The sequence below is a fragment of the Crocuta crocuta genome, unplaced genomic scaffold (genome assembly GCF_008692635.1).
Source record: "Crocuta crocuta isolate KB4526 unplaced genomic scaffold, BGI_CrCroc_1.0 scaffold233, whole genome shotgun sequence".
Lineage (NCBI taxonomy): Eukaryota > Metazoa > Chordata > Mammalia > Carnivora > Hyaenidae > Crocuta > Crocuta crocuta.
In genome coordinates, this window is record NW_027529526.1 from 7,583,575 (window position 1) to 7,651,105 (window position 67,531).

General features: G+C 42.6%; 1 protein-coding gene across 1 annotated transcript; it reads right to left on the bottom strand.

Annotated features, from left to right (window-relative positions):
• Positions 1-7,738: 7,738 nt before the first annotated feature.
• LOC144229124 (F-actin-monooxygenase MICAL2-like) lies at positions 7,739-60,675 on the bottom strand. Its single transcript, XM_077761077.1, has 7 exons — positions 59,472-60,675; positions 42,147-42,262; positions 37,224-37,313; positions 34,439-34,532; positions 18,305-18,404; positions 14,944-15,021; positions 7,739-8,201 (listed from the first exon to the last, which is right to left on the bottom strand). Exons 1-7 carry the CDS (start codon positions 60,673-60,675, stop codon positions 8,021-8,023), a joined length of 1,863 nt encoding a protein of 620 aa, XP_077617203.1. The 3' UTR covers positions 7,739-8,020.
• Between the last annotated feature and the right edge of the window lie 6,856 nt (positions 60,676-67,531).

Consider the following 67,531-nt stretch of genomic DNA (forward strand, 5'->3'; position numbering starts at 1 on the left):
TTGATGATGAATGGTATTGAGCATCTTTTCATGTGTCTGTTAGCCACCTGGATGTCTTCTTTGGAAAAATGTCTACTCATGTCTTCTGGCTGGTTTTTTTTTTTTTTTTTTTTAACTGGATTATTTGTCAGGTGTTGAATTTGATAACTTTCTTTACAGATTTTGTATATTAACCCTTTATCAAATGTATCATTTGCAAATATCTTCTCCCATTCCACATGATGACTTTTAGTTTTGTTGATTGTTTCTTTTGCTGTGCAGAAGGTTTTTGGTGTTTTTTTTTTTTTTTATCTCAATGAGGTCCTAATAGTTCATTTTCGCTTTTGTTTCCCTTTCCACCAGAGATGAGTCAAGTAAGAAGTTGCTGTGGCCAAGGTCAAAGAGATTGCTGCCTATATTCACCTCTAGGATTTTGATGGTTTCTTGTTTCACATTTAGGTCTTTTATATTTATTTTTAAATTTATTTTTGTGTATGGGATAAGAATGTGATCCAGTTTCATTCTTCTGCATGTCGCTGTCCAGTTTTCCCAGCACCATTTGCTGAAGAGACTGTCTTTTTCCCATTGGATACTCTTTCCTGCTTCGTTGAAGATTAGCTGGCCATACATTTGTGGGTCCATTTCTGGGTTCTCTATTCTGTTCCACTGATCTATGTGTCTGTTCTTGTGCCAGTACCATTCTGTCTTGATGACCACAGGTTTGTACTATACCTTAAAGTCCAGAATTGTGATGCTTCCAGCCTTGCTTTTCTTTTTCAAGATTGCTTTCTATTTGGGGCTTTTGTGGTTCCATAAAAATTTTAGGATTGTTTGTTTTAGCTCTGTGAAAAATGCTGGTGATTGTTTGGTATTTAGCTCTGTGAAAAATGCTGGTGGTACACATTCAATGCAATAGGGATTGCATTGAATGTGTACATTGCTTTGGGTGGGATAGACATTTAACAATATTTGTTCTTCCAATCCATGAGCATGAAATGTTTTTGCATTTTTTTATGTGTGTCCTCTTCAATTTCTTTCATAAGTGTTCTATAATTTTCAGAGTACAGATCTTTTACCTCTTTGGTTAGTTTTATTCTCAGGTATCTTATGGGTTTTGGTGGAGTTGTAAATGGGGTAGATTCCTCAATTTCTCTTTCTGCTGCTTCATTATTGGGACACAGAAATGTAACAGATTTTTCTGTACATTAATTTTATATCCTGAAACTTTCAGTTAATGTATCAGTCCTGGTAATTTTTTGGTGGAGTCTTTTTGGGTTTCCTACATAGAGTATCATGCCATTTGTGAATAGTGAAAGTTTGACTTCTTTCTTGCTGATTTGGATACTTTTATTTCTTTTTATCTGAGTACTGAATCTAAGACTCCCACTACTAGGTTAAATATCAATGGTTAGAGTAGACATCCTTGTCTTGTTTTTGATCATAGAGGAAAAGCTCTCAGTTTTTCCCCATTGAGAATGATATTGGCTGTGGGTTTTTCATATATGGCCTTCATAATATTGAGGTCTGTTCCATTTATCCTTTCTCAAGGGTTTTTATTAAGAATGGATGCTGTCTTTTGTCAATTGCTTTATCTGCATCTATCAAGGGGATCATATGGTTAGTATCCTTTCTTTTATTAATGTGGTGTATCACATTGATTGATTTGTGAATATCAAATCACCCCTAAAGTCCAAGAATAAATCTCACTTGATGGCAGTGAATAATTCTTTTAATGTACTGTTGGGTTCAACTTGCTAGTATCTTGTTGAGGAGTTTTGCATCCATGTTTTTCAGGGATACTGGACTGTAATTCCCCTTTTTAGTGGAGTCTTTGCTTTTGGAATCAAGGTAATGCAGGCCTCATAGAACAAGTTTGGAAACTTTCCTTGCATTTCTATTTTTTGGAATAGTTTGAGAAGAATGGGTATTAACTGTCCTTTAAATGTCTGGTAGAATTCCCCTGGGAAGCCATGTGGCCCTGGAATTTTCTTTGGTGGGAGATTTTTGATAACTGATTCAACTTCTTTGCTGGTTATGGGCCTGCCCAAATTTTCTATTTCTTGGGGGACCTGGGTGGTTCAGTTAAGCGTCTGACTTCGGCTTAGGTCATGATCTCACAGTTCATGAGTTTGAGCCCTGCATCAGGCTGTTTGCTGTGAGCACAGAGGCTGCTTCGGATCCTCTGTCCCCCTCTGTCTCTGCCCCTCCCCCATTTGTGCTCCTTCTCTCTCTCTCAAAATAAATAAACTTTAAAAAAAAAATCCTTGAGTTAATAAAATTTTTTTTATTTCTTCCTGTTTCCACTTTGGTAATTGTATGTTTCTAGGAATTTGTCCATTTCCTCCAGATTGCCCAGTTTCTTGGCCTACAATTTTTCATAATATTCTCTTATAATTGTATTTCTGCGGTGTTGGTTGTGATCTCTCCTCTTGCCTTTGTGATACTATTTATTTGGGTCCTTTCTCTTTCCTTTTTGATCAGTCTGGCTAGGAGTTTATCAATTTCGTTAATTCTTCCAAAGAACTAGCTCTTAGTTTCATTGATGTGTTCAACTGTTTTGTTTCTATATCATTTATTTCTCCTCTAATCTTTATTACTTCCCTTCTGCTGAATCTAGGCTCTAGTTGCTGTTCCTTTTCTTTCTCTTTTGGGTGCAAGGTGAGGTTGTATATTTGAGACTTTTCTTGCCCCCCTCCACCCCCACATGGTCTAAGGGCTTGCAGAAACCAGCTTACTCCCAGCTTGTCTCCAAGACACTCCCTCCATGGACACATTCTCCCATCCCTTCAGCCTTGTGTTCTTGCTTCCCTACCTTTGGGAGCTGGGATTTGACTATGTAGTGCCACGCTTCTCAATTTTGGAGCACAAAAGTGCCCTGGTGGTCCATGGTAGTGTGTCAGAGGTACTCAATCACCCAATATAACAAAGATGCATCTTCCTAGAGTATCATGTGTATTCCGAGACTTTTGTGAGGGGTGGTGGAGGTTAGGTTACTTAACTGTTCTAGATCACTGTTTTCATGTTAGAGTCTCTATAGAAGCAGTATGGAAGGAAACACAAAGCACTTTAAAGGGACAACTTTGGCTTCTTTCCATTCCCATATTTCCCCTGATCAGGGCTGGGCAGTGAGGTGCTGGGGGGAATGTGACAATGGGAACCGATCTAGAAAAGGAAGGGAAGGAACAGGTCAACAGAAGATACAGGCCTTGGCGGGGATGCAGGGTAAGGGTGTCCAGCCTGGTGGTCGAGGGCCCAGGCTCTGGAGGCTAACACCTGGATCTAGCCCCAGGTCAACTACTTCGTACCTAGAATACAAGATAAGCTGAGCCTCTGTGTCTCAGTCTTAATCTGAAAAGTGGAGTATCTTAAGGATTTTTGCTTTCAGGATTAAATGGCACAACACACTTACAGAGTTTACTACAGCACCTGGCAGGTGAGGCGAGCTGAATTCACAGTATCCAGTACCCTGATCAGAGACTGAGGGGCTCCTCAGGGGATCCCTGACAGCATTGGTTGTGCTTGTCATTTTTCCAGAAACAAGCTGTGAGAGGGAGTGAGCATGGAACTACCACACATGCCCTGAAGGCGGAGTGATGGTGAGCGGCAGCTAATAGGCCAGCACGTGGCTGAGTCTGTGGCTCTGAGAGCCGGAGGAGGCCAGATGAGCCCCGGCAAGGGCACAAGGAAAACTTGCAAAGTGCCATCACTGGCCTTGGTGCTCTCCCTGCTGCCGCAACGTTAGCGCTTGCCAAACAGGGGCTCTTATCTGCAGTTATGTTTACTTTTTGTTGATTTTCGATGGAGAACAAATGGATCATTGCAAATATTCCATCAGCAGACAAGAGCTTTCAAACAAAGGAGGAACTCCACGTGAAATGCTGGGGACTGACCACTTGGTTAACCTGATGTGGCAGTTGTGATGTAGGATGCTCTCACATATCATGAACATTTGCACGCACTGGGATTAAGAACAGAAACAAACAAACTTGGTCCTCAAAGTGTGCATTGAAGAAAGAGGCCAGTTCAGGGCAGATGGGAGCATTTCTGCTGAGCGAATGAAATATAAAACCAAGCCATGCCAGGTAAGAAGGTAAGAGGAATGAGGAGGTAAGCCAGGATCAGCTCCATCTTTCCCCCTCCCCTCCCCAAGGGTAACTTTCTTTGTTGAAAGAATACACCTGAGGCAAAACTTTTTCACTCCTCTTTTCGCTCAAGTCCAACGTGCTGGTCAGGTAAGTCCCTCCAGGTGCCCCAGTGGGATAAAGCATCCAACTGTTAAGTCACAGACTCCCACATGAAATCAAAGCTCTGCCCCGCTCCTTTCACTGGAAAGAAAGAAATGAAATGGACGCTTGCCCCCAGAGGTGCCAGACCAACCCCCCCCCCCCATGAAAATGTTCTGATTCCTTCAACAGAAAACCATTTATTTTTGGTTCATTTCAGTATTTATAGCAGTGCCCACGTAATGCATTTCAGTCCACATGAATAGTTCCCAATTGTCAGAGCAAATTAATCTTTTACAAGCTACTCAGCAGTGAGGTTTGAAGATAAACAGTAGGTGAAATAGTACACGCTCCCCTGTACGTGAACCTTCCTATTACAATAAATTACATTTGAGCTCACCACATCCAATGACTGCCACTCTCTCTGTTCATGTGGCAGCCCCAGCTGCCCCCTGCCACCTCTGCCCTGCTGAGGTGGTTCTCTGATCAGCCACCTGGGTGGGACTTGCTGCCATTTTCAGTTTGGAAGGAAAAGCCTGTAAATCTGCTTCCTGGGAAGACAGACACTGCTGAATTGTCATTTGCCTCCAGAATGCAGAAAACATCAATTTCACTGCGGCTCATCAGAGTTGGAAACACCTGCCACTTCCTTTCTCGGTTGCAATTAACATGCTGCATCTCAGCATTGATTGATTCCAAGCAGCCTAACACTGCCAAAGTCAAGGTCTAAATGAAACAGTACAACCTGATAGTATTTTTCACAGTCTTAGAAGCGAACTTATTTTCATTGCCAAAGAAACACTACAACAGTTGGGGGATAAAAGTCTTTATACTTGAGATAAATGGGAGTAGAAGAGGCTGATGCTTATAATAGAAATAGTTCTTTATCTTTGCGTTTATTTGTGGGTAGAGTGAAGGACTAATAGTCTTCCCTCATGGCAGCACCTACTGGAAGCTGCACAACCTCACAGGCATTCAGAGATTGTTTGTTAAACAAAGAGATCAACAAATGAATGCTTTGGGAGAGCAAGCTTAAGACATGTTCTCTTGATCCGACTTATGTAAAATCCTAAACTGGCAACTATCATGAACCCTCTAGCTTAACTTAGAAGCCGTGTGAGACTGGCCATGAAATATGACTTGGACCTGGGGCTTTCTGTCTCATTCAGAGACCTAAAGTGTCCAGCTTTGATCACAAGTGTACTTTTATGGGACAGAAGAAGCTGTCCGTCTTCACCAGAATCCTACCCATACCGTATAAAGCAGCTGTCTTTAAAACATACAGTATTTCAGACTTTGAGGGTCTTAGGACGTTCTTTATTGTGAATAGGAATGGAATTGTTCAAAATAATTCACCAGCTACAATATTTGTGTCGTTTTGGAAATGTTCATTGAAATGGTTTTAAATGCTGGTAAAACTAAAAGCCGGTGTGAGTCAAAGGCTATTAAGTATGAGTGTTGTGTTTCAACTTGGCCACATAAGACTCAGCCGTCAATGCCAGAACATAGTCTTTGGGAGAGAAAATGAACAAATTGCTTTTCTCATCTATTAACAGGATACTAGGGCCGAGAAATACCTTCTTTCTTGGCCCACCTGAGGAGGATCTTTCTTTTAGATGAAAATTGAACAAATTAAAATAAGTGGCAATACATTCTTTTGTATCATAACAATCCAGACACTACACAGGTGAGCATCATGTTACATACATGCAAGTAGCAAGCAGCATATTTTCCTAGAACTGACAGAGACCACTGGGTTTGAATATTTCTAACTATTCCAGAATAAAAACTGAAGTTCTGTATCTTTTTCTTTAAAGGAATTAAAATTCCTGAGTATCCAGAGTCTTATTTTTAAATGCCTGATGGCTGAAAATATTATTTTAACTATCTCCATAAATCTTTAATACTATACAAGTAACTCACTGCCCCAAACATCTGGGTTATTTGTATGTTAAATAGCTTATATAACAATAGAAAGTGCTAATAGCTTTTCTCCAAGTTATAATACAGGAAAATCAGAATTATGAGGAAATTGTATTAGCAATTTCCACCAAATATATAAATAAGAATAGGTAAATAGCCACCAATGGCATAGTTTAGATAGCTAGATAGATGCCTGCACATATTCCCCAATAGAATTCAGGCACTAGAAGATCTGACTGTCTTTTTTAAAAAGGAAAAAGGAAGAAGAAGGAAGGAAAAAAGAATGACAACCTTCAGAATTTGGTCTCCCACGGGAAGGTTGCCTTTTAACCCCACCCAAAGCGTTGGTGCACTTGGGAAATCCAGTTACAGTTCTGATTTCTGGCTTATCAGCTGGCCAGATGCGTGTGCACAGACGGCATCTCGGACAGCAGTGGTTCATGGTCAACATGTACTGCAGAGCGTCAGGTCTCCAGTCAGAGCCCAGTGTTGCAAAGCAACTTTTGTTCCATGACACATTTACACACTTGCAGAAACGAGAGGCCAAACATATAACAAAGAGTTCCTCAGTCTGTCTCTTGTCAGCAACAGACTGAATCTTCAAAGAATCCCATTGAGTGTAAACAATCAAATACTTTATGACAACAGATCACTATTTAAAATCGTTTCTCTGGTTCCCATATGAACCATCAAGAGGACCCAGGAATCTCCTGTCCGTGCACAAATTCCATCTCCTGGCTTTCTTTTCACATTGAAAACGTCACTTAAAAAGAAAAAAAACCCCATGACCCAGTATGAGATTCGATCGGGGCATTTGGTAAATGGGGTCACTGCACTCAGCTCCAGGGTGAAGTCAGAAGTGGTTCTGTGCTTGTCGCGGGGAGCTCCCGGGGAATCACTAGAGACACTGCTGGAGACCCTTCCCTTTGGACCCGAGAATGTTGCCACCAGCAAGCTTTCTTCGCCTTGGATCCCGAGTAGCAGCACTGGCCTCACTGATACTTTATCAACAAATGAGTGTCCCTTTTGGCTATTGCCAATGGTTATAAAAAAGCACTGGAAAACGATTCGTTTTCTAGCAATACTTTTCACTACGTTCCAGGGACAGTAAGGAGAGGACTCTGAGAACAAAGGCTTTTCTAAGCCGGCAGTATTTGGTGAACGCTAACAGTCTTGCCGGTATGAAGTTAAAAGTTTGATTTCCTTCTTTCTCTATTTTTTTTAAAATAAAATTAAGGCTCAAATGTTGTATTAAACTCTCATTGCTTATGTATATTATATTAAGGCTTATAAATACAATTGGTAAATTAAATTCACCCTGGATTGAATTAACACCTGCTATAAGAGATGTTTGCTTTATGTAATCAGTAATCTCAAGGTTTCTCCTCTTTCTCTGCAAACACAATTTAAATATTAACCTAATCTTTAATCCGCGGCTGCTTCTTTCTGACATTTGGAAACCGGTCATCCATGAAAAAAAAAGGCAAATATGGATATACGAATGAAAAGGCAGCTTTTTAAAAATCTTAAGATGTGTAACTCAATGAACTGGGGAGATACGTGAAAAAAAAAAAAAACAAAAACACAGCAGGCAAGTTGATTCCTGTGTCACTTTCCGGGGAAAACAATGCTGGTCATCTGCCAAGGTCACCTCCAGTGTGAGACCTTACCAAGGTGACTGCCAATTCCCTAACCATCTTTGTATAGTCTTCATTATAATTTCTGAAAGGGTCTCAGGCAGCTGTACTCCATATGGGAGAATTTTTAAGAAGAAATCTCAGTAGGGTGTCACTTAAGTTTCACGTATGGCAGATCCTACGAAAGGAGCCGTGAGTGAGTGAGGTGTGCCTGGCCTGACCCTCAACCAGCATCTGGGGGGGAGCGCCTTGGGCTGCTCACGTCCTGCTCAGCTGACAGCCCCTGGAGAATATGAAGCTTTCAAAGTGCTGGTCTTCCGCCTTTTCTCTGATGCGCTGCTCCTCTAAGGAGTCCACGAGTCTGTCCCTTTGTTCAATTACTTGCATCATCTCGCTGAGTATTTTTTGCTCCTCATTCTGATCATTCTCATCTTTCTGGCTCTTTCTGAAAAAATAAAACAAAACAAAACAAAATGACAAGCATTGGGCCTCAGGTAACATTCAGGCCAAGGGAGAGCTCTTGGCACCGGCGTCCTTGATTGTTTTGGACTTGTTCTGCCTTCTAATTTCCATGGAGAAAACAAGGAAATGAATTTAACACCAGGGAACTCTCTCGAAGCCACAGATTAGCAAGGAGGGTGCTTTGTGCTGCAGTCAGCTCAGTTTTCATCTTGAGAGTATATACAAAGCAAACGGGGAAATCCCTTTGTGAGGAAAAGAATATCAGCCAGGCCCGACAGAGTCCCCAAGCCTCCCCTCCCTTGCAAAAAATAAATTAATTAATTAATAAAAATAAAAATAAACCAACAAAACAACAAAAAGGCTGTTTTCCCTGAACATGTCTCAACCGCAACAAAGGAATCTATGTGAAAAGTTTCTAAGTAAACTGTCTGCATCGGGGGCTATGACTTCAAAGACAAGAATCTTTTTTTTTTTTTTATTTGCAGTTAATGTCACATCACAGCCCTTTGAGTCAAGACCAGGCAGAAGCAAAATAAGGCTCTGGGTGGCCGATGGGATGGTGTCTCCAGACTGCGGAACATGTTTTCCCTTTTGTCTTACGAGTTCAAGAACTTCTTCCTAATTGGCCTGATGCGTCCCATTGCCTGGGGGACATAAGATCGCTATAAGAGGGAGGGAAAGGGTAAGAAACAGGTAGTAATGATTTTCTGACAATCAAACTGGATTTTAAGGCAGATTTAAGTCTTGCCAACCGGATTGTTGCCTTGGGAGATGACTTTAAAAATACCTAAGCCCCTTCTCTTTAACATACCAGGGACTAGGTGGCGAGCCTGATCCTGGCGCAGAGAAGGGCCACTGTTTCTCACATCAGGTTTAGTTCAGAGGACAGGGTCAGGAAGAAGGCATATATGACAAAAGGGAGATCGAGAAGCATCATTTGCTTGGTACTTCGTGTTATATGGGAGAGAGAAGGTTAGAAGCAGAGGGAAGAGCCCTGTGCTCCAGCCTCTCTATTCTGGGCCAGGACATGTCATACCATTTGATGGGAACACTGGGGGCCAAAGGATTCCTACCCTCCCGCTTGTTTGGAATTCTGGGAAGAAGCCAGCTGGAAGGGTGCCTTATCATACACACGGGGCGGTATGTTGTGGTTGGGCAGAGAAAGGTCTGACTGTGGCTCCCCGGATCGCAACCTGCTGTGTGTGGCACGGGTGGGGCCTAAGAGTGGCACCAGCCCTAGAGCTGCCAAAGGTGAGTGGTCAGTGAGCCTCCCAGAGGGCTCCGCCATGATGAGGCGTGACGTGGTCCCATGGTGGAGACTGTCTGGCCAAGGTGAATGGAGGATGTGCTGAGGTGAGCCTGAGGAAGCCAGGGACAGCCACCAGGGTGCAGGCTTGTTGAGGAGTGACCAGACTGTGGACAATGCCAGCCGCACATCTCAGCTGCAAACACCAGCGGAGAGAGTGGCAATTGGATGATGGGACACAGCTGGGTGGGGACTCAGTGAATCAGAGCAACGAACACAGATGCCTAACGCTGGGAAGTCACAAAACCTGCCTCTCCTTATTACCTGTCTCTAGGGAGAAAAGCAGAAGAAAAAGGTGGCCACCTCCAAGGCTGAACTTTTTCATCCCAAAGAGACTAAGCATTTCTACAGGGACTCTTTAAATTATTGCATCAGACCGTGTCTACTAGAGAGGATAAATAAAGTTCCTTTTTTCTCTTTCTTGTTAAGTAGTGGGCTAGGGCTTTTATGGAAGATCAGCTAAGGGGACTGAAGATGTGTGTGATCCTCACTCTTTAGTAAAACTTTTTAAAAAAAGGTTCAAAGATGGCTAATGGGGTCTGTTGGTGGTTTTTATTTTACTATCCAGAAACAGAGCAAACTTAACTTATTTGATGTATAAATCAGATTTCATTCTCAGTTTTTCTTTTGAATTTTTTAATTAACTTATTTAAATTCAGGTTGGTTAGTGAAGTATTGGTTTCAGTAGTAGAATCTAGTGATTCATCACTTACATATAATACCCAGTGCTCATCCCAACAAGTGCCCTCCTTAATGCCCATCACCCATCTAGCCCATCCCCCCACCCACCTCCCCTCCAGCAACCCTCGGTTTGTTCTCTGTATTTAAGAGTCTCTTATGGTTTGCCTCCCCCTCTGTTTTTACCTTACTTTGCCTTNTGAGAGAGAGAGAGAGTGGTAGAAGAGGGGCAGAGACAGACAGAGACAGAGGATCAGAGGATCTGCACTGACAGCAGTGAGCCCGATGTGGGGCTCAGACTCATAAGCTGTGAGATCATGACCTGAGCTAAGTCAGAAGCTTAACCACCTGAGCCACACAGGTGCCCCCTGAATGCTAACCTTTTATCCAATATGTCATTTGCAAATATCTTCTCCCATTCCGTCAGTTGTCTTTTTAGTGTTGCTGATTGTTTGCTTTGCTGTGCAGAAGCTTTTATCTTGATGAAGTTCCAATGGTTCATTTTTGCTTTTTGTCTCCCTTGCCTTTCATAAGCTTTCTATAGTTTTCAGGGTACAGATCTTTCACTACTTTGGTTAGGTTTATCCTGTATCTTATGGGTTTTGGTGCAGTTGTAAATGGGATAAATTCCTCGATTTCTCTTTCTGCTGCTTATTAGTATAAAGAAATGCAACACATTTCTGTATGTTGGTTTTTATATCCTGCAACTTTGGTGAATTCATTTATCAGTTCTAGCAGTTTTTTTGGTGGAGTTTTTTGGGTTTTCCATGTAGAGTATAATATCATCTGTGAAGGGTGAAATTTGATTTCTTCTTTGCCAATTTGGATGCCTTTTTTTTCTTTTTGTTGTCTGATTGCTGAGGAACACAGCAGGGATGTCCATTCTCACCCACCGCTGTTGTTCAACATAGTAATTTAAGTCCTAGATTCAGCAATCAGAGGTAACCAAAGAAGTAAAAGATTTGTATGCTGAAAACTATAGACCACTTATCAAAGAAACTGAAGAGGAACCCAAAAAATGCAAAAACATTTCATGCTCATGGATTGTAAGAACAAATATTGTTAAAATGTCTATATTACCCAAAACAATGTATACATTTAATGCAATCCCTAGCAAAATACTGTCAGCATTTTTCACAGAGCTAGAACAAACAATCTTAAAATTTGTATGGAACCATAAAAGCCTCTAAATAGCCAACACAGTCTTGAAAAAGAATAGCAAAGCTGCAGGAATCACAATTCTCGACTTCAAGGTACAATACAAACCTGTAGTTATCAAGACAGGATGGTAGTGGCGCAAAAACAGACATGTAAGTCCCTGTAACAGAATAGAGAACCCAGAAATGGGCCCACAACTACATGAGCAACTAATCTTCAAAGAAACAGAAAAGAATATCCAATGGAAAAAGGACAGTTTCTTCAGCAAATGGTGTTGGGAAAACTGGACAGCGACAGGCAGAAGAATGAACCTGGACCACTTTCTCACACCATACACAAAAATAAACTCAAAATGGAAGAAGGACTAAATGTAAGACAAGAAACCATCAAAATCCTACAGGAGAAAACAGGCAGTGACCTCTTTGACCTCAGCTGCAACAACTTCTTATGAGACATGTCTCCAGAAGCAAGGGAGACAAAAAGCAAAAATGAACCATTGGGACTTCATCAAGATAAAAAGCTTCTGCACAGCAAAGCAAACAATCAGCAACACTAAAAAGACAACTGACGGAATGGGAGAAGATATTTGCAAATGACATATTGGATAAAAGGTTAGCATTCAGGGGGCACCTGTGTGGCTCAGGTGGTTAAGCTTCTGACTTAGCTCAGGTCATGATCTCACAGCTTGTGAGTCTGAGCCCCACATCGGGCTCACTGCTGTCAGTGCAGATCCTCTGATCCTCTGTCTTTGTCTCTGTCTCTGTCTCTGCCCCTCTTCTACCGCTCTCTCCCTCTCTCTCTCTCTCAAAAATAAACATTAAATAAAAGGTTAGCATCCAAAATCTATAAAGAACTTATCAAACTCAACACCCAAAAACTACATAATCCGGTGAAGAAATAGGCAGATGACATGAACAGACACTTTTCCAAAGAAGACATCCAGATGGCTAAGAGACACATGAAAAGATGCTCAACACTACTCATCATCAAGGACATGCATATCACAACCACAGTGAGATACCACCTCACACCTGTTCAGAATGGCTACAATTAACAACTCAGGAAACGAAAGATGGTGGTGAGGATATGGAGAAAGGGGAGTACTTGTACACTATTGGTGGGAATGTAAACTGGTGCAGCCACTCTGGGAAACAGAATGGAGCTTCCTCAAAAAATTAAAAATAGAACTACTGAGACCCAGCAACTGCACTGCTAGATATTTATCCAAAGGATACAAAAATGCTGATTTGAAGGGGCACACACAGCCCGATGTTTATAGCAGCGTTATCAACAATAGACAAATTATGGAGAGAGCCCAAATGCCCATCGACTGATGAATGGATAAAGAAGATGTGGGGTGTGTACACACACACACACACACACACACACACACACACACACTGGAATATTACTCAGCGCTGAAATAGAACGAACTCTTGCCATTTGCAATAAGCTGGATGGAACTAGAGTGTGTTATTTATGCTACGCAAAATAAGTCAGTCAGAGAAAGACAGAAATCATAAGATTTCACTAATATGTGGAATTTAAGAAACACAACAGATGAACATAGGGAAGGGAAGGCAAAGTAAGGTAAAAACAGAGGGGGAGGCAAACCATAAGAGACTCTTAAATACAGAGAACAAACCGAGGGTTGCTGGAGGGGAGGTGGGTGGGGGGATGGGCTAGATGGGTGATGGGCATTAAGGAGGGCACTTGTTGGGATGAGCACTGGGTATTATATGTAAGTGATGAATCACTAAATTCTACTCCTGAAACTATTTTTAGCTATATGTTAACTAACTTGTATTTATTTATTTTTTTTTAATTTTTTTTTAATGTTTTATTTATTTCTAGGAGAGAGAGAGAGACAGCATGAGCAGGGGAGGGTCAGAGAGAGAGGGAGTCACAGAGTGAATGAAACAAGCTCCAGGCTCTGAGCTGGCAGTCAGCACAAAGCCTGACGCGGGGCTCGAACCCACGAACCACGAGATCATGACCTAAGTGAAAGTCGGATGCTTAACCGACTAAGCCACCCAGGCGCCCCATTAACTAACTTGTATTTAAATTAAGAAAAAAAAAAGCCTGCCACACTTAGTACTTCTTGCTCCCCATTTCATGGTCCAGAGTGATATCTCCTCTTGTGCAAACCTGCTATCATACTCTCTCATTCCCTATCTCTTTCTTTCTCCTTCTCTCTCCATGGAAGGGGTTCCCTCCATTCTGTGGTACTGCTGTTTCTTTCTCCCCTAGTTCATGTACACGCACCTTGTACCTGGCATGCTGTCTCCCTCCAACCGTGGAGATCCTTCTGCCACTCCATCGATTAATTTCCTGATTGTTCAAGTCATCTGACCTCAATACAGCTGTGTTTGAGGGATGAGGAAAACCCAGAGTACCCCTACTTCTCCACCATCTTAACTCCTCCTTCTCCTATGGTTTGATAATCTGGGTATATTCCAGTGTTGATAATCAACACAGAAAAATAAAACATTCCTCTCTCAATGTTGGCCTGTCATCAACGGACTCATCTGAGCCCTTCCGACAAATAAAAATGATGTATAGCCCTTCTATCTGTTCTATACAGTGCAGCGCTATAAAGATTTTGTTACAAATAGAATTTTTGTTGCTATAAAGAAAGTCTACATATCGTTACAATGTGGGAAAGAATAGGAGACTCTCTTTGGTAGTCTGTTGCTGAATCTTAGCCCTCTCACTAGTTATCTTGAGCGTGCTTTTTAAGTTCTGAGACTTGGTTTTGTAAACTGTAAAATGGGGATAAAATGCCTAAGTAAAAACAATCATGAAGATGATGTCTAAAATTTACTAGGGGCTTGCCCTGTACCAGGCAACCCCGTAGGTAGGTATGTTTAGTCCATGAGGTGTAAAGCAATTGTTGTACTTGTCCATTTAGACCTAGACCTAAGTGTAGGAAAGCCATGCATGGATATGGTCCTCTGAACACACGGCCACAAAACAGTATCTTATGGGGCTGCAACCAGTGAATACATAAATCAATAGAGCGTGCCAACTGAATTTATTTCAACTCTCCCACCTTTGTGGTGGAAATTCTTTTCTCATCTGTATTGATCTGGTCTGGCCCATACTGGGAAGGGTGTTTCCTGTACCATCTCTGGTGCCTGGCAGAACTAGGCTCACCTTCCTTGGTGTTCCTAAAGCACCTGTGTCCTGGGCCTTATCTCACTGTACAACAAACACTGGTTTGCACGTGGGCCTCCCCAGTGAGACCATAAGGCAGGGGTGCTCTTCTATGCCAAACCCACACTAGACTCTCAGCAAATCCTTTTTAACTGAATATGTGGGGAAGCGAGTGAACGATTCTGTTCTGTTAGCTCATGGGATGGAGTAAAATGTTGCCCTTATAGCCCACGTGAACAAAGCCAGAAGCAACTTGCTATGCAGGTGGTGAGTTTCTGCCTGTCTAGCCTCCCTCTCTGCCTCCAGGCTGCTTGCACAAGACAGGAAGAGCATCCCACTCTGGGATGTGCAGTGAGCTCTGTGCCAAGTGCATTTCTGGGGAAAAATATCTTTAACAAGGGCCTAAAACATATCATCGTACTCACCCTCCTTGAGCATTTTTTCTCTTAATTTCTGTTCCAGTCTGCTTTGATGATCTTCCAATTCTAATTCTTGGGCCCTGGAGATGAGAAAAATGTTCAAACCTTGTAAATACTGAAGATCTGCCTAGAAACATAAGCTCACTGACTGTAACTACTGCCTTTTTTTTTTCTCATTAAAATTGGGATCTTGAAATATCTCTAAATGGAAAGGTCTGCTACTGCTGGGGTCACTGAAGGATCCCAGAAGGACTGCTGGGATATGCTAAGCCCCAGAGACGATGGAGTAGCTGAGGGTTGTGATGTGATCTCCCTGGGTGTTTGGAAGGCTATTGAGGCCACCCTTTGGGGATGCATCGTTGAGAGGTGACTAGTATAATCCAGGAGAGAAGCAATGACAATCTAAAAATCTTTTCTTTTTGGGGAGCAAAAGGACTTCAAGTATGGCCTCTAACAACTCCCAAATCTCTGATTGTGATAAAGAGCAATACAAGGAGGAGGAGGCAGGATGGAGCCATTTTGTCCCAGTGAAGGCAATAAAACTCAGACAGCTGTCCATCTGGTTGTAGGAGATCTGAGAAGAAGACTCAGTGATGCTTGGGGTCTCTGTGTTTCCACAAGTAGGAGCCACAAAGTCAATAAGTAAAGTTAGTTCTCAGTGCAGGTCAGTTTGGAGTTCTCTCAACTTTTCAATGCCTGGGGATATTCCATGTGTATCCCATGTATGTGCAAGATGCCCAGATGCTAGGCCATGTGTAATGTGGAGGTTCCCCAGAGTTTTGGGAGCCCAACTCTGGAGTTCTTAGGAGAATGAGGACCACAAACAGATGTCACAGGGATCAGAGATGGTAGGTAAGTCATATGATCCCTAAGAGGAAGACTATAGAGAAAGAAAAATGGAAAACAAGAGTTTGGAAATGCCTACATCTAGAAGCCAAGCAAAAGAGATATAACCAGGGAGGAAGCAATCAAAGCTTGGAAAAGCAATCAAAACAAGAAATGCAGCATCACAGAAACCAAGAGGAGAAAGTTTTGAGAGGGAAGAGAGGTTGAGGGTATTCATTGCTACAGAGACATTGAAGAGGGTGAGGGCTGAGAATAGGTCCCTGAGTTTGACATTGTGGCGGCTTCCCTTCCAGCCCTACCCAGTGTGCGTGGGTATCTGCTATACTTTGCTATGCCCTGTTGTTGCTGCCCTCATTTTTACTACTACCTGAGTCAAGGTCTCTGCCATGTTCAATATTCTACCCTTTGTTACTGACCCTGAACTTCTCTTGGCCCACTCTGATAGCCAATGGAAGTGCACCACTCAAGACTTCCATTAAGAGAGAACTTTCTGGGCAGAGTACAGTGAGCTGACTGCTGGGGCAGAATCCAATCAGTGTCATGCTTTGGCCACACTGTCCCCATGCAGCTCCCAGCCAATGTCAGAGCACAGCGGTGGTACTGGAGCTGGACTCCTCTGATGGCATCTCTGCTCTGGTTCTCCCTCTGGCCTGGCTGAGATGTTCTCAGGGCTGCAGGGTCCTCTGAGGCTCCTCTGCCCAATTCTCCTTCCTCCCCCTCTCCTTTCAGGACCACAGAGGGTCGGTAGCCTTGCCTCTTACTCTCCCTCCCATTTCCTTTTATCCCAGTACATTTCTTGGACTTCTAATCTTGTCTTGGCATCTGCTTTCCCAAAGCACCCAAGTCAGTTATCTAAGATGGTTCTCTCTGTTCAACCAAGTCTTTCCTTTAAACAAAAACCTATCCTTTTACAGAGCTTCTACCTACTTTTGTCCAGCTCAGATACCTAAGTTCCTCCCTCTGGCCTCTTTCAGAGCAGAAGATTCCCCCTAGCAGCAGACTACCTAGGGAAGCCAGTCACTGAGCAACAACAGCAGCCACCATTGCCTTCTAGACTCCTACAGGTAGAGCCCATGTGCTGAATGCTCCTTCTACAAACTTCCATGGAACTTTTGCCATGTTTTCTTATTGCTAGCATGCTATGTGTTCGCATGTCTGTCTCCCCTAACACCACGATATCCGAGAAGACAGGGACTGTGGCCTCACTCATTTTATTTCCACAGTTCCAGCAGTTCCTGGCACACAGAATGTGCTGGGTACATTTTTGTCAAATGAACTTTGTAATTCAGATCTGGTCCATGGGCAGATAGTATGGTTGAGGGAAAAAGGCTTTGCAGTCAGGTGGGCATGGATAAGTGTTGCTCTGAGTCTCAGCATGTGTATCAACTTCAGAAATAGTGATAGAAAAAATAATTACTAAGGAGGACACTTTCTTCCCCATTCCTGGACTTTCCTTCCATGTCCATGAAGCTCAATGAGTAGAACTCCCAGCCTCCATCCCCAAGCTCCACTCCTACTCACTCTCACCCTGGGAGAGGTAAATTTGGGAAGAGACTTGGTGAACTTGGCTCACACCCTTTTTCTCCTGGGACTAGCTTGCCTGCTGCAGACCTCTGTTCTTGATGACTCTGAGCCTTGCCATAGGTCTATGGCAAGATTTCTCAATCTTGATACTATTGGCGTTTTACACCACTGGTTGGTGGGGGGAGACAGGGCCTCCTGTGCATTGTGGAATGTTAAGTGCTACTCTTGGCCTCTGTTCGCTACATATAGGTAGCACCTTCTAGGTGTGACAACCAAAAATGCCTCCAGACATTGTTGAATACCCTCTGGGGGGCAAAACTGCCCCCAGTTAAGATCTACTGGTCTAGGGTAAAAGCCTTACCCCTAAGAATCAAGTGGGTCCATTACTTTCTGTAACTACACAGATGAGTATGTTTAATTCTGGGGTCTGGTTAGAATAGTGGGTTGAGCGGTTACCTCCAAAAGATATGTCCACATGCTAGCTGAGTGACCCTCAACTCTTTCAGAGAGTGGTGACATCCACCTCTGCTTTCTGGTCTCCCACCAGGCTGCAACCTCTCATTCAGAGAGGACAGTCAGAGAGGTCTCAGTCTTTGTATGTTAAAGCCACAAGGAAGTGGCCAGGTAGATTCCCCCCAAGCCCTTTCCAGACATAAGCTTCCCTATTGCAGGGGTGTGACTGCAGGTGCCCCCACACACTGGTCTGGGGGACAAGGATGGATTGAAAGTACCTTCTCCAAATGCTCTCTAGCTCCAGACCCATCACCTGAGGTCTGTTTTATCCATAGGACTCCACAGAGGGAACAGACAATCAAAGATTCTCTGCACTAATGCCAGCATGATATGCAAGGCATCAAATATCAATTTGCCTCAATCACAATTCTGTATGCACAAGGAGGAAAATTCCTGGGACTTCAACCTGGGAGGGTGAGCCACCCCACTCCCACCCCCTTTGCTTTTAGGACTCACTGTTATCTCTGTTGCCTTACTTACATGATCAGTAGCTCCGACTCATATCGCATTAATTTATTCTTCTCCAGAACCAGCTTAAACCATTCCTGCAAAAGCTGAGCTTCATCCTGTGTGCCTGAATCTGCTTAAGAAATCAACAGCAAATGGGTTAGATTGGCATTTTTCTCTCCACGATCAACCTGCTTCGGAGCTACTTTAGTGGGCCATGTTTGTAGCAGAAAAGGGCTCAGCAGGCGGCAGCCCCCTGATGGCCTGTTGATGCTTCAGGTTGCAGGCGTGACAAATAAAACCCACCTGTGTGTGCTCTGGGGGAGGTTCTCCTGGGCATTTAGGGCATGAATACTTTACTTCCAAGGGTCACCTAATCTTGATAACGTCCTGTTGTAAATGAAACGTCTCCGATCTACCGGTAAAACTTTTGTATATTTTCAAAACTTTTTAAATGTTTATTTATTTTTGAGAGAGAGACCAGAGCATGAGCAAGGGAGGGCAGAGAGAAGGGGAGACACAGAATCGGAAGCAGGCTCCAGGCTCTGAGCTGTCAGCACAGAGCCCAACGTGGGGCTTAAACCCACGGACCGCAAGATCATGACCTGAAGTGGGTCACTTAACGGACTGAGCCACCCAGGCGCCCCAAACTTCTGTATGTTTATACATCAAAATCCCCATCAAAGAAAACCCTAGTAACTCTGCAGGTTATGATCTCCTCCTTTTCCTTCCCCAAATCCAATGATTATCGGGTGCTCAGGTGGGGCATGCCTCCCTTCATAGGACAGGGTAGCTCACACCACATTTAATTACAGAGGAGTGGTGACCGGCATTTTAAGTTTTTACACAAAGAAAAGCCAAATGATGGGAGGAAAAAGTTACTAGCTTTGAGTCTCACTGGGAGAGTTACATTCGTATCTTCTTATAACTTAGATTATGACCTTTATTAAACATAAGAATAACCATGAGAAAAACTGACGCTGCTTTTGGATGTCCAATGTTAGATGCTAAATGTTTACATAATAAAACGTTAAAATCTAATCATATCTGAGAAGCAGGGACATGGAGATGGCTTTTTAGTATTTCACCCTGAAATGAGAATACAAGGCTGTATTGTGGCTCACGGGTGTTCTAGAAGGATTTATACTGGCGTATCCCATAGGCAGAGGGGAAAACAGTGCATACAACATATGTGTGACATTGAACCTTTGCTTCTTCATTGGTTAAAATTAACAATAAGACACACAAGTAGGAGTGCCTGGGTGGCTCAGTTGGTTGAGCGTCCGACTTTGGCTTAGGTCATGATCTCACGATTTGTGGGTTTGAGCCCTGTGTCGGGCTCTGTGCTGACTGCTCAGAGCCTGGAGCCTACTTCATATTCTGTGTCTCCCTCTCTCTCTGCCCCTCCCCAACTTTCTCTCACTCGCTATCTCTTTCTTGCTTTCAAGAATAAGCATTAAAGATACTATTAAAAAAAAAAAAAGACACACAAGTAATAGAGTAGTAAGAAGCTACTATTTATTATGCTCTGATTACATGCTAGTCACTGGGCTATGTGTATTTTATGGGACATCTCATGTATTTTTTATTTTTTAATGTTTTTAAATTTATTTTTGAGAGAAAGCAAGCAAGCAGAAGGAGAGAGAGAGAAGAGAGAGAGAGAGAGAGAGAGAGAGAGAGAGAGACCTAGAATTTGAAGCAGGCTCCAGGCTCCGAGCTGTCTGCACAGAGCCTGACTCAGGGTTTGAATCCGCAAACTGTGAGATCATGACCTGAGCTCTAGTCAGACACCCAACTGACTAAGCCGCCCAGGCGCCCCAGTATATGGGACATCTCATCTAAACTTCATAACAAACTCACCAGTAGATCCTTTTATTATCACCACTTGATAACTGAAGAAAAACAGAGGTCTAAAAGATCAATTTTCCCAAGCTCACAGTTAGTAAGTGGCAGAACCAGGGCTTGAACTCAAGGGAGCTTTATCCTGAGCCCAGGCTTTTCACTCCTTTATATCACTCCTCACTGCACCTCACTCCTTCCCTCCTTCTCATAGGCTTGTAAGGCCAGTAACACCCTTGGCACATCGCCCTGCACATAGCAAGTTGTCCATAAAAATGAGTTCCCTTTTACTTCAGCCTTTGTGACCACTTTTTACTGATACGGACATTTGGGTCCATAGAGATTTATATGCAATGCCCCAAATTATATAATTTAGGGTAAACTGGTACTACAAGACAGATCTTGACTTCTGACGAATTCATTCATTTGTCCCTCCATCCATAAATTCATTCATTCATCCAATAGCACCTAATTTATGGAAGAGATACTGGATACTTCTTTGGGTAATAGGGATACAATGATAGACAATGCTACATGTCATGAGAAATTTGGAGATAGTAAAGCATAAGGCCTGCCATCTCTATTTTTTTTTAAAGACTGTTTTGGATCAGATGGATTTAAAGACCTAGAATAAAATAGAACATTAGAAAACACTTACCACAACCAAACAGCATAAAAGCACTCTGGGAATATAGAGAAGAGAGGATTTTCCCAGTCGGGATGTGAGGTTGGCTTTCCAAGAAATGTGGCGTTTGAACTGGGGTGTTGAAGAATGGATAACACTTGGAGAGGAAATAATGAGAAGGGGAGAGGACATTTCCAAGAAGAAGGAACAGTGTCAGCAAAGACAAGGGGAGGGGACAGAAAGTGGTAGACACAGAGATCAGACAGGAGCAAGTGGGCATGGAGGGGTGGAGGGGGAGGTCTGGGAGATCTCATCATAGAAGTCCCTGAACGTTATGCTAAGACTCTTGTACTTCATGCTGTAGAACACAAAAAGACACTAAAAGTGGCTGAGTAGAATAATTTAAGTGAAGTTTTATACAGGAGGGATTAAAAGGGAGAGAGGGGGGCAGAGACATTAGCAAGATGTTATTCTTCCTTGGGTTTCTTGGATAAGTCAATGAATGAACTTATAAACATGTTGAGTGCCAACATCTTCTGAGTGTTGTTCATGGTGCTGAGGAACAGGAATGAGTAAGCATTGGTTTCAACTCTTCAGGCAACTGGGAACTTGTAGTTCAGTGGGAAATCCCAACACCACACAGCCAAATATTATATAATGTGCCCCTTGCTATGGCCACACAGCCAGGAACAAAAGAATAAAGTATATAGACCGGAGATCACATATAACATAAAAGTTCCTTTAAACTTGGGATCAGACTTCCACTCTTCCACCTGCTACCACATGGGCTAAGAACACGTAACACAGCTTCCCTGAGTCTAGTCTCCTCATCTGTTATGAAGATGCAGTGGGATTGGCTGTGTACACAAAGACCTTAACCTAGATCTGGTACATGGTTTAAGCTCAATAAATGGTAATGGCCATTATTCAAATCATATAACATAAGTGATGGAAGAACCCTCATGGGTAATCTGTTCCAGGGATTCCCTCTACCTCCTATCCTCTCCAGCCTCTGTGATAACTCTCCATGTGATGATGGAACTCCCTACGGGGCTGTGTACTCCAAATATAGACAACTCCTTGCCACCGGCCTTCGATGGGTTGGCCACCAGCTACCAAGTCCAGTTTTACCTCCACAGGAAAACAGAGAACACTGACCACTTACACAAAAGGCATTTGAAGACAGGTATTTGAAGATAGGTCTCAGGATTCAAAGAGTGTTCTGTCAGAGTCAACACCCCTACATCATTTGTCATTGTGTCACAAGAGCCACTGCCCACCTCTGCTTGCCCTCTAATTCTCCAGAATGCAACTTGAGGAAAGTCCAGAATCAAACAAAATACCAGCAGCTCAGAGTGGAGAGATCCTCTTGCACCTTTGCCCCGAGCCCTGGGCTTCTTGAGGTTTTTGACAGCTGTGTCGTTACCAGGCTCTTACTGCCTTGCAAATGAATATGGTCTTTCTTTTCTTTTCTTTTCTTTTCTTTTTTCTTTTCTTTTCTTTTCTTTTCTTTTCTTTTCTTTTCTTTCTTTCCTTCCTTCCTTTTTCTTCCTTCCTTCCTTCCTTCCTTTTTCTTTCTTTCTTTCTTTTTCTTTCTTTCTTTCTTTCTTTCTTTCTTTCTTTCTTTCTTTCTTTCTTTCCTTCCTTCCTTCCTTTCTTTTTCTTCCTTCCTTCCTTCCTTCCTTTCTTCCTTCCTTTTTCTTTCTTTCTTTCTTTCTTTCTTTCTTTCTTTCTTTCTTTCTTTCTTTTCTCTCTCTCTCTCTCTCTTTCTTTAATGTTTATTTTTGAGAGAGAGAGAGAGAGAGGGAGAGAGAGAGACTGTCTGACCAGGGGGAGGGGCAGAGAGAGAGGGAGACGTGTCAGCACAGAACCTGATGTGGGGCTTGAACCCACAAACAATGAGATCATGACCTGAGCTGAAGTTGGACCCTTAACAGTCTCAGCCACCCAGGTGCCCCACAAGTGTGGTCTTTCCACATGAGTGCTGGTGAAGTCTGATGATTTCATGCTCTATAACTCAGCTTTTCCTTAACCAAATGCAAGACTGTCTATGTAACTTGTTAAATATCATCTTGTTTATTTTGTTCCATCATGGGGAAATCTTCCAAATATTTTATCCACCTGACAGAATTCTAGCTTTGGGGTTTCTGCAGAATTGATAAATGGGCAACCTGGACCTTTATGCAGTATTAAAAAACAAAATGTCAGATGGGACTGGACCAAGAACAGAGCCACGTGGCCCATCATTAGGGACCCTACTCAAGTTTCGGGTGAGGCTGTTCTACAGACTCTAAATGTACTCTATCGTTCAGCAAACATTTCTCTATTTCATCCACGAAGCTGTTACAGGAAGTTTTGGTAAAATAATTTCCTGAAATCAAGCTTCACAACGTCTGCTGTGTCCACTGCCACTACAAACCTCATAGCTCCACCCAGAAAAGGAAATGACATTTGTTTTTCACAGCTTCTCAGTAAACACCAGTGGCTCCTCATAATTGCTAATTTTTTTTCTAAATATTCAGTTTCTTTAATAATCCTTTGTAGAATCTTGACAAGGATCAGAATTCCTGTTTCTTTCCCATGTGAAGGGAAAAACAGAAAACAGATTGGCCTTTGGTCTTTGGTTCTGGAATTCTCCATGAGTTTTCAAAGACTGAGGTTATATCTAGCAGTGTTGAACTAAGTGGTTAATTTTAATCATCCAACAAATTCTGATGAGACTATTTTACATGCCTTCTTTCGCCATGAAATAAACCGACATTCATTGTTCTCTCATTTTTCTCACTGGGATTTCTCCTCCAGAATCATTTCCCTCTTCTAGATATGTTTAACATTTCTAGATCGAAGACTATTTTCCTTGATAAAGAAAACATAAATGCTGAGAGTTGGAAATTGTGCCTTTTTTCATCCGGAAACATTACACCATCTGCCTGGGTCTCTCCTTTCCTTGTTCTCAATCCAAAAGAAACAGCTTTAAAGGCACTATTTTGCTGCCTTTAGAGTACTCTTTTTTTTTTTTTCAGAGTGAGCCTCTTTACTGCATGATACACACTTTAGTACTACATTACATGTCCCCTTTTTAATCTCTCTTATGAATCCTTCTAAAATATGATCCATGGGAGAGTAGCCAGTGGAGCCTCACTGATTTCTATTGACACTATACTCAATAAACACAAGTTGAACGGAATCATTCCATTCAATTTTCTTTTTTTTCTTCAATGAAATAATTTACAATAATTTTTTCAGAGTCTGCCTTTCCTCAAGAGTCAAAATCACTCTGGAGGATCTTTGAATATACCACAAATGATCCATTTTCTTGTTGATGGCTATCTAAGTTGCTTTCCATGTTTTGCTCTGGAATACACACCGACGAATGGAATTCTTTAGTAAGGTATGTAAATGGTCAGTTTCACAGAAATCAGAAAGCCAAAGTGTTTTCCAAAGAGTGACGACTATTTACGTTCCCACTGACATTGAATAAAAAGTGCCCCTTGTTTCTTATCCTTGCTACATACTCAGTATTATCAAATTTTGGTAATTTAACGGTTTAAAAGAGTTTCTCATTGTAGTCTTTAAATTTGCATTTTCCTAATTACTAATGAGCATGAAATATGTTTTTATTATTTGCCTGTTTTTATAAAGGCAAATATTTGCTTGCCTTTTTCTTATTAATTTGTAAGAGTGCTTCACATATTTTGGAACACTGATTGTTTTTTGGTTATATCTGTTGCAAATACATTTTCTGAATTAGTGGCTTGATAGTGTCTATAGACTACCAGCTTGAGGTCAAAAAGATCCTTCTTAACTTTTCAAGTTTCATTTTTCATATTAAAATCTTAAGGGGCTGGGTGACTCAGTCGCCTTAGGTCATGATCTCACAATTTGTGGGTTCGAGCCCTGCATCAGGCTCTGTGCTGACAGCTCATTCTGTGTCTTCCTCTCTCTCTGCCCCTCCCCCACTTGCTCTCTGTCTCTCTCACAAATAAACGTTAAAAAATAAATAAAATTAATTTTAAAAACTTTAATCCTTATGAAATTGATTGGTTTGTATGATGTAAGGCTCAATTTTATTTTTTCCCTCGGTTGAAAATCACTTGTCCCAGAATCACTTATTTCCTATGATCTGCAGTGATACTGTAGGCTCATATCAGGTTTTTGTATAAGTGAAATTATGTTTCAGTCTTTCGGTAGTTTTCAGTGAAGGATTAAAATTGGCTTCATAAAGGTTGTGTACATTTTTTGTTTGATTTACTCCTAGATGCCATATGTTTTTATGCTAATGTAAGAGCATCTTTTTTCTTTCATTTTTTAATTGGTTTATGCTGAGATCTAGGAATGCAATTGCTTTTTCTATTTTGAGTTTATATCCAATCACTGTCATATAGGCTCTTATTTTCAATAATTTATTTGTGCAATTTGAGGTGCTTTTCACATGGATGATTCTATCATCTAGAAACAACAAAAATTTGCTTCTTCTTTCAATCTTATGCAATTTTTTCCTTGTCTTACTGTACTGGCTAGGGTCCCCTGTACAATGTTGAATAGAAGAGGTAATGGTAGGCATTCTTCTGTTATTTCTGATTTTTAAGGAAATGCTACTAACATTTTACCATTCAACAGTGATATTTGCTGCAGCATTTTGGAAGATATTCTTCAAACTAAGAACATTCTATCCTGTTCTAATCCTTTTATGCTGAAAGTTTTTGTCCCGAGTGTTGAATTTTGTCAAATGATATTTTCTTCTTATACTGAAAAGACCATATGGTTTCCCTCTTTCATTTCTTAATATGGTGATTGTTAAATCACCCTTAGGTTGCCAAATTTTAAAATTAATTGCATTAAATATTCATTACATTCTTTTATTTTTTTTGGAATCTGCTATATCTGTGGTTATTTTTGTCCTTTTCATTGCTAATTTATTTATTTCTGTCTTCTGTTTTATTTTATTTTATTTATTTTTTCAAGAACAAGGAAGAGAGAGAGGGGGAAGGGAGAACCCCAAGCAGGCTCTGTGCCGTCAGCACAGAGCCCAATGTGGGGCTTGAGGTCACCACCCTAGGATCATGACCCGAGCCAAAATCAATAGTTGGATGCTCAACCGACTGAGCCTGCCAGGCACCCCTATTTTATTTTTAAAAATCAATTTAATATCATTGCTTCTAGTTTTTCATTAGTCTTTTCAAAGAACCAACATTTGGCTTGCTTGATCCTCTCCACTTTATTATGACTCTCTGTTTCATTTACTTATTAGGCTTATTGTCTTCTTTATTAGGCTTCCTTTTCTTTTTTTAAATTAAGTTAGACACTTAACTCATTAATATTCAGTCTTTCTTCTTTTCTAAAAGGAATATTTAGGGCAATACCTCTCAACACCACTTTCACCGCACCTCTGAGTTTTGATCTACTGTTTTCCTTTTTGTATTTAGTATATTTTAAATTTCCAAGTATATTTAGAAATGCCCATTTGATTTTTTCCTTTGATCCATGAGAAGTTTATCTTTTAACTTCCCAAATGCATGGTTTAAAAAAAATATCTGTTGCCTATTGAGTTCTAAATTAAGTACATTTTACTTTAGAATGTGTTCTGTAGAGGGGCACCTGGGTGGCTCAGTTGGTTGGGCATTCAATTTTGGCTCAGGTCACGATCTCAGAGTTCTTGAGTTTGAGCTCCGCATTGGGCTCTGTACTGACAGCTCAGAGCCTGGAGCCTGCTACAGATTCTGTGTCTCCAGCCTCTCTGCCCCTCCTCCACTCACACTCTGTGTCTCTCTCTCTCTGTCTCTCAAAAATAAACATTAAATTTTTTTTTAAAAAAGAGAGTGTGGTCTGTATAATTTAGCTTCTCTGAGATTTTTTTTATCAACTAATAGAGTCAAGTTTTGTAAATCACCATGTGAACTTGAGAATAAAATATACAGATATATTTTATCTGCTTTTAATATAATTATCTCCATTTTTCTCATTTCTTAAATATTTTTGTTATGGAGGATTTTAAACGCAATGTGTTACCCCCAGCTTCATTCAGTAGTATACATTTTGCCATCCTTTTACTTTAAAACTTTTTTTGTATTAATGTTTTATTAACTTTCACTATAATTACTGAGATATTTGGACTTGTTTCTATGTCTTACTTTGTGGTTTTTATCTTTTAAAAATGCATTCTTATTTTTATTTAGAATTGAGCTGGGATTTTTGTTTGGTTATTATTTTAAAAAATTTTTTCTCCCTTTGTTTCCTCCAACACATTTGGAAATTATACATTTTACTTCTATAGAATGTTTTGGGTGACTACGTTTAAAATATAAATAGGTGTTTCTAATGCCTTCACAGTCTAAACTTAATGTCTTAGGGGTGCCTGGGTGGCTCAGTCGGTTAGGTGTCCGACTTCGGCTCAGGTCATGATCTCACATTTTGTGGGTTCGAGCCCCGTGTTGGGCTCTGTGCTGACAGCTCAGGGCCTGGAGCCTGTTTCGGATTCTGTGTCTCCCTCTCTCTCTGACCCTCCCCTGCTCATGCTGTCTCTCCCTCTCTCTCTCAGAAATGGATAAAACATTAAAAAAAAAAAAATTAAACTTAATATCTTAGCCTTCTTTTAAACAATATAAGGGCCCTGGAACTCTTGACTTCCAATCCTTCAACTCCAAACTTACATCTATTTTAGTCCAGTGATTCAGGTCCATGTTTTAAAAATCCGTATTATTTGGGGTGCTTGCACGGCTCAGTCCAGTCGGTTAAGCATCCCACTCAGTTTCCGCTCAAGTCATGATCTCATGGCTCGTGAATTCAAGCCTTTGCATCAGGCTCTGCACTGACAACACAGAGGCTCTCTCTCCTTTTCTCCCTGCCCCTCCCCTACTTGTGCGCTCTCTCTCTCTCTCTCTCAAAATAAACTATAAAAACAAATACATAAAAATAAAAATCCATATTATTTTATATGGACAATGTTTGATATACTTGCATATTTATTATTTCTTTTATTCACCATTTCTTCTTTCATGTTACAGATCATCCATCTGTGTATCTTTTTCCCCTTATAGGATTTTGTTTATACCATAGTTAACTCTATTTGAGAAAATATGAATACTTCTTTATTGTGCACTTGTTCTTAAGATACATTTTTTTCTGTGTACACTCTTCTAGCTTGAGAGTTATTTTTTTCAGTTGTTTGACATTATTATTACTTCCCTGTTTTGTAACATCCATTACTGTTTTTGAGAAAACGGCTGTTAGTGAAAATTTTGTTCCCTTTTAAGGTGATTTATCTTTACTCTTTGTCCACTTTAAGATCATCTCTGTCCTCAGTGTTCTACATTTTCACTCGTGCCGAGTAAGGGTGAACATATTTCAAATTTATCCTGATTTCGGTATCCTGCAGTACCTGTAGATTCATGTGTTTCACCCATTTGGGGAAAAAGAAAACTAACACTCATAAACTACTCATTGGGTCCCAGATCCTTTCTAAATGCTTTGTTGTCATGTTTCGTCCATTATCTCTTCAAGTAATACACAACCTTAATTTTCTCTGTTTTTCTGGGACTCCTATTGAACATATATCAGATCTTCTCATTTTATTTTCTACGTCTACAAGCTATGCTTTTATATTTTCCACCTCTTTCTCTCTCTGTGCTGTGTTCTGGTTCATTTCCTCAGATATATTGTCCAATTCACTAATTCTCTTTACTGCTGTGTCCAAGCTGCTATTTAGTACATTCACTGAGTTTTTAATTTCAATGGATATATTTTTCATTTCCTGACTCTCCATTTGATTGTCTTAAAAAAAAAAAGTCCCTAGCCATTTTTCCCTCAACTTTTTATTTGACAAAAATTAAACCTAAAGGATTAAGCATTATATTTAGTTGTTATGTTTCTTTAGTCTCCTTTTATCTAGAACAGTTCCTAGAGTCCAACCCTCCCCCCACCTTTTTTTTTTTTATGGCATTCACATTTGCCAGTTATTTTGCAGATTGTCTCTTACTCTGCAATTGTCTGATTATATTCTTATGGTTAAATTCAGGTTAAGCATTTCTGCTACATGAGTGATGATGTGTCTTTCTTGGTATATCACAGCAGGAAGCCCATGATGTTAAGTTTGACTGTGGTTGCAGTTGGTCAAGGTGAAGGTGGTATTGCCTGTTCATTTTTGTAGTGTTTTCTTTCGGCTCACTCATTTTTATGTGTGATCTATTTCTGTAAATATTTGACACATAGACATAGTATACTCTGTATTTAATAATTAATATAGTGGAAGTTGTTAGCCATTGAAACATGTTGTTTTTGCCATTCTTAGTGACTCACTCCCTTGTGTTTTGGATGATTATTTATTATCACTTAATGGTTTATTGGACTTAAATTGTCTGAAGCCTGAGAGCATAAACTGAAGCATGGGCTCTTTCATGGAGCATCTATACTTGTTTTTCAGGGAGTTAAAGGAACTGGCACAATGCGGGACTCTTTGAGGTTAGCTTCCCTACTTTAGTCCCAAGGTTTAGCCTTTAAAACCACTGATATTTATCCTCAAGGCAACCCTAGATTTCTTTTCTATGCTTCCTTCCTTCCTTCTTGGCACACGAAAGTTGCAGCATACTTTTCTTTTACTCATCCTTGCCCTTCTTGGCCCTGAGAGGTTTACCTCACTTACTTGAGAGAGCCTCACAATGTTTTTGAAAGTATACTGGTTGTAGTGAACGAGCTTTTGTAGGATCTAGTCCACAGTTCTGCTGCTCTGTGCTTTTTGGGAACTGTGTTCTGTATTTGACCAAGTCGGCCATTTGGCAATCTAGTTTCAAATGTTCTTCCAGGTAAAATCATTATGACGATGTTTTTTAAATCTGAGGGTTGCAAAATTAACTTTATGGGTCAGCACAAGCACTAAAAATAAGACAGAACGGAAAGTACTAGTCTTTTACATGTAGCAAAATTCCGTATTTTTTCTGGATGAATGTTTTCAGTTATATATTTATATGTACTAATTTGTGATAGAAAATGCATTTCTTGCTGCTGTCATGGTAGTTTTTGTGTAAGGCAATGCTTTAGGGCCTCTGAGACCTCGATGCCCCAGGAACCCATGCAGTGGAGAGGACCCAAGGCCTCTTCAGGAAGAGAATCTCAGTCTCACCCTCAGTGGGCCCATCTTTGTTATAAGGCCACTAGCCTTGTATGGAGGGGCCCCTGAGGCTGGAATGGGAGGTGGACACCTAATAAGCAGATGGAGGTGGACACCTAATAAGCAGACGATCTTTATTTGTTGAGTAAGGCTTGGGTCTGGGGCAACTTGTACCATGCTGCCTTCCTGCTGTTGGCTGGGCAACAGCCAACAAAACTAACACTTGTGGCCAACCCATCCAAATTCCTTGCCTGTTTAGCCATCACCTTTGGAGTCTTGCTCCTCTTGGCCATTTTCTACGAATCGCATCAGGCTTCAAACTCAAAAGTGTCTGATTCCAACGTCTGTGTTCTTTTAAGGACACCTCATTGTTATATTTTCAAGGAAAGTATTATTCCTTCTGTTCCTCAGCACCAAGACAAAAACCACAGAGTGCATGCCAAACTACTTCCCTCTTCCTGGCTAGGTTTCCATTGCAATTTCTTGCCATAACATGTGCTCCTGCTGCCACCTACTGGCAGCCTCACCCATCCTGCTATTTCTTTGTAAACTCCATCTTTGTGAGGGCGAAGCCATCTGGCTCTTAAAAAAAAAAGCAAGACGCTCAATGCAGACAACCAGCTAGTAAGCCTTTCTGAGAAGTCGGTAACACTATAAGGGAAAAGTAATTCCCATATACCTCCCCTAGGGACAAATCTTTTCTCCTTCCAAGCTGCTCTCAAGTTTTCATCAGATTTTACCTGCCTCCAGGTATTAAAGCACAGATTCTGTTACCCACATCACCTAAATCTGGATGGTGGTCTCTCGCAAAACTGGGAAATTCCATAGCCTTAGCACTTAACCTGGACCACCTCACTGACAACAAATCAATAAGTAACAGTGCCTTGACCAAGAAGAAGAGAAGTGGCNTAGGGCCACCAGGGGAATCCATGCCCTTTTTCAAGGACATCCATCCATCCATAACACTTCTCCCCACCTCCCAGCACACACCCTACAGGACATCGTGACTCGCCATCTAGAGCGGATTGTTGGATTTTTGTTCTTCTTTGTTTCCCCTTCCTTGACAAAATGAGGAACAACCCTTGCCGCGGGTGGGGGAGTTTATTTCTGACTGTTGGGGAGAAAGAAAGGAGGAATTGTTGTCACGACAATTAGAAGCTCGTCAAAGCTTCATTTTGCTCATCAGACATCATTGCCCTCCGTCCTGCACCCCCGCATGTTCCTCTAATTCAATGCCCGCCTAATGAATAACTCCTAGGAACAAAAGAGCCTTTCAGGCAGGCGCACGTAATTATTAGAGGAACCTTGCATTACTGTCACAGACTACTCATGTTTTCAGGCCTGTCTCTAAATTTGGTTATTCACAACCTTTATAGCTCAATATTATTGCCTAACTGTGATCATTTTCTAATTATCCTAATAATACCTATTAAATAATTCCCATTAAATCACTTGAACCAGAGCAGCACAGGCCAGCTCAAATACAACTTAACCTAATAAGCATTGGTCATTCATTAAGCACCAGGGCAATCTCTTAAAGGGGCTGAATAGAATATTAAACTGCAAAGGAATATTATTATTGCACAAATGTTATTATAAGTTAGAGTGTATTAATTTTGATGCCTGGTTTGCACATCTTCCATTTGGTTTCCTTCGGGGCCACTCTCCTCGACTGGACTCTTCCAGGCTCCAGCCCCGTGTTGATCTGTATCTGTCACCCACACAAGGACAATCAAGGGGGGAAAGGCCCAATAACTGAACAGGGGAATTCAATTACTAAGGATGTAAAGGGAATGAAGGGAATCTATCTTCTGGCTGGGCTGACACACCTTTGAAAACACCACAAGTTGACTTTCTTCAGCCGATAGTGTAAAATACCCTTTCTTTAAGCTTGGGGGAGAGAGAGATTTTCAGAAGCTTTGAAAATTTGGTTTCTGGAATTTAAATTTCAAGCAGTAAAGATGAGTGAGTCAATTCTTTTTTTGTTGTTTTAATACTTTAAAACAATTTTAATGTTTATTCATTTTTCAGAGACAGAGTATGAGTGGAGGAGGGGCAGAGAGAGAGGGAGACATAGAATCTGAAGCAGGCTTCAGGCTCCGAGCTGTCAGCACAGAGCCTGACATGGGGCTTGAACTCACAGACCACTGTGAGATTACAACCTGAGCTGATGTCAGATGCTTAACCGACTGAGCCACCCAGGTGTCCCAGATGACTCAGTTGGTTAACAGTGTATGTGTGCCGATGGATACTTAAGAATGCTTTGTAAAAACGACATCGGGAGGCATCTGTTGAATGTCTGCAGCATGGTAGATGCTCTCGGAGGCGATTTGCCAACCAATGCCCTGAATTCTCAAAATGACCTGGTAATGTGAGGATTATTAGCTCCATTTTTGGCATAAGGAATCTACACTGTGAAAGGTTAAGTGATTCTTCCAAGGTCACACAGCGTAAGTGCAACAGAGCAGAATCTGAACACAGGCTCGTTGATGCCTACTATCGTACCATGCCAACCTGCCTCACCAGCAAATGGAAATATGCCTAGCTTTGTTGGTTTATCCTTTTCATTTCTAAGGCTTTCGCTGAAATCTGTAGATTCTCAAAAACCAGCACAGAGCCTTCTCGATGGGGAATATGGCCATGTGTCAAACGAAGGCACTTCATTTTACTGAAAGTCCCAATAACAGCTGTAGAGACAGGCAGTGTCTCTTCCTGCAAGCAAGAGACAGTTATTATATTTGTAAAGAAGTCTGTTCCTGATGGGCGGATTAGTGCATTGCAAGGAAATGCACAGTGTATTTTAGAAAGAAAAGGAAAAAATGCTTACCGATCATCTGTCCTGTGCCACGTGCTGTGCTGGGATTTCCCCATAAATTGTTTCAGCCCATCCTAATCATAAATCCAAGAAACGGGTCTGATGATCACTCTCACTTTATAAACTGGGCTCCGAGGCATAAAGTCAGACCCCAACATTTCGCTGTTACTCAGAAACAAGCTAGCCACGCAGTTGCTAAAGCTAACACCGCAGGGCCCCTCACTTGATTGAGCCCTTGCAAAGCTGTGGGAGCCACCCTCATAATTTTGCTTGCGTGACTTTGTACAAACTTCAGGCCTCGCAAAATCTGGGTCTGCCCCTGCTGATATCATCACTCTCAAATAGCTGAGCTTTTAAGAGAATTGAAATCCTAACCTTCCGCCATGTTGTTTAACAAGTAAGATGTTTACACAATCGCATGCAGAGATCTGTTTGCACGCAGTGTCTGGTTGTATCGAAGTGCAGAAGGCTAAAGACATCGCATCCAAAAATGAAAGAGACAATATTATGTCCCACCCACTAACTCTAAGGGCCTCTCCAATTCATTAGCTGTAAAGTGGTGCTGGGGTGGCTTCCAAAAAAATGTAGGTTTCTTTAAGCCATCCCTCACCGTGGAATCCATGGCTGTGTCCTTATTTATTGAGGCACTTCACATCTTCTGGAACAATGTCCCTCTTCTAGAACAATCTCCTCAACTCACTAGTTAACTCCTATCCCTCTTCTGGTTCTCGTCGTAATGGATTGTCCCTTCCAGGTGATTAACCTGAGCGCGCTTCTCCCCAAGATCAGTTAGGAAGTCTGTGATTGTGTTCCCATGCCCCCTCCCTGAACGCTTGTTCCTATCGCAGAACTTGTCTTCCTTTATTGTCGTTTATTTATGTACATGTCTGCGTCCTTCAATGGACCATGAACTTCTCAAAGGCGGAAACTGTGCCATGCTCATCATTATAGACCCACTGTCTTCATGTCTCCCGCAGGGTAGGTCTTCACCAGATGAATTCTGTTTGGATCTAAGATCTGAAGCTATTGGTGGGATAGTTAACCATTTCTTGTACCAGGCAACGTGTTAATTTATTATCTTCATATGAATACATTATTTTATTTTTTATGTTTATTTGTTTTGAGAGAGAGCGAGCATGCAAGCAGGGAAGGGACAGAGAGAGAGGGAGAGACAGAATCCCGAGCAGGGTCTGCACTGTCAGCCTGGAGCCTGATGTGGAGCTCAATCTCACAAACTGTGAGATCATGACCTGAGCCAAAATTAAAGTCTAACACTTAACCAAATGATCCACCCAGGTGCCCCTCTTCATATATATTTTTTATACATAATTTCTTCTTTAATCTTTATATCGGTTCTGAAGGAAACCACAAATATCCCCATTTTAGAAAAGAAAACGAAAGTTCATAAAAGTTTAGAATGAACCAGCCCAAGGTACACAGCTACAAAAGGGAGGAATGAAGACTTGAGTCCAAGTCTGGACTTTGATCACTCCCCACTTTGCTGGAACACCCCCACAACGCCTGGATTGCAAAGAGCACACGCACTTGCATAAGTGAGGCCAGGCAGGCCAGAAACCCAGCGACAAGGCCACAGCTGACCAGTGTCCTGGGAATTTCAAATTGACCACGAGTTTGATCTGGGAAGTGTGCCGCAGTGGTGGCCTTAGCGCTGCAGGCCCACAGTAACCATTCCGCAGGGTGACGAGGTCTCCGTGTCTAGCCCACATGGTTAGACGGGCACTACTGTGGCCCAGGCCCGCCTCTCTGATCTGCGGGGCTGCCTACCTGCTTCCCCTCTCAGCGCCTTCTCCAGTCGCACGCCGCGGATCTCGGAAGCCCTCTGCCGCTCCTCCACCTCCTCCAGCTGCCTCTGGATGGCCTGCAATGTCAGGATTGTTCGTCACATGGGGACTCCTGAGGCACCAAGTTGCAGGAAGGGGTCAACTCTACCACTTACTTTTCAAGTAGAAGAGGCCCTGTCCCCTGTGGTGCCTGTCCTTAGGTCAGGACCTCTGAATTCCCAAATAGCTAGATCCTGATGTCTCCCTTCTTCAGCGCGAACACATAAAGCAAGGAGTCTGTACGAAGGCTCGATCCGCCCCCGAGGAGACATGAGAATAGTCCTCTTGGACCAGGCCAACCACACAGAAGTGCTCTCAGGCAGGGGATGCTGGGCTAGATGGGCGGTTCCCATGCCTCAAGGACTCTTGGCCTCTGAGTACGGACGTGGCAGCTACAGAGTGGCAGCTACTACTCAAAGGAGGATGAGGCTCTGGGAGCAAATGGAGAGCATAGTCACATTCCATTTTCTCAAGAACCAGAAGATACCTCCCAAGAAGTCTGTCTGGAGCAGGAGACCCTGAGCCGACTCCTGGGCCTTGGTGCTCCTTGCTCGGTTTGTCCAGCGCCTGTCCTCATCTATAGATCGTACCCATTCTTTCACCGAACCACAGGGCTGCCACCTGGGGACCTCTTAAGGTGGAAATGTACGGCGGCCATTACCAGCAGATTATTAAATTAAGACAAGACCCACGATGTTTATCCCGTTAGGGGACAACCTCACACCTTCCCTAGTTAACATTTGGAGTCATGGCTGGGTTTGCTTTGACACCTCTATTTTCCCAACTGGCTAGTTCTCTCCTGTCCGTATTAGGAAGGCACGTTAAGGGACAGCCTTTTCCCACATACATTTTGTTCCCCCTCAATTTTCTCTGCCTTCCTGTGGCACGTTGCCAAGAAGGCACAGCCCCGGGCAGGACAGACTTCGCACCTGGCAGAACAGGTAAATGAAAGGAACTGGCAGCTGTCTGGGCAGGCAGAATGTGTGTGTCCCTCTCCCTCCACCCCACTGCGGCTCTGTCTCACCCCCTCTCCTCCTAACCTCCACATTTTCCCAGTCACCCCTGCATTCAGAGTACAATCTCTGAAGGGCCTCCGAGCCTGTGAAGAGGCGCGAGTGGGGATCGGGCCCAAGCACCCACCTGACCCCACTAAGGGTGTTTAAGTGTCTAACCTAAAATCAAAGTAGACAGGAACTCTGTATAACACTCCTGTGATTTTGTGCCCCCTGCCTCTCTTTTAAAGACAATTATATGTTTAAAAATTCATCTCTTGATGGCATGGCATAGAATCGCTAACGGAAGGGAAACATTTAAATGACTTCAGAACTGACTTTAGTGCATCTCTGGCTTTGTGGTTGTTACAGACTCAATTGTGACCTCCACCCCCACCCCCACATTCATATCCTGAAGCCCTAACCCCAATGTGACTGTATTCCTTTAAATAAGTAATTAAGGTCAAATGAGGTCATAAGGCCCCTAATGCAGTTAGCACTGGTGACCTTATGGGAAGAGGCAGTGACTCTGTCTGGGTGCAGAAGGAAAGCAGCTGTCTCCAGGCCAGGAAGAGAGGCTACACAAAAAACCAGTCCTGAAGGTACCTTCATCTTGGGCTTTTGGACTTCAGAATTATGAGAAATACATTCCTGTTTTTTAAGCCACGTATTTTATGTGATGATGTTATGGCCACCTGAGCGGACTACGGCAGTGGTCGTTTTTTGGAAACCAAGGGTGAAAATCTTGAAGACTAACAAGGGCTGCTGTGAGCGCTAACAAATGGGGACTCCAGAGGCGTCATGGTTCTGGAGGGAGAATGTGAGGAGGGGGTTGCTGGGTCTGCCAATCTGCACCATAGAGACCGACCTTGTTCTCCCAAGGGAAAGTTACAGTGTTTCAAGGAAACCTGTTTCAGAAGTTGACAGAGGACAGAGACTGTGGGGATTTTCCCTGTCCGCTAGGTGACAGGGGTGGCTCTCTCATGAGTCGCTATGAAGGGTAAAGGAATTTGACTTCCTTCCTCAACAGGACTACATGGCCAGAGAGAGTAATGGCAGAAAGAGATATAAGGGTACTCTGCATGAACACGATTGGTCATTCTAAGCCCTTCTGTCCTAAAACCCCATTGTTCTTCAAGGCTAAGGTCTGGGGTCCTCGGGGAGATGGAGAATGCTTGACTCTCTGCTTCCCTTGGCTGTCTGTGACAGAAGTGGGCAGACCAACCTGGGCAGGAATGTGTAGAGCTCACAATCAAATGAGGGAATCTATACTGGAATGCTAGATGCTCATGATTTTGATGAACCTTGGAGTAGAGACAGCTTCTAATAGTTGTCAGTTCAGCAGGGACACTGTCAGGAAGTCAGGGGAAGGTTGTATCCTCACAGGAGACAAAACTAAGTCACTGCTATGTGGTATTAGGGCTTGGGATGGGTCCCAAGGCCATGGGTCACCTGTCATTCCAGCCTCACTTTGCAGGACACATGTTTGCAAATAGAAAGGCAGCTTGGGGGGAGGGGGGCAGCTCAACTCCTCGGCTCTCCAGGCCTCAGAGTCCAACCAGGCATTGAGTTAAGACTTTTAGAATGGCCACAAATCTGGTCATTGAAAAGAGAGAGACTGACCTTTTCCCCAGCCCATCTCCCCCAGTAAAATACAGACTTCCAAAGGGCTTTCCAATCCAATTACCAGGTCCCAGGCCCCAGGCTCACTCATTCATGTCAAGTTTGTATTCTGACCTGAGCTTTATGAAGTCTTTTCAATTCTTCTTGCTTAACCAATTGTTTTATTGCGTTCTTCAGCTTCCTTCTTCTAAGTGTCTTCCTCTCCTAAAAAAAAAAAAAAAACACCAATAGAAAAGAAAAAAATATATTTGAGAAAAATGGGGTTGAAATTTTAAAAATAGTGACACAAGCTTCTACTTTTCCCAATAGAGCCACTGCTTAGCTTCTAGAATGATGTTCTGATAGAACTCCCAGCAATGATGGAATATCTATGTCTGTGCTATCTAAAATATGGAAGCCCCTAGCCACATGTGGCTATTGGACATCTGAAATGAGGCTAGCATGAATAAGAAATTGAATTTTAAATTTCATTTCATTTTAATAAATTTAAATAGCCACATATGGCTAGTAGGTGCCAGATTGGGAAGTGTGTGTGTGTGTGTGTGTGTGTGTGTGTGTGTGTGTGTGTGTTGGAGAGTTTGTATACGTAGATATGTAGGGGGCAGTGGCTTTATAGAGAGTTGACTTGGTTCCCCTGAGGAAAAGAATAACATAAAAATTATACTCTACACAGATGTTACCACAGGCCCAAGAGGGATGAGCCTGGGAGGGTAACATACACACACACACACCATGAAAACGATTTAACAATTTTAAAGTCCTTAGGTTGGGTCTACATTGCCTACTTGTACCTGGGAATAGAGGAAGGTATCTAAATAATCCAAATACAAGTATTTCTTGGATTGAGGTAGGCATAAGACCACTTCCCTTTCCTACTTCACTTTGCTTGTACAAATATGTCGTCAATATCACTGGGTTTTGTGTGTGCCTACGCTTGTAAAATCAAGAACCCTCAAAATCAATGGATGAAATAGATGTCTGGATCTTGACAATGTCACTTCCAGCTTTTAAACACCAGGTAAGGAGAAAGTAACGGTGCGGCCAGCTCCACATACTGGAAAGCGGAGAAGACACTTCTGGTTAGAGAAACATCAGAGTACTGGCTGAATGCTGGGCCCAGGCACCATGCAAAGCTGGCATCAAATCCCAGCTGAGCTGTGAGAGTTTCAGCATGTCACACAACTTTCTGAACTTCAGTGCCCTCTTCAGAGTAAAGGAAATGATTTAGAGCCCACCTGGTAGGGATGTTATAAGAATTGATTGAGACAGGTGCCTGGGCGGCTCAGTCAGTTGAGTGTCTGACTCTTGACTTCTGCTCAGGTCATGATCTCACAGTTCATGGGATAGAGCCCCACTATAGGTTCTGGGCTGATACCACAGAGCCTGCTCAGGATTCTCTCTCTCTCCCCCTCTCTCTCTTCCCCTTCCCCACTCACACTGTCTCTCAAAAATAAACAAATAAACAAAAAAGAACTAATTGAGAGAATATCGGTCATGCCCTTTGTAGAATACTTGAAAAAGATATTGGATAAGTACTCAACTAATACCATGATTTTTATTATTAAGTGGCATGATTATTGATTATCATGTTATAAATCAGCATGATTATAATTTACTAAAATCAACGCATTTTTCATACACGTGTGCATGTATATGTAATATACACATATATAAGTATATAGATATACATGTATATCCTATATACACAAAGTAAATGTTTAAACTGGACTAGTTCTACTATGAGTTTGTCTTTTCTGAGTATACTTATCCACTTTCTACATACTAAGATGAAGATTAGAGCATGCTAAAGATTTCCTTTTAATGCCAGCAGAAACAAATATGGAATTAAAAATTTGTTACAGCTAGCTTGGTGCCTGGGCATTCAATAAATGGTTGGACTAACTGTTTGCCCATTAAAGGGATTATAAACCGACAAGGGAAGAATAGACCTGATAGGCCCACCCCAGATACTGCCAGAGGAATCCAGGTCCACGACAGAGGTCAGAGATTATGCCTGAAAAGCGTGTGCATTGCCAGGGCCTCGTGAATCCTGGTCATTCAGTCCCCTGTTCCGTGGGTATGTATGGGAGACCATCACATTCCTCAGATAGTCAGCTTTGAGGCTTCAGAGTGTCTACAGATGATCAGTGAAAACATTCAGGATGAAATTTCCTTTTTCTAGAATTCTCTTTGGGATCTAGAGTCCTAAAGATCTTCTTCACTCTTGGAAGGAAATTTTAGCTCTCAGGACTCAAACTTATTCCATATCAGATCATCTCTATTTCTATGAGATAGCTTCCAGATTTACCATCCATCACTCTTAACAGGGGGTCTGGGCCACTGGGATGGGGGAATCTCACCATTAGGCAGCCTTTTCTGGAAAGGTTAGGATGGAGGGGCGTGGCAGAGATCACTGGTAGTTGTCATCTAGATACTGTCTAACTCAAAGACTCACAAATATCTCTTCAGCTTCCATTAAATTAATTTACATAATAAATCCCAGCACATCCTAAGTGCTATGTGGCAGATATTATACTGATTACTTCACATACATCATCTCACTTATTCCTCAAATTACACTTACATTACGAATAAGGCAATCAAATCTTGGAGTTAAATAACTTGCCCAAGATGGCACCATTAGTAATTGGTACAGCCGGGAGTTAAGCCCAGGGAGCCTGAATCCAATGTCCATGTTTTCATCTGGTCTATACTGCTTTTCCTATGCCAAATATTGTACAGACACATCGAAGACCCCTGCCTTATAGAAATGTCAAAGTGTCCCCCTACACTAAGACCATTTAATGTAATTTTAAGGTGGCAGGGGTGGGGGTGGGGGGTGCCTTGACAGCATCCTAACACTTTTCCAAGCAGTGGAGCCAAAACCTTACTGCTTCATCAAGAGTTAGTGACCCAGAACCTGGAGGAGGAAAGAAAGTCATTACTGACTTTTACTAACAGATGTCGACATATAAAAGAAGGATGATTTATTAACAAATGCTCATATAGCCTTATGATGTGCCAGGCACGGTCTTTATATCCTCAGTGGTGACAATGACAGCACAGAGAGAAAAGGAAAAAGAGGCTCGGGGCAGGGTGCCTGGGCAAGGGAGTCAGTCGGTTGAGTGTCCAACTCTCTATTTCAGCTCAGGTCACGGTCTTGCGGGTTTGCGGGTTCGAGCCCTGCATCAGGCTCTGCGCTGACAGTGTAGAGCCCGCTTGGGATTCTCTCTCCTCCCCCTTCTCTCTGCCCCTCTCCTGCTCCCACCCCCTCTCAAAATAAATAAATAAACTTTAAAAATATTTTTGCAAAAGGCAAGGAAGGAAAGACAAAGGACAGAGAAAAGGAGAGGTCTGGCAGGACCAAGGACGAGCTGCCCGCCCCTGTCTCCCAGGCCCAGGCATGGTTTGGGAGGAGAGGTGGAGAGAGAGCCTAAGCAAAGGGAAGAGGTGGGCTATGCACATCCCGTGTCCAGTTTCCTGTGCAAAGCTTCATTTGAACTGACGTGGGCTCTGTGCCGAGTGGCTGGGGCACACCTATACGGGAAAGAAGAGATAAAGAAACCAGGGTGGGGGGAGGAAACCCTTGTTCCTTCAGGGTGAGCCCTTGGAAAGGAGTAAAGAACCTTCTGGCCAGCTTCCCTCCATGTAAGAGTGGTCCGAAGCCAGGTGAAGCAGGCAAGCCTTTCCACAGGGTAAGCTTAAGTGCTGACAGGCTGTGTTCTGGGCCGGCAGGAGGACAAGGAGCTACTTGCAAGGCTTGCCCTAGATCTCATGATCTTGCTATTTGATGTGTTTGGACCATTCCATTCTTATTCTCCGTGAGTGCTGGACTGGCCGCCGGAATGGCTGATGAATGTCCGTACTCATTTGAATACAGGGTCGCTTAAAGGGATGAGAGAGGGACAGTAAAGAAACCCCAGGAAGTCAACATAACACACCAAATTCATTTGCGTTGAGTGCTGAACTCATCAGAGATGCCCCAAGAAAGGAGAAACCCATACATATTCTCTCTCATTCGCATGCCCTTTCTCCCTCCCTCTTACGTTCTTTCCCTCTGTTTGTCCCTCTCTTCCCCTCACCCCTCTCACGCCATGTCCCAGCGCCCCTCCTGACTTGCTCTAAGCTGGGCCACAGAAGGGCTGGAAACCCCGAGTGACTTGAGATGGCGCCAAAGCTCCTCATGCCAGATATGGAAAAGTTGAGTCTGAGTAAATAAATGTGGTTCTCTCCCCTTCTCCTCAGATCCCCACTGCTCCAAAAAATAAACACTGTTAGCACAGTGAACTGCTTCTCTGTCCTCCTGGAAAGCGTGTTTGGTCCAGCCATTCATGCACCAGTCCCGGTGAAAATGCTCCAGGCCCCGAGGATAAAGAAAACAACCGCGAGACTTGGTCGTGGGATGTGCCTTCATGTACGCGACATACAGACACACTGAAGGACACACAACCATGTTTGTGTCTCTAAATCTATGGGCATGGGAGTTGTTTCCCAGAACTCTTCCTTAAGCAAAGAGAAGAAGGGCCATGTCCCCGGCCAGCACGCAGCTAGCCCCTTCCACATCAGGGACCCTTGGAGATCCGGATCTACGTGCATCTGCATGGTCCGTTTCCTATTTCTGATGAGAATAAACATAACATTTTCCATGCAATCTGCCTCTAGTGCTTCTTCAACGAAGCTGTGTTTCCCCCAGGGAAATATGCATCTGCTTGTTGTAATTTTTTCGATGGTTTGCTTGTTGGACCACATATTAAACCCACTTTAAGAGCTGCAGTCACCAAATGATTTTAAGTAAATATGTCTGGTTTTTTTTTCCTGCCAGCTGGAGTCTCGAAGAAAGGCAAGCTTCTAAAAGTTAAAAAAAAAAAAAAAGATAATTCTCAGGGTGTTGCAGGTAAAGAGCGGTTGCTGTCAGATGCAATGAAACGCGATCCTCCAACGCAACCACTGCAGCTGGGGCCCACATGGGGTCTGGAATCGGCATGGTGAATGGCTCCCATAAGCCAAGGCCCTTTTTAGTTTGCCAAGTGGTGTTACCTTTGGCTGCAACGAAGGCTGGGGATGAAAATCTTCATCTCCAGAGGAGGAGCTGGTGGAAGAGGTAGAAGAGGCAGCCTCCGTCACCTGCACTCGGAGAGGGATGTGTTTGGGACCTGAAACGGGAACAGAAGAACTCACTGAACTCTCCGCTTCTTTTCTGCTTCCAGACCCAAAGCTGCTTCTCCCTCCTCCCTTCTTCCCCTCATCCCCTTCCTCTCTGCCCCTTCCCTCACTCACTGCACCTGCCGTGAGCAGGAGGAGGCAGTACCTAAGGGCAACTGGAAATTTGGCCCTCCACGTTAATTACATTTCTGGGTCCCTGCCAAGAGCTTTGCAGCTCTTTCATATTAAAAAGAAAAGGTATTATGCAGAAATCAATTAATTCCTTAAACACCATTTATATGGTGTGTTGCTGAGAATGCATTCAGAGATGAAATCTATTATTAAAATCCTGTCTGAAGTTAGCTGAGTTACCTAAATGCTCGTGTAAGGTTCGTTCTGCAGAGTAATTGAATGCAAAAAAGTCGGAGCCAGCTCTTAAACAAATCGCCCTTCTGTGGCTCACAGCATCTGGCACCCATTTTTACTACATGACATCTGCTCAATGTAAAAGAGCTGGCGTCAGAATGTCTGGTCATAGAAAAAAAAAATCCCAAATGTAATCAGAAGCAAAAGGACTCTAAGCCTAAGGTTTTATCACATAGTCTCATGCAACATAAATATTTCATTAATTATGGCTAAACAAATGCCACTTTTATTTTCCCAACTTGCAGATATTATCACATCATCGAAGTGATGATTCAAATGCCAGGAAAGGGACTGTAAGATAGGGAGGGCTCAACAATGCAGGGCCCACGGGAGAGTGGAAGGCGAGGAGATACGCCAATCTCTGAACAAGAGGTGGATGGTTAGAAGCAGCAAAGGGCCCATGGGCGCTAGGATCTCTTTGTGATCTGGCCGGGGACCATGTGTGGTGAAGTCTTCCAGGTGCCACAGGAGGCTTTTATTCTTCTCAGCAAGAACATCTGCCCCTGAACATCATCCTGATGCAGAGTTAACGAGTAACGTCTGGATGAACCCACCCTGGACCCCGACTATCAGAACCAGCGAGGACTCCATGTTGGGAAATGGAGGAATCTTTTGCGGTGGCAGCTTGTATCTGAATAGAAATATGTGTTGGGAGGGGAGGGGGAAGAAGAAGCGATTCCGTGTGACTAACATTCTCTCTGGCCTGTCATTTCATCCCCATAATTTTCAACTATTTACCCCAGTGGAAGAGGCCCAGTTAAAAAAAAAACAAAAACAAAAACAAGGGAAATTTTAACCTCCAGGGGCATATTTGCATATGCAGTTATTCAAAGCAAAATAATGCAAACCATCTATGTACCAGCACAGGCGCTCCCGCTCCCGGGAAGGAGTTAACTGTTTTCCACTTGAGTTTGGCAGATGGGAGAGCTCAGGTGAAGAGAGCTTCAGAAGACAGCATAGTCACGGAAGGAGGCACAGTGAGTGGTGAGTTCAGATTGTCCTCCTTCTAGCTACTAAATTACCACTGAGTAACATAGTCATGGAGTATTCACTTTTGAGTGTGTGAGCCCGAGGACCTAACTTTACCTCCCTGAGCTTCTGGGGCTCACAACTTCTAACGTGCAGAACTATAGTGGATGGTTAAAGGCTGAAAAGAGCCTGACACAGCACCTGGTTCACTGGCGGTGCCTAAATAAATCTTGTCATCATCATCAGTAGTGGCAGTAACTGCCACATCTCGATCATTGATCCAAATCAACAATACTGCAATATTGACAAAGCTGCCAAATTCACCTTCATTTTACAGAAGCATAGTAGCCTAAAGTAGAAACGTTCAAAACCAAATGTAATAGTGCCACTGGGTTTTATTTTGAAATTGAGAGGAAACTATATTTTTAAAATATAGTTTATTGTCAAATTGGTTTCCATACAACACCCAGTGCTCATCCCAACAAGTGCCCTCCCCCATGCCCATCACCCCCCTTCCCCTCTCCCCCAACCCCATCAAGCCTCAGTTTGTTCTCAGTCTTTAAGGGGCTCTTATGGTTTGCCTCCCTCCCTCTATGTAACTTTGGAAAATATTTCTAAATGTAATGCATTTCTTAAACTTCTGGCAAATGTTATGTAACGGTATATGGTTGCCTCTGCTCCTCGCAACAGGGCTAGCTTCCTCACTGTGTGCAGTTACAGTCCTCTGGGCATATGCCTATCAAAGCATTCATCGCCCTGTACTACAAAGTGCCTGTCTGCTTCACTGACTCCACTCGGCTCAGCTCCCAAAGCCAGGAACTAGGACTCAATCTTCTGGACAACTCCATTCCGACTGTAGGACCTGGTTCATAATAGATGCTCAATACATGTTTATTATTAAGTGAGGAGGAGTAAGCCATATGTTATCCATGACATAGTCAACTCATAGCTAAGTTTTACAGAACCAATAAACATGGTACTATGCAGAGACAGTGCTAAGCTACATGGTTGGATATACCAAGACCAAAGAAATGAGCTCCTTCCCCTCCAGGGATTTACATACTCATAATGACGGTCAAGAAACTAACTCTCTCTCTCTCTCTCTCTCAAAATAAACAAACATTTTTTAAAAAGTTATGTAGTTGCCTCTAAATCCCTTCCCCTTTCTCCTCTTCTACCATGGAACCACTGACTCCAGGAGTTTACTTTTCAATAGCAAAGTTAACAAAACCCGGCAGCATCACTCCACTCTGGCTATGATGGAGTGGCTGATTCTGAGATTGATCTCCTACCGCAAAGCACTGGAAGTCGGGACAAGATATAGAAAGCAGCTGTTTCTAGACATTGGACAACAGGCAGCAAAAGACTGGGATAAAGGTAAGAACAGAAGCAAATCAAGTCCTACAATCACACCAGCTGCCTGCCTAGAGGCACTTTCCAGACCACAGTGCAGGTTGGAAGAGCCTGAACAGGGCATAGCAGGTCACTGAGTTGAAAAGACAGAGACCAGAGCTTGAGTGAGTGGAGGCAGCTGGAATGTGTGTGGGAGACAACCATAGAGGAGAGAGCTATGCAGAAAAGGCACTTCGGGAATAAACACAGAAGTCCCTTTGAGTCTATGCTTAAAAATAAACTTTAGATGCATAGAGAGAAACTGCGGGAGGTTGGGCCAATAACTGCTGGGAATTATAGGCTAAATAATCTCTAAAGCTTTTTACAGGATTGAGAAATAGTCAAGTTCCACCCAGCTAGGGCAGAACAAACTTTGGGGGCATTAGAGCAGAGGCCACAGAAGAGTCATACTTTAGTAACAGGGATAAATTAGCCCTAGAGTAAAGGTTATTATAAACTCACCCAAATAAGCTTAAAAAAACAACCCTGAGAGAAACAAATTGCTCTTCAAGTTACACTACTGTCTGTCAAATATTTGTACTGCCTATTTAACACTCTTTAAGAAACAAAATCTAGACACCCTTCAATGTGATAGTCACAGTATCTAGCAGCCAGGAAGCATACTAGTTACACAAAAGAGCAGGACAATGAGCTGATCATCAAGAGAAAAATCAGTTAACAAAAGTGGACTCAGCAATAAATGGAATTAGCAGACAAGGATTTAAAAACAGCAATTTAAAATGTGCCCAAGGCACATGCACCCCAATGTTCATAGCACCACTTCCAACAATAGCCAAATCATGGAAAGAGCCTAAATGTCCATCAAGTGACGAATAGATCAAGAAGATGTGGTTTATCTATACAGTGGAATACTACATGGCAATGAGAAAAAATGAAATCTGACCATATGGAGCAACATGGAGAGAACTCGAGAGTGTTAATGCTGAGCGAAATAAGTCAGGCAGAGAAACACGGATACCATATGTTTTCACTTACAAGTGGAACAGGGGAAACTTAACAGAGGACATGGGGAAGGAGAAGGGGAAAACATAGTCTGGGGAGAAAGGGAGGCAAACCATGAGAGACTCTTGAATACTGAGAACAAACTGAGGGCTGATAGGGGTGGGGGAGAGGGGAAGAGGGGTGATGGGCATGGAGGAGGGTACTTGTTGGGATGAGCATTGGGTGTTAATATGGAAACTGACTTGACAATAAACTCTGAAAGAAAAAAATAGAGCAACAGAAAAAGAAAACAAACAACAAAAGAAGCAATGAGCTTGCCTTATTTTTTAAGTACATGATGTAAATAATGTATACATTCTCTTGAATTTAAACATATTTCATTTAGTGATAATTATCAAACTAGGGATTAGAGAATAAAAGTCTAATGAATTAAAAAAAATGTGCCTAAGAATTTAAAAAGATAGCATGAATAGAATGAAGAGGTAAAAAAAAAAAAAAAAAGAACCAAATGGAACCTATAAAGATGAAAAATACAGGGTGCCTGGGTTGCTCAGGTGGTTAAGCGTCTGACCTTGGCTAAGGTCATGACCTCATGGTTTGTGATTTCGAGGCTCACACTGGGCTCTCTGCTGCCAGCACAGAGCCTGCTTCAGATCCTCTGTCCCCCCATCTCTCCGCTCTTCCCCCACCTGTGCTCTCTCTCTCTCTCTCTCTCTCTCTGTCTCAAATAAACTTTTTCTAAAAAGATGAAAAATACAAAATATGGAATGAAAGTTTTACTGGATTAGCTTAATAGAAGAGTAAATATTGCAGAGTAAAATGGTGAAATCAAATGACAGCAATAGAAACTATCCAAAATGAAACACAGAATAAAAACAGAAAAATTGAAAAACTGAGCAGAACCTTAGTGATCTGTGAGATAATATTAAGGGGTCTAAAATACATATGGATGGAGTGCCAGAAGGAGATAGGGGGAGAAACGAAAAAAGTCATTGGTGTAATATTGCTGAAAAACACACAAATTTAATGCAAGTCGTAAATCCACAGTTCCAAGAAGCTCAATAAACCATAAGCAGGGTAAACATAAAGAAAATCATAGCAAGCCTTATGATAATAAAATTGCTGAAAACCAGAGATACAGAAAAAATCTTAAAAGCAGACAGAGAAAAATGATATATTACACACAGAGAAACTAAGACAAGAATGTCCATGGACATCTCATCGGAACCTAAATAAACCAAGAGACAATGAAACATCATTTAAATGTTGAAAGAAAAGTCTATCAATTTGTAATTCTATATCCAGTGAAATGATCCATTCAAAATAAAGAAAAACTAAAGGCTTTTTTCCTTTTTTTTTAGGAAAAGGAAAAGCCAGGATAATTTGTTGTTAGAAGATATGCATATTAAAAGATGTTAAAAGAAGTTCTGTAGCAGAAGGAATATAGCACATGGAATGAAGAGCCATGAATGTCTCAGGACGGCTCTATGAAGAGCCATTACTGGAATGGTAAATTTAAAATAATTACCTTTTTGGTCTTTAACTTCCTTAAAAGATTATCAGCTATTTAATGTAGGATAGTGTGAGATAGGAAGAAATACATAATTTAGTCTCTGTCCCCCATTTCACCAATATTTGTTCTTTGACTCCAGTTCCTGATGCAGAGCTCCTGAAACCCTGTCATTCCTGAGTAGTTTCTAAGTCCCTTGAAACTTCTGGTGATAGAAACACCTTTTATTCTATTGAGGTGGCTCTTGGTAAGCTCCTGGAAGATGGCTGATCATTAGAGAGTCCAAGCTGTGACCAGAGCTTGGAACTTACAGTCCTACCCGTGATCCTCCAGAGATAGGGAAGGGGCTAGAAAATAAATTAATAATCAATCACGCCTATGTGACAAAGCCTCCATAAAAATCTCTAAAGTACAGGGTTCAGGGAGCTCCTGGGTTGGTGAACATAGAAAGTATCAACAAATTCAAAGGACTAAGGTCATACAACATATGTCTTTTGACAATAGTGAGATTAAGCTAAAAATCAATATTACGAAATAGAACTATAAAATCTCAACATGATTAGAACTTTTCTGAGAACCTCCAGATCAAAGAAGAAATAAAAGTAAATGTAAGCTGATGGGATAAGAATATGGCATAACAACATAAACTAGGATGTAGCTGAAGTAGTGATTTGAGGGAAATTTAGAGCTTTAAATGTACACACTGTGCAAAAGAAAAGTTGAGAATTAATGTCCTATGATCTATTTCAAGAAGATAGAAAAAGAACCACTGACTGAACCTAAAGAAACTACAAGAAAGAAAACAATCAAGGTAAGAATGGATTATGAGACAATAAAAATAAAATAGAAATAAAATAGAAAATTAATGAAGCAAAAAATAGGTTCTTTAAAAAGACATAACATTGATGATTTCTAAGAAGAATGATTAAGAAAAAGGAGAAAGAATCCACAAATAACCAATATTGAGGATGAAAAGTCCTACAGAGTATTCAAGGAAGCTATTATACAAAAATCTTATGATAATAAACTTGAAAATTTAGATAAATTGGAAAAATTCATTGAAAAACATGACTTACCAGAACTGACATAAGAAGAAATAGAAAAGCTGAATACTTACATATCAAAGAAACTAAATACAGTTAAAAACCACCCTACAAAGAAAGTGCTAAGTGAGATGACTTGACTTGTGCTCAAATGTTTAAAGAACAAATAACACCAGTGTTAAAAAAAAACAAAAACAAACAACAACAACCCACAAACCCTCTTACAGAGAACAGAAAAAGATAGAACATTTCCCAACTTGTGTTATAAGGCTAGGATAAAATCCAAAACCTGACAAGGATGTTGCAAGAAAGGAAGACTTCAGACCAATAACGCTCATGAACGTGGCTGCGAAACTACTAAAAACAGTTAGCAAATCCAATATAGTGATACAGAAAAATACATAATACATTATGACTGAGTTGAGTTTACTCCAAGAACACAATAATGATGTGACATTTCAAATCTCTATAACAAAGTCAATCGATGGGGCACCTGTGTGTTTCAGCCAGTTAAATGTTCGACTCTTGATTTTGGTTCAGGTCATGATCTCACAGGTTCATGAGATCTAGCACTGAGCTGGGCTCTGTGCTGACAGTGCAGAGCCTTCTTGGGAGTCTCTTTCTCTCTCCCTCCACCCCCCTCAAAATAAACAAACGTTAAAAAAAATGAGTCGATGTAATTCAGCACATTATTGATTAAAGTAAAACGAAAAACACTTTTGTCTCAATAGATGTAAAAAAGCATTTGATTACATTTATCCATTATTCATGATAAAAAGTCATAGAAGCTAAAGGTAGAAGGAATGTTTTCTAATAAAAAGCACCTATCTTAAAAATCTACAGCAAATAATATAGTCAGCAATGAAATATAATCCCTCTTATTGGGGGGAAAGCCAATGATGCACATTGTTAACATTTCTAGTTAGCATTGCATAGGCAGTCCCAGGCAGAAAAATAAGGCAAGAAATTTAAATAAAAGGTATACAAACTGGGAAGGAAGATGTCAAACTGTATTTATAGACAACATGATTATTTATATAGAAAGTCCCATAAAAAAGCTCCTCAAATAATAAGTTAGTTTAGCAAGGACAATATAAAAAAGCCAACTGTGTTTCTATATATCAACAATGACCAACTGAAAGTAAAAATTAACAAAACCATTCCTGAAGGGATACATTTAATAAAATATATGCAGAACTACACATTGCAAACTAATAACCCTTTCTAAGAGAAATTAAGGAAAACCTAGGTACACTGAGAGAGATTCCATTTTCACAGACAGAAAGACTCAGTATTATCAATTCTTCCCAAATTGATTTATAAATGGAAAACAATCCCAGTCAAAATTCTAGCAGGCTTACTGGGTAGAAACTGATGAGCTCATTCTAAAATTTATACGGAAACACAAAAAACCTAGAGTGGCCAAAATAATTTTTAAGAACAAAATTGGAAGACTCCCACTACCTGTTTTCAAGGCTGACTCTGAAGCTACAGTACCCAGTAGCGCATGCTATTAGTGTAAGGCTAAACATGTGCATCACTGGACAGATTAAAGAGTACAGAGAGATACCTACACATATATAGTCAATGGTTTCTCTGTAAAGATGCCAGAATAACTCAGTGAGGGAAAGAATAGTCTTTGTAACAAGTGGTGCTGACATCTGGGTATCTATAGGCCAAAAAACTTGACTTCAAGTCACTATAAAAAATTAATTAGAATTGGATTACAGATCTAAGTCTGAAAGCTAAAAACTATAAAGCTTCCAGGAAAAAACACAGGAGAAATTCTCAGTGACTTTAGGTTTAGCAACGATTTCTTAAATATTACTCAAATTATAAAAGAATTAATAAATGTGATTTCATCAAACTAAAAGCTTCTTTGGAAGATATTGTGATGATAATAAAAAGATAATCCATCAACTAGGAAACAATATTTGCAAATATGTATCTGATGAAGGATATATACCTAGAATTTTAGGAACTTTGGCTAAATAGAGGACTACTGCATATTCTTAGATTCGGAGACTCAATATTCTAAAGCTACCAAATATCTGTAAATGAATCGGTTAAAGACAGTATCATTTATAACTGCACCAAAAATTTGAATACTAGGGAATGTATCTAATGAAAATTGTGCACGATCTCTACAATCACAAAACATGGGCAGAAATTGAAGAATACCTCAGGAATATATATGTCATGACCATGGCTTTGAAGACTACACGCAAAGATGTTAATTCTCTCCAAATTTATCTATAGATTGAATGTGATCCCAATCAAATGTTTGGAAAATATGTTTGTGGAAAGTAATTAATTGATTCTGTAAGTCACATGGAAATACATAAGGCCAAGAATAGCCAAGACAGTCTTGAAGAAGAACAAAGTGGAGGGTCTATCCCAGACTCTGAACACTTCTTATAAAACCACTTACTGACTCAGGTTCAAGGACAAATTGGCCAGTGGAACAGGATAGAAGGGCCGGAAACAGACCTGCCTAATTTATGACAGAAGTCAAAGCAATGAAATGGAGGGGGAGGGGGAGGGAAGAATGTGCTTTTTAAATAAATGCCTCTGAATCAAGAAAAACAAGAAAAAAACAATAAACCTTCACTCTACCTCATAGAATACACAAATATCTATCTGAGTTTGGTAGTACACTAAATTGTAGAGAAGAATTTTAGAAGAATAAAACTTGTAAACTGTTGTCCAAAACAAATATAATATGAGCCACACGTGTAACTTAAAATCTTCCAATAGCCACATTAAAAAATGTGAAAAGAAACAGATGCAATTAGTCTTAATCATGTATGCTATGTAGCCCCAAATTTCAAAAATATTATTGCTTCAAAATGTGGTCAATATACAAATTACTGAGATATTTTACATTATTTCATTCATACTAAGTCTTTGGAATCTGGTACATGTTTTATACTTATAGAACATTCCTGTTCAGGTGATAAAATTTTAATGGTTAAAGTAAAATGTAATTCAAAAAGCAAAAAGTTGTGTTTAATAGAATATTTTACATCAATCCAGTTTTTAAATTTAAATTTATTAACATGAAATAAAATTAAAAGTGCCGTTCCTCATTCATACTAGCCATAACTTAAGTGTGAAATAGTGGCTGCCATACTGGACGGCACAGTTCTAGAAAGTAGAACATCTTTATGACTTCAGAGTAGGGAAAGATTTCATCAACAGGATGCAAAAACCAGCCACAATAAAGGAAACTATTGATAAATTTGGTTTCATTAAAATAAATACTTCTGTTTATTAATAGACACCATTAAGAGTGAGAAAGTGAGCCTAAGAATGGAGAAGATACTCATCACACATCTATCTGACAGAGGACTTATATCCAGAATCTACACAGATTACAACTCAATAAGGAAAGGGCCGTCTACTCAATAAGTATGGGCAAAGAGGTTTGAATAGAGATTTCATACAAGAGAATATCTGAATAAGGGGCACCTGGGTGGCTCAGTCAGTTAACTGCCCAACTCTTGATTTCTGCTCAGGTCATGATCTCAGTTTGTGAGACCGAGCCCCGTGTTGGGGTCAGCAGAGAACCTGCTTGGGACTCTCTCTCTCCCTCTCTCTCTGCTTCTCCCCTGCTCACGTGCTCTCTCTCTCTCAAAATAAATAAATGAACTTAAAAAGAGAGAGAGAGAATATCTGAATAAACACGTCAAAATTAATGCAACATCATTATCAGGTAAATGCAAATTAAAACAATGAGATCCTTTCATAAACATGGTGACAGCAAAACACAGACCAAAACTGAGACTGTCAAGTGTTGGCAAGGACGTAGGTCAAAGGCAGCTCTCATTTCCTACTGGAATGTATAAACACTGGTACAACCACTTTGGAAAGCTGCCTGACACATTCTACTAAAGCAAACCACGTACATGTCTCCCCTACCAGGCATCAAGTCCACTCCGAGGTGTTCCCTGATAAAGCTTCTCTCTTTGAACAAACTTCAGACAAGCTCCTCGGAGCCACCTTCTTGGCTAGGCCTCACCCTTTTATAGTCTATAAAAACTATAGATTCTCAACATAAATTATTTAGCCCAGCTACTTATTCCTATGTGAAAAGACTTGAACACTAACAGTTTCTAACAGTTCAAGATCACATCCCAAGGATAACCTTAGACCTTCTTACGGTACCTACCGGAGAAAACTCAAGGCTGACTGACAAAGGAATTTCGTATTTGTTCTAGTCAATGCCTGCTGATAGGGCCCTGACTACCCTTTCTTACAGCAGCTACTAAAAAGGGCTTAAAATGAAAATCCTTCCTCAGTCCCTTTGAGATGGATATGAATCTCCTACCACTCAAGAATGTCTTTCTCAGGGCGCCTGGGTGGCTCAGTCGGTTAAGCGTCCAGCTTCGTTCAGCTCAGGTCATGATCTTATGGTTCATGGGTTCGAGCCCCGCATCGGGCTCTGTGCTGACAGCTAGCTCAGAGCCTGGAGCCTGTTTCAGATTCTTTATCTCCCTCTCTCTCTGACCCTCCCATGCTCACGCTGTCTGTCTCTCTCTCTCTCTCTCTCTCTCAGAAATAAATAAAACATTAAAAAAAAAAAAAAGAATGTCTTTCTCAAGAACCTGAAAGCCAGTCCTCTGAAAGGTAATCATCAGGAAGGATAAGACCTCCACCTCCCAATCTTTATGGGAAGATAGAATCCTAACTTCAATAATTGCTGGCTAACACACACAACTAGCCTATTCAGCATTTATGTGGACCAAACCTTTGTAATTCTTTGTAATTATTCACTTCCTTGACTCTACCGGAGCCTCTGCTCAGCCCCTCCCTGTTCCCTCAATCTCCCTGTAAAACACCCAGTCACCTCTGTAAAATTCAAAGGTGAGTTCAGCTCATGCTGGACTCTCTCTTCTGTTGCAATAGTATATTATCAGTTAAAATCTGTCCCTAACACTTTTCATTTCATCTGGCTTTATCTTTGACAATAGCCTGCAGAAGTGATAGGTATAAGAATGCTTAAAGCAGCACTACTCACAGTAAAAGCAACTGAGAACACCTAAATGTCCAGCTTCAATTGTGGCATATTCACACAAGGGAATAAAAGGTAGCAATGTCAAGAATGAACCACTGCTGCCTACAACGATATCGATCCCTACCCCCCGCCAATAATGTTTAACGGAAGAAGCCAGACACAATACATACTTGTATTTTCTGTTGTTGTGGAAGCAATGAACTCAGATTCAGCACCTATGACGATACCCATTTATTGTCTCACAGTTGTATAGGTCAAAAGCGCAGGCAGGCACGGCTCAACTGGATGCTCGAACTGTTTGGTGCCTCACAAAGCTGCGATCGAGAGGTCTGCCATGCTGGGGTCTCATCTGCAGCTCAGAGTTCTCTCCCCGCTCATTCAGGTTGTTGGCAGAATTTAATTCCTGGTGTTCATAGGAGATGGGGCCCGTTTTCTCGCTGGCTGTCAGCTGGAGGTCCATCTTCACTCTAGAAGGCCCGCTGTCCATAAGGCCTCCCATCGTATGATGGTTGACTTTTTCCAGACCAGAGGATCCTACCTTTCTCACCCTGTGAGTTTCAGGAAGACCCCCTCCTTGTTAAGGGCTCCCCCAATTAGGTTAGGCCTACCCCAGAAAATCTCCCTTTTGATTAACCCAAAGTCAATTGATTTAGAACTTAATGACATTTGCAAACTCTGGTAACCTAATCACAGGCGTGAGGTCCATCATATTCACATTCCCACCATAGTCAAGAAGATGAGATCTACAGGGCAGAAAGCATGGCGTGCTCTGAGAATTCTGCCCACCACAATACTGAATGATTCAATGTTTATAAAGTCAAAAAACTGCAGAAGCAATCCAAGATGATAGAAGTCAGATGGCAAGCACTTTTGTTGGGTATCACATGTATGTGGGAAAAAGCATAACTGAGGCTTCTGAGTGCTGGTGATTTTCTAGATCTTAATCTCAGAGGTATTTGAGCAAATGTGCACCTTGGAAAAATTCATTAGTTGTGTACTTAATGTTTGTGTACTTCAATGTATATATTTTATTCTGCAATAAAGATTAAAAAAAGAAAAAAGAGGTTCTCAGGGTACTTTAATTATATACAAGAATGATAATTTGCATTCAAAATTGTATAAAATCGGCACTGGGAAGTGCTTGAAATCAGTTTATGCCCCTAAGTAATGTAAAGACCCTGAGAAGTTTATGTATACTATTAATAAACCCCGAAAGTTTTGTTGAAAAGAAAAATTAAATTTCAGCCGATTTACAGAAGTGATCATAAATTTGAAGTATGTCCACTTGAATACATTTTGAAAGTTTCTCATTTTCAATTATAATATGGTTTTCTCCATCCATTGCATGGAAGCATACCAAAACAGGTTAAATGTGGAGACAGCAATGTCAATGTGTGTGTGTGTGTTTGTGTGTGTGTGTGTGACTGGTGGGCTGGGCAGGGAAACAAAGGAAATAATAAATTTCTTCATTAATAAATAAATTGAAAAACTAATAAAATGAAATTAATCTGATAGGGTAGGGAAAATCTTTACAGCCTTAGGATATTAACCTAAGAACACCTGAGAGAAAGATGAAGCTCTTCCATGAGACAGGCCCAGGCATTATTTCCAAGGCTGGTCAGCCTTAACCTAATTCCATTCTCTACCTTCTCATTCTGTTCCAACCCAAGGAACTCTTACCATTTCCTAGTGAATATTCTGTTCCAAACCAAGGAATTCTTACTTCTTCCTAGTGAAAGGGCTCTCCATGATAAATAAATCAGGAAAACACATTGACCCCTACCTATTGTCATCAGCATATACAAAAGTCATATAAATGTGGAAATAAATGAACTAAAAGCCAATCTTCTGAATGAATTTGATGCAAAAATCTTAAAGAAAATACTAGCAAAGAGAACAGAGTAGTCATATTAAGAACACGTCATGCCCAAGTGGTATTTATTTTAGCAATATAAGGATGGTTCAATATCAGTGAGTCTATTACATAATTCATAGTGTTAATCAAACTATGGAGAAAATAAAACCATAAAATCATCTTGAAGGGTGCTGAGTATCATTTGATAAAATTCAACATCCATTCATGATTTAAAATACTTTCAAGAAATAGGTTAGATGGCAATTTCCTTAAAGTGTTTAAAAATATCACAGTCAACCCAGAAGCAAGCATTATGCTTAAATGGGAAAACATTCTCATTAATGAGGCGCATTTTCATTAAGGTTAGGAATGTCATAAGGAAACCATTATCACTACTTTTATTCAATACTGTTCTGGAGAGTCTAGAAAACAAAGAAACTGAAGAAACAAAATAAATTAGAGGTATACATCTTGTAAACAAGGGGTAAAATTATCATTATTTACAGATGTTAGGATTGCAAATTTGGGGAGGACCCAGGAGAAGCCACTGGAAAGCTTCTACAAGCACAATGGATGGGCACAAAAGTATTTACACAGAAGTCAATAACTTTCAGATATACAAACAATAGTGGAAAGATACAGCAAAAGATCTGATTTACATTAGCAATAAAAATGAATACATTATAATAAACTTAATAAATATGCAAGAACTGTATGATGTAAAGCTTAAAATATTCTGGGGGAGGTGTCATAAAACATAAGGTTGTGAATCATTGCCAAGTTAGTTTGCAAACTTAATCCCATAAAAATACTCATAGGATCTTTACTGCTATATAAGCAAGCTGAAGCTAAATTCATATAGACTATCAAACAAGGAAGGAGAGCCAGGAAATTTTTTGAAAGAGACAATCAATCATGGAATACTGTTCCTATCTGATAGTACATACATAAATTTAACAAGGTATAAATATATAAAGTAAAATAATTAAAACAGTGTGGTACTGGTACATAGGGAAATCAATCCAAGTACAGGAATTTGATACATGACAAATACATCATTTCACGTAAAATGGATTAGTCACTAAATTATTTTAGAATAACCAGGGAGACAGCTTAAGACAAAACAAAACAAAAACAGGGCTGGATCCATACCTCACATTTTATATTAGAATAGTTTCTTCAAACAGATATTTAAATGTAAAAAAGTTAAACAAACAAACCAACACAAAAACCTAAAAGAAACTGTAAGAAAATTCTTCTCCTAAACTTGGAAGAAGGGCTTTCTGAACTATTATATAAAGGCTAGGAATCATAAAATGAAAAACTTCTCATAATGACTATATAAAAATAAAAATTTTATAGGACAAGACACACCATAAACAAACACAAACAAGAAGCGGGAAAAAATACGTGTAACTCCTTTCAAAACAAAAGGGATAAACTCCCTTTTAATAGAGTCCCTTCATATCATTAAGAAAAATACCAACAATGCAACAGAAACCTGGGTAGAGGAGATAATAGCTCACAGAGGAAATACAAGTGACTCTGTAACTTGAAAAGATACTCAATCACCTATCAGATTGGTAAAGATTAAAAAAAACATGGGTATCCCAATGGTTAGTGCAGGAGTGTAAACACCACATTCACGTTTTGCCTAACCGGCACCACGCTGATGGTGGATGATTTGGCAATATCGATTAAAATCCTTGAGTCACATATCCTTTGTTCCAGCATTTCTACCTCGACTACTTCCACATATGCCAGATGGCCCAAGTTCTCAGTCAATTATTACAGCACTGTTGGCAGTAGCAAAAGATCTGCAATAAACTTTCCACCACAGGGGACTGGCTACCTAAATCCACATCTATACCATGAAATCCTTTATAGCTTTTAAACAAAGGAGAAAGCTCTCTATGTGCTAATATGCAATGATCTCTAAAATAAAATTAAAAGCATAATAAAAAATGTGTACAATATGCGAACATACTACCTTAATGTAAGAAAGAAAGAAATAATGAATTTATAAATTTGCTCTTGTATGCATGCATTCTGTCTGCAAGAATGCCTAAGAGGCTGAAGATAACATCTGTCATCAAGAATAAGACCAGGGTGTATCAGGGAATACTATGAAAAATTATATGCCAACAAATTGGACAACTTAGAAGANAGGGACAAGAAAGGGAGATAGGACCATTTATTTTGTGCATTTTATACCCTTTTATTTTAAACTACATGAATGTATTATCTATGAAAAAATGCACAACACATTAAAGTTTATGATGTGATATAAAGGGTGTAGTTAAACCCCAGCCTGTTTGTGCTTATCCTGAGTTTGGCTGGAAATAAAGTCCCTGGTTAATCTACATCGCTTTCTGATTAAGGCACCAAAGAAGGAAATTAATTTTTTGCTTGAAAACTAAAGTTCCAAAATAAAAGTTAAAAAAGAAAAAAGCATAAAAAAATAAATAAAAACAAAGTTGCTCAAGAATAGGGGTGGGAGAATCACAATTTAAAGGCATCAAACAAATATGAATAATAAAAAAATAAATCACATAAGTGTTTAAACGGTCTCTAAGGAAACATACCAAAACTCTGGCAGGGAGGAGAGCGGGCAGAGAATATATGTCACTTTTTAAAAAATATATTTCCATATTGTTGGATTCTTCCAATTCATTAATTAGTCTTATCATTTAAAGTTATAATCAGATTTAATATAAAAAGCCCAAGCTTCCATTGTTAACCACATATACAACTGTGTTTAAATAGTAATAAAAACCCTAAGTTTAAAAGAGGCACCATTTTTTGACGTGTAAAACAGCAATATGTTAGAAATAGGAGACTCAATACAGATGACTGTATGGTAGAAGAGATACTTCATACATTAGTGGTGATAAACTGTTACCTTTCTCTCGGTTTAATTGAAACTGACAACAGGCAGTTGTAAGAATTAACACAGAGACGTCCTATCCGTCCTTTACCCATACTGTTAAGAAATAACATTAGTGTAAATTAAGAAAATAATATTTGCATCTTTAACCCAGTAGCCTCATTTCTTGGAACCTATTCTACACAAATAATTCAAAGGAAAGAAAAACCTACATACATAAAAAAAAAATGTTCATTCAATACCTTATATAAGATATAAATATATTCATAGGCATAATTTTTATATAAACAATTTTGGGGCACCAGTGGGGCTCAGTTGGTTAAGGGTCTGACTTGGGCTCAGGTCATGATCTCACGTTCATGAGCTTGAGTCCCCATCAGGCTCTGTGCTGACAGCTTAGAGCCTGGAGCCTGTTTCAGATTCTGTGCTTCCCTCTCTCTGCCCTTCTCCTGCTCTCACTCTGTCTCTCTCTGCCTCGCAAAAATAAATAAGCACTTTAAAAATAAAAAATAAAATAAAATAAATAGCTTTATTATTTTCTAGATAAAAAATAATTTAATGAAGTAACATATCCACTAGATATAACATTCTACTGCCATTAAATCACATTTATGTAGACTACGTGGTGACTGTCACAATAGCTATGCTATATTGTTGATTTAAAAAATACAATATGGGGGCACGTGGGTGACTCAGTTGGTTAAGCATCTGACCTTGGTTTAGGCTGGGGTCATGATATCACAGTTCATGGGATCAGGCCTCACATTGGGGCTGAGCATAGAGTCTGCTTAAGATTCTCTCCCTCTGCCCCTCTCTCCGCTCATGTGCATGTGTGCTTGCTCTCTCTCAAAATACATAAATAAACTTAAAAAAATACCATTTTGGGGGTAAAAGGTAGTAAAAGTTGCCATACATGGATAATGAGTGGGAAAGCCGTGAGATTATGGTTGATTCTCTGTCTCTTTCAAAACTTTCTGTAACATCATTTCAAATTTAATTTTTTCCTAATTTTTTGGTTTTCAAATTCAAGTTTTCCTACTTTTGTCAGAATTCAATTTGGGAAGCAAAAGACAGGGAAAGACGCCCGTTGTTAGTCCAACAAGAATGATTAACTGCCCAGCACGAACTGCAGACTTTTGTTAGGAAAGAGCCACTTACTTGCATCTTTGTCTGGAGAGGGAGGAAGGACGCTCTGCTCCAGGCAGGTGCTGCTGAAAGGCTGTGCCAGCTTCTCCAGGGGCTGGGCACTGTCCACGGGCTCCCCTTTGCCTCTGCGGATGCCAAAGAGGTCCTGGAGGTCCTTTCTTTGTTTGGATTCTTGGAGGAAATTCTCAAAAGATTTGTCTTTGAGTCGGAGGGAGGAGAAGAGCGAGATCTTTCTCTTTGGACCCCTAGAAGCATCTGGGAAGGTCTCTTGCAAACTCACTTTCTCAAGGAGTGTGGGGACATCTTCCATCTTGGGGCAGGATGGGGACATGAGTGCAGGAAGCATCTTGGACGGCTGGCTGGGCAAACTGTGGGTGCAGAAGGCAGGGTCAGGAAAGCTAAGGTGTGAAGGCTGGGCAGCCCTGGCGGGTGGGGAGCCCCAGGAGAAGAAGGCTGAGGTCCTGCGCGCCATGTCTCTCCCTGGGGACCGCTGGCTGCCGTCTTTATTGGAGCTGATTTTGCGAAGGCTGAAAGAGCGAGCGCAGGTGTGCGGCTGGCTGGTGGGTAAGGGCTTTGACTCTGGCTTGGCAGAATTGGGGAGGAGGGGTTCCAGGGACCTCCGGATGGCATTTGCTATGAGCCGAAGTGGGGACTTGGGTGGAGGGATGCTTTGCTCCCCTGGAGCCTGTTCAGCTGGGGTCCGTGTCTTCTCCTGAGCCTTTCCCCGGGCTGGAGGGGTCTCTCGCGCTGTCTGGGGGAGCAGCAAGGGGCTGACTGGTTTCAGCACATGGCCTCCTCGACCACTGTTAGGACCCTCCCGGGCAGGTTGTGCCCCAGCTTCCAGGCTCACACTCTCAGGGAGGGAGTCATTCCAGTCCAGCAGCTTTGTCTTCTGCTCCGGGGTGAGGACTAACTTCTTCAAGCTCGGCCTCTTCCCCTCTACCAGCTCTGACCCACCCTCCTCTCTCCTTCTGGGGCCAGTGTTCCTTTCTCCTGGGTCAGCTCTAGCCCTGGGAGGTAGCTTTTGGTCCGGCAAACACCTGGCCTTCGCTCCAGTGGCATGTGGGCCTCTGTGGAAGCTTCTGGTGTCCCCAAGAAGGGCCTCTGTTTCCTGACACTCATCAGAAGCCATTTCTGCAGGGCTGGGTGGCTGGGGCCTCACCACGCGGTACTCCATCTGCTCCAGCACTTGGTCAGGAGGCAGATACAGGTGCATGTGCTTGGGCGTTCCCTGGGCTCTGGTGCGCCTCAGAAAGATTGGGGTAGAAGGGCTGAAGTGACCTCTTGAGACCTGCAAGGGCAAGTTGTAAGCTATCACCTACGGGGGATGGGCAAAATCAATGGATATTTAGGAATTCCCAACATTTATTTATATGGGGAGGCATATCTCAGTCTACAGCCCCCTCCCTTCCTTGCTTCAGATCTCTGAATCCCAAAGGAAAAAAGGATTCTGTCTAGGATGATTGCAAAGGGGTGCTCTTTATTCTAAGTGGCTGCCATGGGACCTGGTGAGATCTGCCTGGAGCCCTGTATCAGCAGTGATCAAAGGCTTTGCTGGGTGCTGGATTAGGTGGGTAGGAAGCCAGCAAGGAAGGCGGAGGCACTGACGAGCTCCTGGGCCAGGCAGGTAGGGCTGGCCTGGCCCCTGTGGGTGGCCAGACCAGATGCCCCAAGGCAAGCTTCGCCATGGTCCTCACTAAGGGAACATTCTACCGCACAGATAGGTGTGTTCCTCCAGCAATCAAGAGGCCAAGTCTTCTTCTTTGGAGACTATTAAGTGAAGGGGAGATAGCTATCCTTCTGGGCTGGAGCTGGGGTGGCAGAAAGATTTGGATTTGGGACTTTCCAGTGACCCTTCTAGACCTGACTCATGCTTTGCACCACTGAGAAAGTAGCCCTATGTAGTGAGCAGGAACTTGGCCTCTTGGCAGAGGAAGAACATAGGGATATTCTGGAAGTGGCTGTGTCCTGCTAAGAGCTCTGGTGCCTGAGGGCCAGGTTATGGAACAGGAGCTTAACAAGAGTGTGTGTCTTTTTCTGTCTTGTACGCTCTACTTTCCAGAGCCCGGACCAGTGTCTGGCAGGTGACAGAGGCTCTATAAACTCATACTGAAGGATAGAGCTTAAACCTCAGTATCTCAGTGATGTCACTTTCTGTTCAAGGGGGATGTGCTTCCAAGAGTCTCAGCTGCTATCAAAGGCAACATCAGTTCTGTGTCTGCCGTTCGTCAGCTGTGAGCTCCTCAACATCCTCTGCCAGGCCCTCAAGGGCAGAGCATATGTCCCAGCATCTCTGCATGCCAGAGTCCTGCCCAGAGTCTATGCCCCACGGAGTCTGCTGAGTGAGTGGCTATGCCCTGGGGCTGGCTGAGAAGGAGCAGGACGGATGAGCTTTCATGAAAGGCACAAGTGAAGAAGGCCTGGGTGGGCATTTCTTGGCCATGGCTTTGCACCTGGGGGACCGAAGACTGCTAAGAATCCGGAGTTAAATGCGGGAGTAGGAGGAGCACAGGCAGCTCACCTTCCTAACACCTGTGCAGGGCCCCGAAGGGCATTTACCTGAGGTGGGGAGAAGCCATCCAGAGCATTCCCTGGGACACTGCCTGAAGACCAAGATGGCGGGGAACATGAAGGAGAAGACCATGAGGAAGAAGAAAGAGGAGCAGTTTCCTCTGAAGGTGACATAGTTCTTTTGTTGCTCACTGGTGTCGAACCTATCAAGAAAAGAACATCCTCTCCATTACAGAGCCATTTTTACCTTATTTTATCATGAAAAGAGGAGGTTTTAAGAGAAGTTCCAACTCGATCAATAGAGCCAGAGGGAGGAAGGTGTTGGAGAACGATTCAGAGACTCCAGTGCCCAGAGTGTGACCTCGGGGGAATGGGTGCAGGAGTGGCAGCCTCCTTGGGGGAAAGGAGGTCCTAGGATGACAAGTCTAAGAAGCACTGCACTTCACACTCCCCGAGAATATTCCCAAGATGTCTCCAGAGTGGTTTCTTGGAAATGGACAGTTTCTCCCAAAGCCATTGTGGTTGGGATCTGGGCTGCGTTAAGTCACTTAGTCAACAGATCATCTGAGGCCTCTTCCCACAAGATGGCGGGCCATTAGCTGTGGGTTCAGACAAGGCAGGCGGTCACTGCTAATGAATCGGGCTCTTCCTTCTCACATGTGCACCAAGGGGCTTTCAGACAAGATGGCTAGTTTGAGATTTTAAGAAAACACTGGGGAGGGAGGTTATAATGAGTATCAAATCATTTGAAGCATATGGAGTGGGGTTCATGCTAAGCCCCTGTCAGTCAGGGAACAAATGCGATGCAGTGTATGTGCTCAGGTCAACATGAAAAAGGAGCGTGGCTGGACCCTGAAGACCAATGAGTCAATCAGTCTGGTAACAGCGTAGCCTGTAGGAGCAATCTCTCCTTCTCCTGAGGGCATACACGCATGTGCGTGGGCACACACATGCCCTCTAATAACCTTAAATCTGCAATTTGAAGGGCTTTGCTTCCACGCGGGACCATTTCAATAATATGTCCTGAGAGGGATTCCAGAAAATGCCATGTTTCTTTTCAGATTTGTCCACTCTGTGGCTGACCCATCAGCCCACCCGGCTCTCCTGTGAAGCCTCCCAGCAGATAGAGTCTATCCCTCAGAGACCTCCCAGGACCAATGTCTCTCTACCCACTGCCATAAGACTCCTTGCTTCCGGCTGCTCAGCTGACCCATTCTGATTTCCCTCCAAGGTGTCCAGCCTTCAGGTCATAGTTCACTTACTAACTCAATTCAACCCCCTGGCCTCAGTTTCCCCAAAGCATTGGGTGAGATGCTCCTGCTCTGGAGCCCACACAGGCCAGGCCAAACCCACCCCCCATGCCCAGAAGAGTTCCTTCCAGACCCATCTGCACAGGGCAACCACATAGGGGACCCTTCAGGTTTCTGTCCTGCTTTCCTTCTACACAAATGTGTGTCAGAGCATGTGTGTATCCCAGTCCTGGGCTCTGAGAACACAGCCACCACACACACGTGTTCAGCAGGCAAAGCGAAGGCCTCCAGAATGCTTCTGAGGGAGAGGAGAACTCAGGGGAACAGATCCGAGGGCGGCAGGAAGGAGCTGCTGGGAGAAGGCCCCGGGCTGCCGGGAGCCAGTGCAGGGGAGGCAGCCCGCCAGCTTGTCAGCCGAATCCCTAGGCCCCGGTGTGGCCCACAATGAGATGGTTCGAGCCTAAAAAGGCAAACGCCGTGAGTCAGTTGTTCCCTTGCTTCCTGTCCTCCGCTTGCCAAATTCCTTCTCCTCCTCTCCCTTGCCCCCTCTTTCTCTTCCCTCGGCTACCTCCTGAATCAGACTCCGGAGCTGGTCTCAAAGTCCCTGGTCTCAAAGTCCCCTCAGCTCAACAGACTGCCTCTTTGTTCCCTTGAGGAGCTCTCCGGAACTTTCTGACACAGTGCCAGGGACACCTTGGGAACCAAACTTGCCAAGAAAGCCTTGGGGTTGACAAGGTCATGACCTGGAGGCCGCTCCCTCTCTCCTTTCTTTAACCCCTGCCCCCGCCCCCACCAGGGAGGCCTCTCACGCACTGACTTCAGGACAACTTGGGCAGGGCTTGAGGGGACGCCTGCGGGTCAAGCTGCCACCTGGGAGGGGAAGGCCAGAGGTAAGCCGCGAGGTGACAGGAAATCACACCAGCCTGAGGTGGCTAATGTTTTGGGGGTTCCCTCAGAGGATGGCAAAGGGGAGCCTGGAAGCTGGCCTCCTTCACTCCCACACCAGCTGCTGACACTGAGCAAGTTTCTCAGACCCTCACTTTCCTCATGTGACGGACGTGAAGTCTAGCATTGCTTCATGGGGAGGCCGAAGGAGTAAAATGGGATAAAAAGTGGCGCCTGGTGTAGGATGCTACGTAAAGGTGGCACGTGAGCTAAATGTTAACTCTAATCCTTCTCTCCCTCCCACGCATGCCAGTTGTGTCCAATAAAGGCCCGGTTGAACTGCTGACCTGGTCCGGAGGGGGCTGCGGACCCCAACCCTGGCCAGGAGTTCTCTAACCTATAGGCCCAGGGACTCCTCATTCACCACCTCAGATCTTTCTCTGTGGGTTCTTTCTTGTTTTCCATGAACGCTTGGCATGGTCCAGCCAGGCTACCGTGCCCTCTGCTGGGACCACAGGCCTAGGTGCTGCTGGCCTTTCTGGTTCCGTCATGCAAAGGGGTTGATGAGCAGACCGGCGCCCAGATCACAGCCCCCGAGCCTCCTTTGGCTCAGCTGTCTCTTCTCTGGGCCCTCTGGCAGTGACCTTTCCCCTTGATCCTAGAGGTCATTCTAGTGACTATGGTCAGTTGGGGGAGGGTGATAAGCTCCCTCTGTCTGCCCACCTGGGGCTGGGGCCAGAACTGGCAGTGAGTAGACCGAGGAGATGGTGTCCCAGCTTCTGCTCGCTACTACAGGACCAGGGTTGCCCACTGGGGTTTCCTCTGGGGGCAAAATGAAGAGGACCCAAAAGACAGCCTTGAGGATTTTTACAAAGACTGGTATTCCGGGGTGCAGCTTCCCAGAATGTGGAGTTTCAGGCAATGCTCGAATCTCCTGAGGTCTCAGAGCGCCCTCTAGGGGCAGAAGCCTGCCCGCTTGTTCCTTGGTTCCCATGTCTGTTCACTCCTTACTCATTCATTCAGCAAGCGAGGACTGAGTACCTCCTCTGGGCCAGGCCCACAGGTATGATCCCAACTCAAGGCCAGCCCTCAAATTCCCGAGAACTAACACCGAGGAAAACTAAAGACACACGGAGGTCCTCAGGTCCATCCTGGAAACCATGCTTCTGGTTAGCTGTCCTCTCTCCCCTGTGCCTCCTCCAGCGTCTTTTAGCCTGCTGGGCCCGGGGATGGGGGCAGAAGCGCTGCTCACAGCCCAGACCGGAACTTCTAAAATCAAGGCAGAGCCCCTCGCGCTCATGGCACTCATTAAAGTCAACTGGAAGCACTGGATGGAATCTCCCCAAAAAGACCCGCCAGTGGAAGCAGAATTCTAGTGATGTGGGGAGGGGCTGGGAGGGTGAGGAAATGCAGTGACTCAAGCCTTCAATAAACATTCCCTTTTCTCGCGGCCCTCACTGCCTGGGACTGCAAGATGATTCCAGAGCCATTTTAGGGTGCCCTCAGGTGAAATGGCCTACGGGTGTGCAGCTGTGGTCCAGCTCCAGAGGCACCCATTATCCCAGCCTGACCCAAGGAGGGGGGTGGGGCTCAAGCCTGAGGGTTGCTGGGAGAATGATTCATGGGCCAGGAGTCAGCGTTGACTCACAAGGAAGGAGCCAACTAACCAGTGCTCTGTTCCAACTTCAACAATAGTTCTTTTTAGAAAGCCCTGTCTAACCCAAGACTTTCCTGGGTCCACCTCTCCCAGAGCAAGGCCCAGGAGGGAGTGTGGGGGCAGGGGGAGGTGAAAGGTGGACTTGGAAATGGACTGAGAGTCCCCATCCTTCTCTCCAGGCGGGGGAGGCAATGCCTGCTCTGTAAGGGCCACAGAGCAGCACAGAGAATGTAGCCAGCCTCAGGATGCTGTGCGACTATGCGCCCCTCATGGGAGCCTGATGCGTCTGATGTAGCCCCTGGTCCTCACCCAGTCCTGCTCCTCTCGGGGATGCTGGGGTCAAAGCCTGCTCAGAAGCAGCAACAGGTGTGTGTGCTTGGGTGGGTGGGTATGTGAGTGGGTGTGGGTGTGGATTCCTTCAAAGCTTTGCCCATGACTGCATGAAGTCATTCACTGATGCCCCCAGTCCAACTCCAGGGCACGGAATGAAAACACATAGAGGCTCTGGGCCTCAGTTTCCCCATCTGTGTTTCAAAAATCTTGGAGCCAGTGATTGCTAAGACCCTTCCAGGTGCAACCGTAGAGCTGTAAGGCTTCATGATTCCAGCCTGAGGACCTGAAGAAGGGAAGGTCCCAAATCCTTGGAAAATGCCTCAGTCAACAGTGGAAACAGACAACCTACTAACTCTCTCCTTGCTGCTCACATCCAGGAGCCCAGGTCAGAGAGGACATGTCTGGAATGAGAACAGCTGCCCCTGAGAATGAACCAGAGGACACTTGCCCCTGCCCCTCCCCACCCACTCCCAGAGAGCGCATGACTCACTGGACTGGAATTTTCTTCTCCAGCTCTGGTATTTGTTAGGAGTTACAGACTGGAAGCTATTGGCCCGGAGCAGAGCTGTGGTGGAAAAAAAGAAAGGGGTAGGGGAGATGGGGAGGGAGAGTCTGTTAAACTCGCAGAATAACCACGGGGCTTTTGTCTCATGGCACATTTTAGAGACCAAGAATTTTAACTGACTGAGTCACTTCCTTTCTCAGACTGCATCTCCCTGTCCCTATGATGCACACCTCCAGATTTTCACTCAGTCACTCATCAAATATGTACCGAGACCCTGTTATGGGACAGGTACTGCCAATCTTTCAGAAAAGGCCTCCAATTGTGAGCCATTACTCTAAGTCACCCATAATCAACATACGTGTGTACCTGTTGGTGTGCATACATAGATACATGCACGGCCATGTACATATGTGCATTTGCACATACTTGCTTCTTGTTAACAGAGCAGTTCTTCAAAGCTGGAGTCTCACATTGATGTCCCATTTATGTAGTAGAAAAGCTGGAGCTGCTCTCAATGAGGCCTGGAAGCTGCAGAAAGTTCTACCCTCTCTCTTCCCTTTCCCTCCCAGAGCCTTCCAGACCCTTTGGGAACCAGGATTCTGTGGACTGTGTACTCAAGAACCTCCACCTACTGGGTCTTGAGAATTAGCTGAGTAATATGGAAATCACACGCCGAAGACAATGGTCTTGGTCATTTAGGGTGTGAGAGATGCAGTTGAACCCCATTCCTACACTGGGCCCTCAGATTTGGCCTCATGCGCCAGGTCCCTGTGGTGGGTCCTTCATACTGGAGATGTAGAATGGGGTGCTGCGTGTACACCGGGGGGACTGGGTGGCATGGAAGGAAAGAACACTCCAGAAGTGATGTGGGTGTGGGAGAATGGCATAGGAAAGGTTTGAAGCCATGGCCCAGACCTCCCCCCCCCCCACA

Excerpts from the sequence above, each read along its gene's own strand:
- LOC144229124 (XM_077761077.1), bottom strand. The coding sequence starts at position 60,675 with ATGCACCTGTATCTGCCTCCTGACCAAGTGCTGGAGCAGATGGAGTAC. Across the intron at positions 37,314-42,146 it reads AGCCTTCGTTGCAGCCAAAG|GAGAGGAAGACACTTAGAAG; the intron begins GTAACACCACTT and ends TTTTTTTTTTAG. Across the intron at positions 34,533-37,223 it reads AAAGACTTCATAAAGCTCAG|GCCATCCAGAGGCAGCTGGA; the intron begins GTCAGAATACAA and ends CTGACATTGCAG.